Source organism: Coturnix japonica, chromosome W (genome assembly GCF_054131305.1).
Source record: "Coturnix japonica strain WE chromosome W, WE-NBRP24, whole genome shotgun sequence".
Classification (NCBI taxonomy): Eukaryota; Metazoa; Chordata; class Aves; order Galliformes; family Phasianidae; genus Coturnix; species Coturnix japonica.
Genome location: NC_140701.1, coordinates 3,678,818 through 3,748,947, shown reverse-complemented (window position 1 = coordinate 3,748,947; position 70,130 = coordinate 3,678,818). Strand labels below are relative to the sequence as shown.

Below are 70,130 nucleotides of genomic sequence, written 5' to 3'. Positions count from 1 at the left end.
TCTGTTGATGCACGCACAAAAAATGGATCAGAGCACGGGGTCTTATCTGGAGATGGGAAAACAATTGGATAAACAGAAAATTATTATTTGCAAGTTTTGCAGATCTGTAAGTGGCTTTTCAAGAGATTGTACCACTTCTGCACATTGATTGTCTGACAGTTTCCCTATGATTTTACTTAAAAATGAAGAAGCAATGAAAAGCTCTGAACTCTGTGGGTGTGCATGGCTGGCTCTGCCCTTCTCATAGAGGAGAAAATCAACATTTTCACCCCTGGTTCCTACACTTAGATAAAATCCCCTCCACTTACCTGCAATTTTCCTATGTGTGGAAACAGCCTGACCTCAGATGGGGTGAAGCAGCTTCTATTTGTCCTTTCCCATTATTGAGGGAATAATCTGTATTCTTTTATCGTAAGAAGAAAGGAAATTTTGGATGAGGGAAGTACCTACAACATGTAGAGACTCTTAGGAAACAGAAAAATAAAAATAATAAAAAAATAAAAACAGTATCACAAAGAAAATCTTGAAAAGAGCCAAATAATAAGGGAAAATAGCTGACTGCTGCAGGTGCACTTTGAAGACCCACAACAGAGGAAGCTGAGGTCTCTCCTTCTTGTCCCTTCACTGTTTCTCAGTGTGCCTCATTGTGCCCAGGCGATGGCTTTTTTTATTATTTTACTTCTGTTATTACAGCAATTCACCTGCCAAAGAATTTAATTTGCTATGGAACTATATAGAATATCAGAGGAAAGACAGTGACAGTGCATGGACCCCCTTCTCTCTCCTCCTGGTATCTACATGTGCTGGAGAACTTCGCTTTTACCATAATATGCCTTGAAAGTGTTTGCAGCCTCATGATCTTTCTGGCTCTGCACAAACCTGCCTTCTCCAAGAGATTTTACTTTGAGATGTTGATGGCAGCTTGTAGTTTCCCCTTTTGGGAACCCTACTTGTCCTGGGCATCCTGATGTCTGAGTGGAGTCAGTCCTTGCTCTACAGCATCTTTCAACACCAAATATGCTGACCCCACTGCCAAGAGAACATTTCCTTGTAAAAAGCAACACAAAGAATTGAAGTCAGGGGTCATATTTGATATGGTCAATAAATCCATCCCTGGCTGACTTTCTTTATTAAGTTTCAGACATTTTTAATGAAAGAGCTATAATCCCTGTAATAAATTTTCTCTTGGTTTTCTATGTATTCAGATCTTAGTCTATGAAGAAGTAAAAGTGAATACAACTGAATTTACCATTGAATTGTAATATTTATTTCTTCTTCTGGTAGTATGTAGCAAATCATCTGTGCCTTACTGACTTCCCTTACTGACTGTGTTGCTAAATATCCTAATGGAAATCTCTTTTATTTGTATTTCTTTCTCCTTTCCCCTGTTAAGGATTTCATGGCTGCTCTCAGGTCACCGTGGAGCCTTTTGTACTCCAGGCTGAACAGCCCCAGCTCTTTCAGCCTGTCCTCATAGGAGAGGTGTTACAGCCCTTGAATCAGTTCTATGGCATGTATCAGTGACCTGTCCATGCTCCAACAGGTCCATGTCTCTCCTGTACTGAGGACTCTGCATCTGGATGCAGTACTCCAGATGAGGCCTCATCAGCACAGAGTAGAGGGGCAGGATCGCCTCCTTTGCCCTGCTGGCCGTGCTTCTTTTGATGCAGCCCAGGATATGGTTAACTTTCTGTGCTGTGAGAGCACACTGCTGGCTCATGTTCAGCTTCCCACCAACAGGAACCCCAGGTATTTTTCGCCAGGACTTTGCTCAATCCTTTCAGGCATTTCCCTTCCACTGAAAGCTTGATCCAGGATCTTGCCTTGTTCATGTGCACGGTGCTTTCTCACTTCATTGTGTGCACGGTGATTTCCCAAATAAGTCCAGATTTGCAGCATTTCCTTTCCAAAAAGAATTGAAGGTGGGGAATAAAGTGGGGAGGAGAGAGATAGATTCCAGCTGTATCTGCTGATCCATCTTTGCCTCATAGCAGGAAATAATCAAACACCTGTCTTAGTTCCTGGTGCTGTGCAAAGAGGAGCTCCTCATGAAAGATGAATTTCTTCCTCAAGTTCTATTGATCACAGTACCGGTCTGTTTATCAGTGTTCTGTTTTGGACCCCTCACTATAAGAAAGATATTGAGGCCCTAAATCTTGTCCAGTGAAAGGCAACAAAGCAGTGAAGGATCTGGAGCAAAATTAAGCTGGGCAGTTCTTTTTTTTTTTTTTTTGAGAACCAAAGCAATAATATTTTTATTTTATTTCTTTATTTATTGCTTACATCCCACTGAATGCAGCAAGAATATTCAGAAATATAAGTGTGAGGTGCCACTTCTCTCTTGCTGGTGCAAAAGCAGATCAAACCTCTGCACATCAGGAGCAAAAAGAGACAGATTTTGCAGAGCACTCCATAGCTGGGACTGCAGGAGGGCTCAGCCTTCTGTGCATAGCAAAGTTTCTATTGTGTGCCTTGTCTCACTGCAGCTTTAAGGAATTCCCGAGGGGAGCTGCCTTAATAGCAAGTTGTACCACTTTTAAAGCTACATTTGTATCGCTCACACAGCAAGAGCTCTTGTCACATGGAAGCCATCGAATGAAAACACTGATGTGGCAAGAGAATAAGGCGAGATAATGAGAAATTAAGAGCATGAAAAGTAAATGCTCTAGAAAAGCTGACACTTCATAACACTTCAAGTGAACACTTGCCTGAATTTCAAAGTCGACCGATAAAAAATTATTTGCTTTTCTTATGTAACAGAAATAGATAAAGAATTCTGTTTGGATAGGAAAAGATTCCACTAGGCTGCAATTTACGTATGGATGCTCAATATTTAAGGAAATTGATTCTTTTACTTTGTAAAAGTGCTGTGCGTCACAGGGCAACCATGGGTCCTGTGATCCATCCTGCCCAGCCCCACAGCACGGGGCTCAGCTGTGACCCAGGAGCAGCCACCATCCTGTCCATGGCAGGGTGACCCTGCGCATGCCATCGTGCCCTCCACCAGGCCATGGAAACTGCATTTTCTTCTTCCCCCCCCCATCCCCAGAATGATAAAAGACAGACTCCATCAAGTCAATAGAGATGCTCCTGTTTCAAGGTGTGCAGAAATTCCCACCCTGCAGTGGTTTGAACAAGGACTGGTGACACGAAACAAACGGGGCTGCAGAAAGCAGAAAGAAATTGGTCTGTGCTTTATGGGGCACATCCTGGAGCTCCTCTGAGATCCGAGTTCAGCACCAATGGGATCATGCAGAGAAATCCTTAAGTCCGAGTTCAAAAGTCGTTTCTTCAGTGACCAAAGGGAAGTGAGAGCGCATAAGGAGAGAATACAACTCCCAGGGCTCAACGCAGCCATTCCCCTGCAGCATTTGAAGCACGGACTCAGATGTGAATGATCCAAATCCTTTATTACAAGTTCTCACATCCATTATAAACCTTCACAAGTTTTTTTTTTTCTAACATATCCAATCAGAGCCGTGAGTCCCTTCTTCTCCTTCCAGAGGTGTCCTTGGTTCTCAGGCTGTTGATCTGGCTCCACAGCTGCTGCTCTGAACAGCTTTTCTTGTATTCCCACATTCCCCCACGAGCCCAGCGCGGGGCAGGGCAGGATGGAGCAGGGGATGCTCCAAGGGACCACAGGAGAGGTAGAAGAAAGCTCCAGTGTGAGACCAGGGCCTCGTCGGCCCCCTGAGCAGAGAAACATGAGCAGGGCAGCTGGAGAGGCTGCGTCCTCATTGACACTCCTGGGCTGAGCCTTCAGCCTTCTGAAGGGCTCCAGCCATGCACCATCGTTCTCTGTAGGATTGTCCTTCAGGTGTGCAGCCGTGGGGGAGTCGTGCAGGATCAGGGTCCAACCCGTCCACACTCCGCTCCTGGCACAACCATCTCCATCCTCACCCATCTGCAGCCCTTCCCCACCCCACTGCAGAGCAAAGTGGGTACCCAGGGAAGAGCAGAGGGTCAGCAGACGTTGCAGTTGGGATTCAGAGATCTCTGCAGGGAAGCTCAGGGTGAGCCAGGTCAGATGCGCAGCTCCGGCTGCTGCACAAACAAAAGAGAGTGGATTTCAGAGTCTTGCTGCCAAAATGCTCCCCAAGAACAGCAGGGGATGCCCAGCGCCAGGGAAGAGGGGACCCTGCATGGGGATATCCCAGAGAGCGGGCAGGGGACAGACTAAGACAGCAAGGTGAGAGGAAGGCACTGAGGGACCAGAAAGCTGCAAGATCCCCTCTGCCCTCTTCGCCCTCCAGGCTCCTGGCCCCACTCAGTGCAAACCCACCCAGGCCCAGGGATGACAAGTCAACACAGGGCACTCTCACCTCCTGCAGGATCTGGGGAGCACCAAGCCCGAGGCTCACCTGGAGGCAGTGAAGATGTGCTTGGAGTTGGTGCAGATGGCGTTGATGGGGCTGCCCTTTGATCTCCCCAACTGGGCCGAAGTTATCCATGTTCCAGACTTTGGTCACGCCTCCTTGGTACGCACTCAACAACATGGGGCAGCCAGGGATGAAGGCCAGGGTACAGACCCAATCTTTGTGTGCTCTTGGGATTTGCTGTAGGTACATGGCAGAGCAGAGATCACAATCAGCCTCATGCACTCAGCTGCAGGGCTGCAGATCATCCACTGCTGCCCCAGAGTCAATCCAAATCACCAAGCTGGACGCAAGACTTGGGGCCTGAATCCTCTTCTCAGAGAGTAACATAGCAACTGATGCTCCAAGCCTATGTCCCAAGGGGAAGTGGCAGTTCTGGGTGCCCTTCAGTACACACCCATAGGCACACAGAGCCACTTGGCACACACACTGCCAGATCCCCAGGCTGCCTTTCCAGGATAGCAGGACCTAGACCAGGTCCCTCAGCCTTCCTCCTTCCACACTTCCACATACCCTCGATCACAATTCCACATACCCTCTATTACACTTCCACATACCCTCAGTTACACTTTCTTATACCATCAGAACAGTTTGTCCCATTCAAACACCTTTAATACCATATAACGTTCCCTTAGCAATCCGTATTGTTCAGTTATAAACAAAAAGTTACTTTCTCTTTAACCCTTTTTCCTTTGTACATGATTCCACTATTTATACCCTCAATTAATGATTCATACTGCATGTGATGTTATGATGTGGAATATGGACAGCAACAGCACAAAACCATGACACAGTGTTACCGACCCAACAGGCTCCGACCTTAGAGCCGCTCAGGGCTTTGCTAGCAGATCTCAGCAAGGAGGCTCCCACCTCCGTCTTCGGCACTCCATGGGAAGATTGTCGGGGTCACTGAGCTGCAGCAATACAACAGGGCTGGCAAAAATGTTCTTGGTTGGTGTGAGAGAACCTGAGCTGGGGCTCATCCAAGGAGATTCAGCGATCACAGCTTCTAGTCCTGCACTTCACACATAGCTCCAGGCAACAGCAAATTAACTGTCCCTAAACACTGCAAAAAGAGGATGGATCCAATTGGATGGCCCCTGAGATAGACAAAACTCAACACCCAACACAAAACACAGTCCTCTCACCTGCTGGTCAGCAAACAACAGAGCACAACACACACCAGCATCCAGGACTCGTGCAAAAAAAGAAGAAAAAGAAATTGCTAGATGGTGTTTCTCAGAAACACAGAAGCACAAGCCAACTGGAAGATAGCTGCAATTATTCTTGAAAACAATGTCCTTTGTTATCTTGATGTGGCCAGTGTTGAGCGAAGCAAACAAAGTCAACCCGATTTTCTTACATTCAGATTAATCTGCAAGGCACAAAGTAATAAAGGTATGATTTTTATTAATAAACTGAGTGTTAGCAGCTGTCAGAAGAATGAATGTGTCACACACAGAGGTAAACTCCCACAGCAAAACTAGATGTAACATTTCCTATCTGTGTTTCATCCTCACAGGAAAAGCCTTTCTTCGCAAGATCTCCTGGAAGAGAGATGGTAAGAGACATGAAAACTGAAGGATCCGAGCACAGCTCTCCAGTAGCTCCCTCTGTACGTAGATGGTCGCAGAGACAAAAGGTCAAGTCCACTTTTGGAGGGAGCTTGGTGATGTTTACCACTAACGTTACACCACCTTCAGGTAAGTCTGCTCGCTTTCACATCCTTACAAAAGTGCATGAAATGGATCAGCATCCGCTTCTTTGGTTGACTGTTGCTTTTACTCTGAGGTCAAGTGATACAGGCTTTGCTGGTGATCTTCTCTACTCTATTGCTGTGGGTTTTTAAAATTACTATTTTTCCACTTCAAAACATGCAACTTTGGCACTGTTTTCCCATTTCCAACAATGCAGTGAAATCCCGGTCTCATTTGGATGACAATAAGATGAACCACACTGCATTCTGAAGAGTACAAAACATGCTTGCTCTCTCCTTGGTTCTTGTGCACGGGGACACTAACACCAATTCAGTTCAAAGGAGAAATTTCCTCCAGTGACTCTTGTCCCCATGTCTTCCTTCATCTTCCATTATTTTGTTGTTGTGTTGCTGTTATTAGTAGTATTAGAAACAGTATTGTTGTTAATGAAGAGTCTAATGTCATCAAAGAAAGTTTGCAGAATCCTTTCTAATCCGGTTTTGAATTGCAAACTCAAAAGCAAAGATCTTGAATTCTGGATTCCTGGCTCTCCAAGACATAGGCAAAGAAAATGTGTTTCTTTGTCTTTTTCCACATGACACTTATGTCCAGGCACACAGCACTATAAACAAGCAGGAGCTTTGCTGCCCAGCATTCCGGCTTTGCAAAAGCTAGAATAAACCACAACTTTTCTGCTTGCTTGTTTAAGTTCCAAGAACTCATATGAGGAGTTACAATTTAGTCAGTGTAATTATGATCAGTTCTGCATCTGTGTGCATACGTGCTGCTCTCTAGTGGTCATATTCTCCAGATCTTCCTTCCAAAGGCTTTCAATTGTGCTTTTCAATTTAATTAATCGCTAACTACAGACCCAGTTCTAACCAGCTTGGTTCCTGTTCTTTCTTCCAAGATGTCTGTGCTCCAAGGCTCCCGCTGTTGTTCAGGGGGTCTGTCTTGCGTGACAGGAACACATGTCCCAGCAACGTTGCTGTACAGGTGTCCTAGCAACGTTAATGAACAAGAATTATCCCTCAGAAGGCTATGCAGGACCAGCGGAAAAGTGCTGGGAGCCTTCTCCGTGCTGGTGCCGCCTTCTGCCTTTGGTGTCTCAGCTTCTGGATGGTCTCAGATGCCATAGAACAGACTGTCAGATGGGGGTCATCTTCCAAAGGCTGAAGGGCTGCAACAGAAGGAAACAGAGCAGAGATGGGACCCCCAGTCTACAGAGAGCCACCAGCTTCCACTCTGGGCCTTGCCAGCCCCACTCCTTGCTTTTCCTGGCCAGGAGGAGCACGGGAGACTGACGGGTCAGTGGAAGACACTGCTCAGGACTGCCATGAATGCTCCTCTGCCCCTGCAGCATTTCCTTGCAGCAGGGCAAAGCACAGCTGCATGCTGCCCAGCTCTGCCCCCAGCCCCAACACACACAGCACTGCCCTCACTCACCACTGCAGAGTTCATTCAGCATCTCCTCACTCTGCTCCCTGGCGTGCTTCCCAATCAGCCCTAGGGAAAGAGCTCTGTCAGACACCCACTCCCCAACATGCTGCCAGAAGCTCAGACCCCAACCCCGCCAGCCCAGCTGCTTCCCCTTCCATGCTGCAGGCAGGGACGGCACCTGAGGGGGGACCTGAGCAAGGCACCCACTGTGGCTACCGGCATGGGCAGGCTGTACCTGGGGGCTTCAGGGCTGTGCCTTCCTGCCAGGGCAGGGCCCAAAGAGGGACGCAGGGGTTGGGCTCACCAATGAATCTGACAGCCTCGCATCGCAAGGAGGCCTGAGAATCCTCCAGGTATGGCAGGCTCTGCTGCAGGTACCCTTCCACTCCCTTTCTGTCCTGCTGCAGCTGAAGAAGAGAACAAGAGCATGGGGCTTGCAGAGCAGCCACAGCTGCTGCTGCAACCCCTCCTCCAGCATCCCCTTTCCCCCAGCAAAAAGGTGGGGGCTGTGAGATTGTCCTCACCAAACACTTCATGATCCCCACTGTGTTCTTCTGCTGGGTCTGCTGCTTGAGCTCCTTCCACTTCAGGAACTTTGCACAGGACACAAGGGCTTCCCCAGATGCCTGCAGAACAACAGATGCAGGGACATGGCACCACACACACAGACACACATCCCAGTGTCTGAATGCTTGCTGAACTTGCTCTCAATTGCACATCACAGCTGAACTGTCAGCACACCACTGCCTGCACACTGCTCAGCTCTGAAATTCGTACCTGTGCTACGCTCAGGGTCTCGTCACTCATGTGAAAGAGCAGAGGGAGCAGGGCCCTGCGCACGATCTTCTTCATGCTTCCCTTCTGAGACCACAGCACAGCATCCATCACATCCATGAAGAGGCGGATGGAACCTTCTCGCACTTCAGATGATGCCTGAGGGAGAACAGGAGGACCTCAGACCTCAGCAGCACACTCTCACTGCCCATGGTGAGCATGAGTGTAGGCTGAGCCCCAGCACAGGGGCCTGACATCACCAAGAACAACCAAGCTGCACTAGCAGGGACACGGCCAGCAGTGCTACAGAGCCCACAGGACATGTCATTCCTGAGAGCCCAGAGAAGGAAAGAAAGGAGAAGACGCTCCTGTCAAGCACCCACCCGCAGAGCTCAGCCTCCCACAACAGACTTACGTGATTAAAAAGAGGCAGGATCTTCTCAGCCAGCTCCAGAGCAAACGGACTGGCATGCCTCTTCCCCAGATGGTGCATTGCATTCCTGAAGATATTCAGCACCTTCACAGTAATGGCTGTGTTGGCAAACAGCAGGTTCTCCATGACGCCTGGAAGCAGGGCCCGGATTTCAATTGCCTGTACAAAACACACAATTTCCTTTCCATCAGGAGGACAGATGCCAAGGCACAGTGTTGCATATTGCCCCAGCGCCAGGTTGTCAACATGAGGCCTTCGTTTGACAAGGTCCTGCTCACCGTCTCAGGTCTATCAGACAGCAGCACGAGACGTCTGAGCACCAGCCAGAGCACTGGCAGGCTTTCCACATTCAGAAGCTTCTGGAGCAGTGCTGGCTTACACAGCTCCTTCACCAGCTCTTCAGTGGGAGGCATCGCCTGAAACCAACACAGCAGTGAGAGGCAGGCAGAGGCAGCAGGACATCCTGCACCCTGCAGCTCCTGGCTGCTCTGGCAGCTCAAGGCAGGGCACTAGGGAGACACAGCCCAGCCTGAGCTACCAGTGCTCTGTAGGAGAGCACGGTGCATTGTCCAGTAACTCACAGTCAAGCGAAGGAGGCCCAACTCCTCTGTGCTGATGCTCAATATCTCACACAGCTGTTGGTCCTGTAGAACACTGCTGAGCTCATCCCAGATCCGCTTGGATGCTTCCAGCAGGGTCAGCACACTCTTCAGTATGTCCAGGGTAGTGCTATAAACAGAGAGCAATGCTGCGTCAGCAGGGCTGCCTTAGCCACAGCACCATGGCTCAGGCAGGAGCCTGATGGGGGGCTCTGGGCTGCCATGGTTGGTATTGGCTGCTGCAGCCCTGAGCTGCCCACCAGCACTGGAAAGCACAGTGGGATGGAGGGCCTGCTCCTTGGGATGTCCTGCAGCTTTCCTTGGCTCTGGCAGCCAGACCATTTCTGAGCCCTGCTCTTCACATGGAACAAATGTGTGGGGCTGTCTGGGCTGATACCTGTCATTCTGTGGGAGGTCGGTCAACACACTCCTCAGCACATCCCTGGGAAACTGGACGGTCAGCATATCCAGCACTGAGAGCAGGATCTGCTGAACTGATGTGCTCTGGATCTTCAGGTTGGCGTGGATGAATCCCAGAATCTCTGGCACCTGTTGTGAGAACACAGGGAGACTGCTGCTGCCACTGGACTGCAGCCATTTGCCTCCCAGGCTGTGTTATTACTGCCCTTCCCACAGCTCATTGCTGCCTTCAAATGGCTTCAGTTCCCAAGAGCTGTGGCGGGCAGGGTTGCCTCACTCTGCTTACATCCATCAGCCAGGTGCCAGGGTTTCTCCGAAGCACATCCAGCATAGTCTCAGCCCACTTCTTCTCATCAAAACCATAGTCCCCAATGATCTTCTCCAGGGTTACAAGGGCAATGTCTGTCCTCTGAGAAGGGGCAAGGTTTTTTCCAAGGGGCTGCAGTAAGAAGGAAAAAAGGAGGGAAGGCATGTTAAACAGAATGAGAGAATAGCATCTGGAGCAGGATGAGCACAGGCAAAAGGAAGGATAAAGACCCTCCCTTCATGTCAAAAGCATTCTGAGGGTTCACACCTGAGCCGCAGCTTTTCTCACAGGTACACAATTTTCATGTCTCCTTACCTGCTGCCAGAAACTGCTGGTCATGAAGCCACTAAGCTTCCAGATGCGCCCCAAAGCCCTCTCACACACAGCCTGTGTCTTGGAGATGCTGAAAGGCAGCAGCACCTGTGAGGAGAGGAGCTGCTGGTTAGCCTGGGAGCTGCTGATGCCCACTGCAGGTCTGCTGAGCTCCTAGCTGGAATCACAGCATCCATCCAGGCTTCCCCTGAGCTTAAGCCAAGCCCATCATGGGGCTACTGCCGCCAGGGTCCCTTGCTGGCTCCAACTACTGCCAGTGCCGTTTCCATGGAGTGGGATAAACTACTAGAAGGGAGCTGTGGGGGCAGAACTTCACAATAGACAGACCTCCAAGATTCCCTGCAGCCGACTCTTGACACTGGCAATGGGACAGACATCTAGCACAATCTGCAGCATGTCGTCCATAGCTTCCAGGGTCTGTAAAGAGAACAGTGGGTTGTGGAAGTCTTTCAGGGTTCCCTTTCATACCCAGTAGACTGCTGTGAACCCCTCTGGCTGCCAAGGAAGGATACCCACAGATCTGTGCACAGGGGCACCCTGCAAGGCTGCTGCACTCAGAGCAGGCTACAACACAGGGTGTTTGCCAAGCCCAAGGCAAGAGTGAGAGGGGTGAGGGCAAGCAAGGCTGCTACCTTGTCCCACAAACATCTTGATAGATCTCTGGACACAAGTAATGCAAGCGGCAGCCCAGAGGCATGGGGTCAACAGTAGATTGCCCAGTACATACCTGGTTGTAGAGGGAAATGTTCAAGGCCCTGGCTGGAGGAAGATAGAAGACGATGCTGCAGCACACCTTGAAGAGATGGAGTATTTCTTCCTCTGTAACTGCATTAACTGTGCTGCAATTAGAGAGACACTGATGCTAGGAGCGGTGCCTGGGTGCTGAGGCAGGGCTGGAACAGGTCCTCCCCTGGGCAAGGCTCCCTGAGAGGGATGGGGAGCCCTGCCAGGAGGTGCCTCCTCCCCTACGGGGCTGCTCTGGGTCAGAGGACAGTCCTGATGTCACCAGCTTTGGGGCGAGGGCCAAGACTTAGTGGGGAGCTGCATCAGGGCCACCAGGATGGTGCCTGGGGGATGTGCTGGCAAAAGCAGGGGCTGGGCAGGTACCTCAAGGCAGCAATGGTGTTCATGCAGCAGTATCTCAGGCCGGTGCTCAGCTGCTCCATGGGCTCCTCACGCAACAGAACCTGCAAAGCACAATCAGGATGGCACCTGGCAGCTGCCAGCACCCAGCAACAGCAAACCTGCCACCGGCCGCTAGGGCCTGAGTCGCCCCAGTGGCCCTTGACAAACACTGGCACACTGGTGCTGCTGTCCACCTCCACTGCTGAGCTCTCAGCAGCACCTGGAGTCCCATCTGGGGCACTTGGGTGTCTGTGCATCATTTCCCTGCCTCCCTCTCCCCCTGTCCTGTCCTTCTCACAGGGTGCAGCTACCTGGGTGCCATGTCCCCTCACCTCAATCTTCTTGCACTGATTTTTCAGCAAGCAGAAGATATCATGGCTCAGTGTGAGGCTCGTCTGTCCAGCCATGCTGCACAGTATACAAATGGAATTGAGGAACTGCAGCTTCTGCACCAGATCCTGGCAAGCACACAGAGACCGAGGAGTGTGAGTGGGGACAGCCATGGCCAGGGGGACCAGGCGTTGCGGGGTGTGGAGCAGCACAGGACAGCTGCAGGACAGCAGCAGCTCTGCCTGGCCATCAGCCCTCCTGCAGCCTGAAGGCAGAGCCAGAGGGACCGTCTGGAGATGCAGGTATAGCCACGATGGAGATGGCTGCTCTTACCATTTCCATGCTGATGGTGTTGGCTTGGATGAAGTCCACTGCCTCCTGTTCCACATCAGACAGAGGCAGCAATTCAGCATCTGAGCAAGGAGAGAGAGCAGTGCTATAGAGGGGCCAAAGGCAGGCGGGAGCAGAAGGAGCTCTGCCCTCTCCGGCCCTGGGCTCGCTCCCCTGGCACAGTCTGCCCGTGACAAGGGTTCCTGGTGTGGAGCAGGGGGCACTCGCTGCCCCAGCCCTGCCCACCCCGCTTTAGAACCTCACTCACCAGCATGCAGAGGCATCACCTCCGTAACTTGGTAGGGCTCCGCTGGAGATCTTCTGTCCTGGGGAGCCCCACTCTCCTCCCCGGCCATGCACGCGACGCCCATCACAGCAGCTGTGACGTGCTGGAACAGAACGGAAACACATTTCTGTTTTCTGTATTCACACAGCACAGTATGGGTACAATTCGTCAGAACTACCCTCGCATACCCTGCGGCAAAACCATGTGCGGGGACAAAACATGGCACGTACCTGGCAGTGAGATCACCTCAAGCTATCTGCAGCAGTTCCTTGTCGCTTTGCTCAGATGGAATGAGAGCAAAAGCTGCACCGAGGCAGTGGGCGGAGGGTGAGGAGAGGAGAGAGAAAGAGCAGGTCAGTGAGCAGGGCTAAGACATCCATGGAATAACACACACAGCACAACCGTCCCATCCACTTGCTGCAAGACATGCTGAGTCTCAGGCTACGTGATGCCTGTCTGCCCAGCAACTTTACAATGCTTCCACTACTGAGCAAAGACAATGGAAGAAGCACGGGACAGGTGCCAACTTTACCGATACCCCCTTTGGAACGTGTGTACCAGGGGAAAATTACGTCTGATGGTCAAGAGTAAGCAATACGGTGCTGTGAGCTCAAACAGCCAGCAGTTCTCAACACCTCACTGCCCACCCATCCATCCCACGCCAGCTCAACTTACCTACAAGCTGCTGCACACGACGGTGTGAAGAAAAAGGCAATAAAGGCAATAACTAAAGGCACTAACTAAAGGCACTAACTAAAGGTACTAACTAAAGGCACTAACTAACAACACTAACTAACAACACTAACAACACTAACTAACAACACTAACAACACTAACTAACAACACTAACAACACTAACTAACAGCACTAACAGCACTAAAGGCACAAGACCAACAAGACAACCAACCACTCCGACCACTAGCTCACCCACAAAGGAACACAGAACGCACCACTCCTCCCCTCATTCCAGCCGCTTATGACATCACCAACGGCCAACAGCCTGGTCCACCATGACCCCCCACAAGGCGGGGAGCCAAGACCACGTGGTCACATCTGATTCCAACACGGCACCACAACATTCCAGGACTCAGTGTGGGCTTGGAATTCTATCCTGGTGTGGCAGCGCAATGGGAGGTGTTAGGGCACAGCTGAAGAGCTGACAGACAACGGACGTTTCCAAAGGAGGGTGCCAGATTAACTCTCAGCATTCTCTTGCGGGGCTCTTAGGAATGCTTCAAACCCATTTTCACTGCCTAGCTCATTTCTAGAAAGTCCAGTTGAGAAATGCTCACTTTCTCTGGGGAACGCCTCTATGCATCATGAATGAAAAATAAAATAAAATGGGCACGCGACCCTATGAAAATTACCTCTCTGGTCTTGTTGTCAGCCAGACACCTCAGATGAGCATGACGTGTCCCTGCTCCTGAATGAAGATTCACCCAAGTCTGTGTTCCTCTCTGCTCCATCTCTGGCTCTAAAAGAAACACAGACAGAGATGATTACAAGATCCTTTGTGCAGACGAAAGACAAGGGTGCACATGAATTCTGTTTAGCAAGAAATACTACAGTCCCAATGGACTGCTGTGGTAGTATTTGAATCCTCATTTGGGGCTGGAGCTCAACAGGTCACACATCAGAAATAACACAAAGTGCATCTGGAAGACGTGTCTCAAAGCCCAGAAAATCCAACATGGGAGGGGGCTGGACAGTGGACCACAAGTGTCCATTTCCATTGCAGCTCCCTGTAGAGAACAGCACCAATCAGCAGGCGTGAATCAATTCATTCACAAGCTGCCCAATGACTCTGTTCTTTACGTGATAAAGAAACACACAGAGATTCCTGACCAAAAAGTTGGGAGTTAATAACGACCAAAGAGGTTCCTGTTCCTACGCCTCATCCTCTCACCCCAACTCCTGGGTGATGCCCACAGGCTTCAAGTCAGCTCTCAAATCCATTGAACTCCAGTCACAGAACTCCATCAAAAAGGATGTCACACATGTGACACTTACATACATTTTGCATCAGAAACAGTGACGCCAGCAGGAGCAGAGAGGTGACTGTCCCCCTGTACTCAGCACTGGTGAGGCCACAACTCGAATTCTGCGTCCAGTTTGTGGCCCCTCACTGAGAAAAAGACACTGAGGCATTGGAACGTGTTCAAAGAAGGGCAACAAAGCTGGTGAGGGCTCTGGAGCACAATGGGGCCATATGAGGAGAGGCTGCAGGAGATGGGAATGTCCAGCCTGGAGAAGAGGTGGCTCAGGGGAGACCTCATTGCTCTCTATAACTTCCTGAAGGGAGGTTGCAGTGAGCTGGTGCTTGGCCTCTTCTCTCGTGTCATTACTGATAGAACTAGAGGGAATGTTTTCAAGCTGCGGCAGGAGAGGTTCAGGCTGGACATTAGGAAATATTACTTCTCAGAAAGGGTGGCCAGGCACTGGAATGGACTGCCCAGGGAGGTGGTGGAGTCACCCACCCTGGGGGTGTTCAAGGAACGTCTGCAGAAATCCCTGCTGAAATCCTGACCTCTGCCACAGGTGGCTGAGTGACACAAAAGCTGTGTCCTTGGTTCCTGGCCTAACCTTCCCATGCCGTTCATCTTGCTCTGCAGCTCCTGTTCTGAATAATCTTCTTATATTCCCATGTGATGTACCCTGAAATACATCATTTAGTGAGTCTGAACAAAACCTAAGACATTAATTGGAACTGTGAAGAAATGTTTTTTGCACTTTACTTGGAGGATGTTACATGCTATACCTTCTTTTCTCAATTGTAACACATGATTTTTTATAAAAAGAAACATAGCAAGTCAGCTCTTCAGTGTGCATATTGATGAAACTTGGTGAAATACAACTTTAGAAAAAGGTAATTTGAAAATTTAAATATTCTTATCAGAATCTCTGCTATTAGTTACCGTTCCCATGTTCTGATTTGATGATGATTCTCTCAGAGCTGTTTTGTCACTCCCCACCTCAAATGCACTTCAAATGCTTTAGGAGCATCACTGGAATTTTGAATAAACTCGATATATTTTAGGAAAGCTGCTACAGATGCACGACTGCAGTACTTTGGAAAAATATAATCTTGATTGAATGCTGAACAGTGTTATTTAATTATAATCCAGGTAATTAAATTAATTAAACCAAGGGAATCACCTCCCAGTCAATCAGCTCCCAGCACGGAAATCGCTTCCCTGCCAAGCAGATGCAACCAACACAAGCTGCTACATCACTCTAGGGCCCCACTGAGTCTTCCCAAGGGGTCTCCAAAGGCTTCCCTGTTGACTTCTGGGAACCTGGGAACACTCACATGGAAGCCAGTGCCCCCTAATGTGCCCCAGAGGTTTCTCAGGGCCCCGCAATTAGCTCTACAGACATCCAGACATGCCCCAGAGCAAGTATGTGTGCTGTAGGGAGCCCAAGAGACATTCCAGGGCACCCTAGTACTCCTCAGTGCGCTCAAGGGTTCTTCACCGGTCTCTAAATATGCCCTATTGGACTTTGTTTTCTCTTCTGGAGCCTTCCTTACTTCTCAGCTTTGCTTTCTCATGCCATTTATCTCGCTCCACAGCTACTGCTCAGAATATTCTTTCTTGCATTCCCACATTCCAACAGAATCACAGAATTGTAGGGGTTGGAAGGGACCTCTAGAGATCACTGAGTCCAACCCCCCTGCCAAAGCAGGTTCCCTACACCACGTTGCACAGGTAGGTGTCCAGGCGTGTCTTGAATATCTCCAGAGAAGGAGACTCCACCACCTCCCTGGGCAGCCTGTTCCAGTGCTCCGTCACCCTCACCGTAAAGAGGTTCTTGCACACATTCGTGCGGAACTTCCTATGCAGAAGTTTCACCCCATTACCCCTAGTCCTGTCCCCACGCACTACTGAAAAGAGACCAGCCGTGCCACTATGGCCCCCACACCTCAGGTATTTATAAACCTGGATCAAATCCCCTCTCAGCACCGCCAACGACAACCCTCTGCACTCTGCCAGTCAGACAGTTCTTGACCCAATTCACTGTACACTCATCTATTCCATGCTTCCTCAGCTTTGTTATAAGGATGTCATGGGGGACAATATCAAAAGCCTTTCTGAAATCAAGGTAGACTACATCTGCCACTCTCCCCCTATCCACCCAGCCAGTGACATCTTCATAAAAGGCCACCAGGTTGGTCAAGCACGACCTCCCCTTGGTGAACCCATGCTGAGTACTCCTGATAACCTGCTTTACTCCCAGTTCTCTGGAGATGGCATCCAGCACAAGCTGTTCCATCACATTCCCTGGGACAGAGGTGAGGCTGACTGGCCTATAGTTACCTGGGTCCTCCTTCTTGCCATTTTTTAAAGACCGGAGTGACACTGGTCATCCTCCAGTCTTCAGACACCTCCCCAGTTTCCAAGGCCTCTGAATGACTACAGAGAGCGGCTCAGCAATGACCTCCACCAGCTCTCTCAGCACCCGTGGATGCACCCCATCAGGTCCCATGGATTTATGGACCTTAATGTTTCCTAGGCACTCACGGACCACCTCTTCCCTGACTAAAGGGAAATCTCCCATTCCCCAGACTCTCTCATTAACCTCCAGGTTCTGGGATTCCTCAGGGAATGCCTTTTCACTAAAGACAGAAGCAAAGAAAGCATACAGTATTTCCGCCTTCTCAGCATCCTCTGTTACCAGGACCCCTTCCTCTGTTACCGACCCCTCCAACCCCCCCTTGTTTTTTGTTTATTAGCAAACTGCTAACATACTACAAAATACTAGCACTAATTACATAAGTAACATCATCATGCCAGCATCCCGACCACCTGCTTTAGAGATTTATCCTTCATTTTGTGTAACACTTCAAACACTGCAAAGAAACAAAGCAAGTGCAGAAACAGGACGCCACTTCCCTCAGGATTTTACAGTCTCATTCATGTCTCACAGATGGAGGCCCTGACAACAAGAGCTGTGTCTGTCCATAACAAGGACTCACCTCTGCAGGTGCAGGGGCAGCTCTCAGAGAAGCCTTCTTCATTTCTGCTTTCTTCTCTTTTTGTCTTTTGTCTGGGAGCTGGTGTCAATCTGCCTGAGGGAAGGGAGGCCCCTTCAGAGGGATCTAGATAAGCTGGATCAACCTCACTGGGCTGAGGTGAATGGGATGAGGTTCAGTGAGGCCAAATGCCAGGTCCTGCACTTTGGCCACAATAACCCCATGCAGCGCTATAGGCCTGGGGCTGAGTGGCTGCAGGACTGTGCAGAGGAAATGGACCTGGGGCTGTTGGTCGATGCTCAGCTGAACATGAGCCAACAGTGTGCCCAGGTGGCCAAGAAGGCCAACGGCATCCTGGCCTGTATAAGAAATAGTGTGGCCAGCAGGAGCAGAGAGGTAATCATCCCCTTGGACTCAACACTGGAGAGGCTGTGCCTCAAATCTTATGTTCACTTTTGGGCTCCTCGCTACAAGAAAGTCATTGAGGCACTGGAACTTGTATGTGGAAGTCTGTCCCTTGAGCAGCTCCCATTCATCATCAGCTCCCATTCTGAACCCCACTGTGCAAAACTTCTAACTTCTACTGCAGATGGCTGCAGTCACCAAAGCTCAGCCCACTATCCAGGTATCAGCCTTCTCCCTTCTGTTTTCCATCTTAGCCCATAGTTTTGCTCCCAAAAATGGAACTGCACTCCAACAGTCAAAACACAAACTAATACATCACTTTCACTGCTCCTTCCTGCACCCCCAAATTAATGGTTACCTGACATCCCCTACAGCACAGCACCTGCTCACAAGTATCATTCAAACTCTATTCTTTCATACTTCTTGATAGAGGACAGTAAAAACTCCCTTCTGCATGGCACTAAGGACAGTCTGTCCCCATCACATCCCTCTGTGTGCTGAAAGCTGCCATTGGATCTCTTGCAGCCTGCTGGCTGCTGCTCACAAACACAGGGAACTGCACCACACTGATTCTAAAGAGAGAAAGGAAGAAATGCTGGTGGGAATGGGCACCCAAGGATTGCAGAGATGCTCCAGATTGTGCCAGAGATGGAATCTCAGAGTGCTGGGACATGATTGATCACTAAGGAAAACACTTGGAAGCACATTCAATCTGCAGAAGCTGTAATAAAAAAAAAAAACTGGGCACAGTCAGCTTTCCTATGGCTCAGCTGGAGTAGGAGGGTGCTCTCACACATCTGCTCAGGGGCTTCAGCTGAGACACTTGCACAATGCTGGGATCATTCTGATGGAAACTATGTCTTCAGATACCATGGTTAAATCCATCCAAAATGATCAAGCAGAGCTTTAGCTCTTGAGCAGCACTTCTTCCCCACCCTTCACTACTCCAAGCAGCTCCAACAAACTTCTCAGAAGAAATCCAGGCCAGCACAGACCTGGCAGACCAGAACCAAGTGCAGCCTGTGGGACGGCAGTGCCCACTCCTTGCTTCCACCCTGCTCCAGCAGGTTAAGGAGTCTGAGCCTCACTGGCCTTTGACAGCTCAAGACTTTCAGCACCTCATGCCAACATTTCTCACTAAGATACACCTCAGGCATTGAATTCTCTTCTCACTACCTCCTCCCAGTCCTCTCCTAGGAACAGAAACCATTCAGATTCTACAGCAAACTACAGCATCTGCACTGCAAGAGCACACTGAACCACCTGCAACAATGAAACATGGTTTTGGAGAGTGGGTTTGAAAACACACCTTTAGACAGCTGTCTCCCTGTAGCCAAAAGGAAACCAAGCAGCAAAAGAAGAGTCCAGCCTGAAACATGCCCATGCTACTAGCCCAGGTTTTTCACAGTGAATGTAAAATCCATCCTGTTCTTGAGGTAACAAATGACCAGTGGGTCTCCCCTTGCTCCACCCCTTCTCCTTCAAAGCCAGAAAAAGAAAGAAAAAACAAGCAGAAGAAACCCAGACGTACCTTTCCACACACAGAGCAGAAAGTGGAACAGCAGTTGGTCTCCTTCCTGAGACATGGTGGGGAGCATCCCAGAGGAAGCCCAAGTTCTTTGCTTCTCTCCACAGGGACTTCAAGCACTCTTGGCAAGAGCTGCTTAGGTTCTTTCTTCAACTGCTTCCAGCACCAGAATCTCCTTTGGAAAAGGAACACTAAAGAAAGAATCAGCAAATGAGAAAGAATGAGCAATAACCACTTTCCCAGCTTTCTTCTGACATGCAATTAAGACTCACGACTTGGGCAAGGTCTTAAAATCAGCTGGTTACAAGAACTGTCCCAAAATATATCCAGCTTCTGTACAGCTGCCGTTATTTCTGTCAGTGAGTGTAATCACAGAATCATAGAATGGCCCGGGTTGGAAGGGACCTCAAGGATCATGAAGATCAATCGCCTCCCTGTCCCTGCTGGCCATCCCCTCTTCTGATGGAGCCCAGGGGACCATTTGCTCTCTGAGCTGCAAGAGCACGCTGATGGCTCACGTTCTGTTTTTCATCCACCAGGACCCCCAGGTCCTTCTCTGCGGGGCTTCTCTTAAGGACTGCTCCTCCCAGGCTGTACAGATGCCTGGGATTCCTCCAGCCCAAGTGCAAAACCTTGCACTTTGCTGTCTTGAACCTCATTAGATTCACCTAGGCCAACCTCTCGGTTGAGCTCCCTCTGAATGGCATCCCTTCCTTCCACTGCATCAGCCGCACCACTCAGCAAACAGCAGAGGGTGCACTCCATTGCATCATTGGTGTCACTGATAACTATGTTAAAAAGCACTGGTCCCAAGACAGACTCCTGGATGACACCACTTGTTATCAGCCTTCACCTGGACATCGAACCATGAATCACCACCCTCTGTCTGTGGCCTTTCAACCAATCCCTTATCCACCAGGTGGTCCACCTGTCAAATCCACATCCCTCCAGTTTAGAGATAAGGATGTGGTGGAGGGCCATGTCAAAGATCTTGCTCAAGTCCAGGTCAATGACATCAGTTTCCTTCTTTTTGTCCATAAATGCAGTCACTCCATCATAGAAGACCACCTGATTAGTTAGGCATGGCCTTCCCCTGCTAAAGCCACACTGACTGTCTTGGATCACATGCTCATTCCTTATGTGATCAAGCATGTCTTTGAGGTGTATCTGTTCTTCACCATCTTCATCACTGTTCCACATTTGAATCAAATAATCGGTGTTGCTGTCACGAAGAAAACCTCTTTGTCTTCTACTCCTGCTGCACTACTGTGCTTTCACCAGAAGCAAAGGGAGAGGCCACCTCCTAGATCCAAATTTTAAGAAACCAACACCCAATAGGTGTCATCTGAAGTAAAATAGCAGAGAAATTAAGATGACTCTTCTGCATCCAGCTTGGATCACTCCCTCACTCAGGCACACCACCATCAGATCAAGGAGATGCTGCCTTCAGCTTAGAGACTGTATGGGAAATCACAGCTTGAACCTCTGATTAATCAGCTGAGGCAAGTGTTGGGTCAGCTGCGGGAGCACAGGTGAGAGTAATCTAGCTGTGCTCCCAGAAGGGGTGGACCTCAACTCCACTTCCTCTGAGACCACATTTAAGGGCTGACCACCACTGAGGCAGCATCTCTTGGTGATTGCTCCCCAGTTGAGACTGCCTCAGCTTTCTGGTCAAAACATCGACATTGGTGAGTTTTCCTTTGCTAACAACCTTTGACTATTTACCTCCATCTTGGTTAACATCTTTATATTAGCCACCCTTACAGAGACCATAAGGGTTTGGGCTTCCAAACTCTCAGCAAGCATTTGGATCAGACAGCTTCCTGCTGGGGAGCCCCCTGCATCACTTCTGCTTCTTCTGATACCAAACCCGCAGATGCTTCAGAGCTCATTAGCATGGACTTCCTTCCTCCCCTCAGCAGCTGCTCCTGCACTCACCTTCATTCCTACTCAGATACCGGCCGCTTCCAGCACCAGCTGACCTGCAAGACACAGAAAGGAAAGGTGGGAGTCATGCAAACGCACAAGCCCAAGGCTGCATCACCACTACGTATGGCAGCCTCGGGAAGTCAGCTGCAACTATAGCCTTTGTCAGAATGGAAACAGGCACTATCAGTTAAGTGTGACCTCTGAACTCATTGCCACCATCAGAAATAGGCACTGAAATTGCTCACTTCACTGTAGCTGGTTACCTCCTTCTTTTGGAAAATGCGGACATGGAATTGAAGGACACCAGAAAATTGACATCTACTTCATTGTAGGTGGTTAAGCTTGGAAGCAGGACTTGAGCAAGACAAGCTTCTCAGCTCAGAATCACAGAATTATCAAGGTTGGAAAAGACCTAGAAGATCATCTGGTCCAACCATTACCAATACTTCCCGGCTTAATCATATTCCTCAGCACCACATCCAAACGTTTCTTGAACACTGCCATGATCGGTGACTCCACCACCTCCCTGGGCAGTGCATTCCAATGCCTGAATACCCTTTCCGACAAGTAATGTTTCGCAATGTCCAGCCTGAATTTTCCCTGGCGCAGCATAAAACCTTTCCCTCTAGTTCTATCAGTGATTACACAAGAGAAGAGGCCAAACCCCAGCTCACTACAACCTCCCTTCAGGAAGTTATAGAGAGTTATAAGGTCTCTCCTGAGCCTCCTCTTCTCCAAGCTGAACAATCCTAGTTCCCTCAGCTTCTCCTCGTAAGGTTTTGCTCCAGACCCCTCACTACCTTCTTAGCTGAAGACGTTCCAGAAACGTAAGGTTTTCTTGCATGGAGGGGCCCAAAACTGAATAGGTCAGAGCTCCTTCTTTCCATCATTGCTGTCACCTGGAAGGCTGTCCTTGGAACTGCAGTGACTCATGCATCCTAACTGCACTCCATTGATGGAAGCACAACGTGCATCATTGCAAATTGCTGGTGGGTTCCTGTGTTGGCGAGGGATGGATTCACCTGGAAAGAGTAGATACACAGCATTTAGCGTCAAACTTTCACTATCCAAGGAGGCAAAGGCTTGGTGCTGCCTGTCAAGCAGGTTTCAAGCAGCTTGTGAGACTCATTTGGGAAAGACAGGAGTCAACCAACGATGTCAGGCACGGGCTCGAACGCAGGAATACAGAAGGAGGCACAAGCCCACTGAAAGCATGAATTCTACCTGTGTTGCTGACAAGCACTGCTTTGAAAGCTGGATTTGCACCCTTACCTGCCAGGACCACGACTTCTGCTTCGGAAGGCTCCCTGGCACTGCTCTGCAGTTGGCATTTGGCCACAGGGGATGGTTTGCCCAGGCAGAAGCAGGAACGCCAACTGCAAGCTGCTGACTCTGCCCTCTTACTGGGAGAACTCAGTCTGGAGAGAGAAAACAGAGCATGCTGTCAGTCGTGGTGCAGGGTGAGTGATGAGCTGCACCGAGCCCTTGATGACAGTTGCCCATTCCTGGCACTGCCTGCTTTCTGCTGAAACACAGCTTAGAAACGCGCTTTGTTTCAAACAGCAGAGGATGCTTCCATTCCTACAGCTCAGCCCTCAAGTCCTGCTGGCTACATTCCTCTCAACCATGTCAATCAAGATGCAGACCATGTGAGTAAAGTCTCCACAGCAGAACAGGACAGGAGCTGGCAGGCGTAACTGCTTTCTGAGGAATGGTGCAGCCATAAGGGAAGCTCAAAAGCATCTCTGACTCTTACGTTAACACCTCCTCGGCCTCAGCTCACTGCCATCTTTAATTTGTAGTGCCTGCAAGTCTGACCAACAGCTCTGCTTACAGGAGAAGCACAATTGGTTTCAGGCACATGGCCCTGAAATCTGGAAAACCCCAGTGTTTCCAGGTACAGCCAACACAGACCAGGATAGACGTCAGTGTGGCTTTCTGCATCTCGTGACTGCCTGCCCAACCAGGAAGGAAATGCACCCTTGTGTGGCTCCACTGAGCCCGTAGGGCAACTGTGTGTAAGTTGAGTCGTTGGAGATGTAACGGACAAAAAGTAAACCAATAAAAATCACCCAAATAATGATGATGGGGGCTGGAAAGGGAATTCCTCTTTCTTTATCTTTCAGATGGAAAATCAATGATTGCATCCAAGTTCCTTAGTACAGCTGCGGGGCCTTCCTCCGCTTGTATCTTGCTGCTCTGTGTTGCAACAGGAGAGCTGCTCTGACCTCTCCTCTCAGCCTGTGCCTCCTGCACGGTGAGCAGCTTTGTGGATGGAGACACCCACACAGACTTGGGCCCTGCCAGAGAACTGTGCCCTGCAAGGGAAAAACACAGGTGAGACGGAGGAGGAAGCAGCAGCACAGCCATCCCAGTTCTGCATATCTCTCAGAATTGCTCATCCAAGCCACTGGAAGAAGAGGAGCTCAAAATAACCGTGTGCTCAGTGGTATGCTCGTGGCAAAGGACACAGCCACAATTAAGAGCAACTCACTGTATCGAAAAAGGCAAACAAAAAGCGTAGAAAAACTAGGGGGCAGGGATCTCAGAAAGCTTCACAGCCACACTTCAATCAAGCTTCACCTGCTTGCAAAAAATCTTAACAGCAGTGATAGTTTTCTCCATGTAAGGCTTGGACACTCTCATGACCCAGCAACGGGGCACAGTATTCTAACCTAAGCCCAGAAGCCTGCTGTCTCCTCGACAGTAATAGAATTTTCAAAGGTCTTGGAGAAGCCCTGGATTGGATGAAGCTGTCAGATCAACATCAAGCTAATGGAGGAAGGTGCTCACCTACTCCCTCTCCCAAGGCTGGTGTGGATTTGGAGCAGAAGAGGACATCTGCGTGGCTGATGAGGAATTCCACAACAGCTGACTGGGTCTGCAGCTCCATGCAGGCAGCTTCACTGGCGCAGGGAGATTGGCTCTGCTGGGATCTGAAGAAAAGGCAGATCTTACAAGTCATTTCCCCAAGATCATTTCCCCAAGTCTGAATTTCTGTAGCCAAAAACTGTCAAACTGGGCTCCGGAGATTTCCGCAGTGGGCAAACAGTGATGCCACTGACTAAATTATCCTGGATGATCAGGGACACAGCAGTCCCAGCTAAACAAGTGAGTAGAAACTGTCATCTAGAAATTGTTCCCCTGGGGTTGGAGGAGAGCAGAACTAAGCATCGTGTTGAAAAGGAAAAAGAAGTTTACCTTAAGAGGTTTGGAGCCCACACAATTGCTAAGTTCTTCGCGTCCATGTTTATCACCGAGCAGATCCCAGCCAGAGACACCAAGTGTCTCATTAAGTCCCATGGGGACAGTGCACTGGTGGTCAGCACTGAGGCAGACTTGATGACTTCCAAGAGGCATCTGGGGAACACAGAATCACAGAATGACCCGGGTTGGAAGGGACCTCAAGGATCATGAAGCTCCACTCCCCCTGCCTGGTAGGGCCACCTATCTTCCACATTTATTAGACCTGTCTGTCCAGGGCCACATCTAACCTTGCCTTGAATACCTCTACAGATGGGGGATCCACAACGTCCCTGGGCAGCCTGTTCCAGGACCTCAGCACTCTCCTAGTAAAGAACTTCCCCTACCAACCAACGTAAATCTTCCCTCTTTCAACTTAAAACCATTTCCCCTTGTCCTGATATTATCAGCCCTTTCAAAGAGTTAACACCCCTCCTGATTATACACACAGCCCGTGCCATCAAGGCCAAGCTTCTATCTCTTCTTGATTCCTAGTTCCATGGCGTGCACAGCATGCTGTGCTGCATGCACAGCACAGCTGTTCTGCAGAGGAACAGGGGCACCCAGTGACCAACAGCAGCCATTGTCTGCAAATACACAGCAACTTCCCAGGATCTGCAGCAACAATCTCCCCACACACTCCACTTCACACAGACACTATGACCCTGAATAGACTCAAGCAGCAGACTTAAAACAAGTCAGAGTTTTAGATTCCAGGATATTTGAGGGTCTATAATGTGTGAAATTCAGTTACACAACAGTGCCGAGGTGCCTGCGTTTCAAGCAACTTTCAGATCACAACCATGTAAAATAAAAACAAATTCAGTGCAGAAATAGCAAGCCTGTACCTTAATACCCATGAGATTATCCATTTTTTACTGCGTTCTGACTAAGTTCTAAAATTTGCTCATCCCAGTTCACTTCAACAAGTTCCACCAGTTCACGCAACGCAGTTCTGAGATCCTGTGTATGTTAGGCAGATAGAATTGAGCAGTGCAGAAATAATCTCTGACTGCTTTAAGAGCTCCGTTCTGCTTACAAACTCTCAGTCCAAAACTATTCTCAGTTTTAAGGCAATGAACACCTGAAGCAGTTGGATCATCTGCCATTTGCCGCATTATGCTTCTTGGCATCATGATTAGCACAAAGGGTTTTCTGCTGTCCTGCAGAGATGGACAAAGTCCTGCTTACAAATGGACCAAGTTTCAGTGTACAGCAGAGTTTGTACCAGACTCAAAAGCCACGTCATTCAGTTCATGTGCTCAGGTTGTTATGCACTCCCAAAGGAAACAGAACTAACTGTTGGATTCTGAAGGCAATCTGTGGGTTCCTACATTACCTCCTGATTCTGGAAGAGGAAATTCTAATAGCAAATGCAGAACTTTGCTCTTCGTAGACATGAGAAGAGCTGGCATTTAGTAACATTCATTTCAGGGAAATCAAATGATGTGTCTCTATTTTTACTACAGATAGTATAGGGAGCAGCCAGTTGAAGAACCAGATACAAAAAATCCGCCCATTGGCAAGAAAATACTTCTCCTTAAATTCTGTATGCTATCATGGTATAGAATCAGGCTACAGTGCCACATAGGCCAACCAAGCGTAGAACCAAATCCACAAAATACTGGCAGACAAAGCAGCAAAAACAGGGACAATATTCAGCAGACAGGCCTTTCTACCCACAGCTCAGCATGTTCTGCCATCCGAAAAGCAAGGCCTCTTGTCAAGCTCAGCTATTTCCCTTCTCAGTGTATTCTAGCACCACTGATATCCACTGGTATCCTCCTGTAGAGTCCCATCATATTGTCATGATCCAAAGGGAAAACCCACACAGCAGAGCATACAGCACTACACCCATGCTCCAAATATCCGCCTGAAAAACAAAAAGACAAGCTTACAAACCTGAAGCACCTCAAATGGCTTCCTGACAGACTGGATTGTCTGCCCTTGCCAAAGCCCACATATAGCCCATGAAAAGCTGGCTCTTTATCTCAAGAAAAAAAAACCTTATCGTCCCAGAGAAAGCATATAATCCTAATTCAATTGTTCTTCCACTCAGCTTAGAGCACTACTAAAACCAGCATCTTCACCTTAGCTCATCACACTGCTGCAGTTCCTTTTACAAGGATTTCACTGGCAAAAATGAAATCAAAGCCGTCGCAAGGGATTTAGCACAGTTACGTGTTACTGGCTATGAGAGCTGTCAGCACAGTCACCTGTCAGGCTTTGCTGCTGTTCTCTTTATGTAGAGGCACAACAAGGTTCAGACACCTCACAGTGCAATTCTCACTTGGACTGTAAAGAAAAGGCTTGAAAAGCAGTGTGTGGAAAACAAAGAAACAAGAATTAGAACAACAGTGGGGCCATGGCACTTGTAGGAATTGCTCCGCCTTTAACAGCAGAGCGATTCAAGAAGGATGAGGGCATTCCAAACCAGACCAGTTTGGACAGATTAACAACTGCAAGTAGTGGGTTCCAAAATTCCAGACATCTCTCAGTTTTTAGTACACTGTGCATTACAATGGAAACAAGTCTTCACCTACAACTTGGAAGCTAAAGACACGTCTGACAAAACAGACTGCACAAAAATGATGGATAATTAACAGAGCAAATTGCTCTTTCAAAAACTTAGTAATAGAAAGAGATCTCTGAAGCTGCTGTTCTGTAGAGCCCCAAAGCAGTCGCTTGAGGCAGTTCAGGATTAGCCAGAGACAAACCAGCCAGCTGTGTGAACTGAGACCAATTGCACTTTTCTAGTCTGTGGCCACTGACAGCTTCTGAGAGCTACCAAGCAATGCAACCTAGCAGAATTCAGAAGGGAAACCAAGAGAGCCTACCTGAGCTCCACTGCCTTTCAATGCTCTGTGCAGAGGGAAGGGAAAGAGGGGAAAACAAACACCGCTCTACATCCCTCTGAGCCAATAGACGCTTTGCCCTGGATTAGCTCAGGTGCTGCATAAGCTGGGCTTCCACAGCATGTGTTCAGGCGGTAATCAAGGCCTCCCTGGAAGAACACAAAAAAGAGAGAGAAACGTTTGCTTTAACAGAGTTTATGTCTTCTGGTCATAACACTTCAGAAGCCTCAGAGGCTTCTTCTCCTCTGTATATTTTCATTCATCTTAGATTTTGCTTTCATTCAATGTGACCTCACTAAACAAATATTGTCTAAGACCATGAGTATCACATAAATGTGCAGATCTCAAGCTGCTCACTTATCTAGTACCCTTGGCATGATGCTTTCTTTTCCTCAGCTGATCATCTCGATTGTGCCTGTTGATTGTGCAACAACAGCCTGTTGGTCTCGATTACCTGTGAGAGGCTCTAAATTTGGCCAGGAAAAATCATTTGATGATAAATAATTCTCTTGGAATCAGTAAGGCAGTCTTCCCATTCTTTCTTACCAGCACCCATCTTACATGTTAATAAAGGATTCTGGAAATCAGTTTGAAGATCAAGAAACAATTCAGTTCAAGCATATGCAATCACAGGATTTGTACGTCACCTGCAAAAGTCATTTTATTCTATCCACAATCTCATCCTACATACAGATCCTTAGAAGGTTCCTTAGGCACACCAACCCCATGCTCCTATTACAGACCCTTGCATAAGACAGGTGATATACCTACAAGATTATCTACAGCTTAGACTACAAAAACAGGGAGTCTAGCTAGAGAAAATAATCTACCTGTGCTTCTGAGCAATCTGTTAACCACTCTCACACAGTTCAGGCCATTCCAAACAAGATGCAATGACATGTCAGCCACAAAAACAGCTTGATTTTAGGGTGTTTGTTTGGACAAGCCCCTGTTGCATACGGTGGTCAAACATGCATTACTTGGGGGCACATTGTATTTGATTTAACACATCCTCTTACCTGTGGCTTTGCACAGAGTCCAAAGTCTATCAGCTTCAAATTGTCAATCAGCAGATTTTCCCGGTGGATGAGAAAGCAGTCAGGAATGATTTCCACCCAAGTGCCCAAGGAAACATCTTTTCTCTTCTTTTATTTCCTGCTGTAGACAGTGGTTCCCAGTCTACTCAAAGCTCGCTCGCTCTCGCTGTCTCAGAGATCTTCACTGACTGCTGGCAAGTTCCCATCTTCCAATATCCCAGGTGGGAAATACTAGCTTGTATCTGTTGGAAAGGACCTGGGGACTAGGAGGACAAGTGGTGAGAGACCACAGGCTGAATGCAAGCCAGCAGTGTGCTCTGACAGAAAAGAAGTACAACAAGATCATCAGCTGCATTAAAAAGCAGAACAACCAGACCAGGACAAGTCATTCCTGCTTCAACACTCACTGGACCACATCTACAATACTGTATCTGGTTTTTGGCCAGGAAGGATAACAACCTGAAACAAACTCTGAAGCAAGTTCTATGGATGACCTCCAGCCTGTGCAGGGGGCTGAAGCTCCCACTCAGAGAAGAGAAGCTGGGGAGAATGATCTTTGTTCAGAGTGCCTTCCAGTAGCCTTAGATAGAGGGATTTCATAAGATGCCTAGGAAAATGCTCGTGCTGTAATGATTTGCTTTACTCCGAGATACCAGCAGCTTACAAAATGCAAAGCTCTAACCTACTGGTGAGGAAATATTCAAGCCTTCCAGTACCTAACCTGTGCTTCAAGTCTTCAGTGACAGAAAATCCATTGGATGGGGCCAGAGGAATGCATCTCACCCCACACCCTCTGTATAGCCACCATTTGTTTAAAGGATCACTCTTCCTTGAGGCACAAAACTAGAGCAGGTTACACAACAGACTGACACCACAAGGGCTTCTCTCGAGATACAAACTGCAGCAAAGAGCATCACAAAAATGTGAAACCAACACTCAGATCAGATCTGTGTCTCTGCTCTGCTCATTAGGAGCATCATGTTTTACTCCCCTTTCAGAGGAAGATACTTCTTCAAGGATAACAAAATCCAGCTCAGCTACAGAACATAGTACCAAATAGCAATAATTATCTCACATTTCCTGTAGGGAAAGAATCCTAAGCACAAGATAATGAAGGATGTCTGAGCTTCAGCTGGGACTGAATTATTTTCTTCAGTGTCTGATACAATACAACGTTTTCATTCTAGAGAAACAATGGAGATAGCGCAGTGATGCTTACAGCTGCTGCCAGGCAGCGTTGTACAGAGCCACAGTCAATCTCAGCTGAGAGCCCAAGGAAGTGAGAAGAAACAGAACTAGGACAGCTGACTTAAACTGGCCAAAGGATATTCCATACTATATGACATATTGTGGAAGGAGTTTTGAAGGGGGTAGAACTTCATGTAAATCTCTTCCACTACTAGGAGGCTAACTGGACACTGATTGGTAGGTGGTGAGCAATTGCTTTGGCATTCATCATAACTCTGAGGGAAGAAAAGACACATTGCTGACACATTGCAGCCCCATATCCCCCTCTGCCCCCCCACAGCCCCACACCCCCCTGTCCTCCCCGCACTCCCCATCAGCCCATCCCACCTCAGTGCTGCCTCTGTCTCTTCTCTCCTCTCCCCGTCCCAGCGCCGGCCTCCCCCCGCCTCCCATTGGGCAGCGGCAGCTCCGCCGGCTCCGATTGGCTGAGCCGCAGTGCGCGGGAGTGGCCGTTGTGGGGGGGGCAGAGGGGGATGTGGGGCTGCAATGTGTCAGCGTCAGGAGCACAGGTGAAGGCAGCTGAGCTGTGTGAGCAGTTGTGTTTGAGTCTGGCTGCAGCTCTCTTAGACCCCACTGAAGGGCTGAGTGCCACTGGGAAAGGATCTCTGTGTGGAGATTGCTTCTACTAGAGGTAGTTCTATCAGACTGTTCTATAGAGCTGTGCAGGGGCTGTAAAGGGAGCTGAGGGGGACTGTAGGGGGGATATGGGGCTGTGGTGGGCCATAGGAGGACTAGGGGCTCTAGGGGGCTGTGAGGGTGTGTAGGGGTTGTGGGGAGCTATTGGAGGATATGGGCAGGTATGGGGCTTTAAGGGGTGGTGTATGGAGAGATAGAGGGTTGTGGGGGCCTTAGGGTGATATGGGGCTACTGGGGGCTGTCGGGGACTGTGGCGAGGAATATGAAGTTGTAGCAGATTGTGGGGGTGTAGGTGTGGTATATATATGTACATCTATGGGAATATACATATGAAAAAGATAGATCCATGTGTGTTCTGGGCTGCACTGAAAAAGGGGTGGCCAGCAGGAGAGGGAGGTGATTGTCCCCTCCTGCTCAGCTCTTGTGAGGCCCTATTTGCAGCACTGTGTCCAGGCCTGGGAAGGATGTGGAGCTGTTGGGGTGGGTCCAAAGGAGGGCCACTGTGATGATCAGACGGAAATTTGGGTGAAGCTGCCTGATTTTATGAAGCTATTCCTGTTATTTTCTTGGTGCTGTGTTTCCCAAATGAGTGGTTTCTGGCTGTGCTGCAGCACCAGTCTGCATGTGAACATCAACTCTATTCACCATCTGGGAAGATCACGACTTCCCTTCTCCCACCAGCACCACTGAATTACAGTTACTCTAAGGAATCCTTAAAGAAGGGTTTATAGCTGTCATGTTATCTGAAGTGCTTGGGGCATTCTGATGCTATTAAGCTCTATGTATTAACAAGTTCAAAAAGAAAAGGTAGGCATCTGATTGTTGTGCCAGTTTCTAAGTGATTTGGAAAGCTGTACCACCCAACCACTCCTTCTATTTGATGGAGGTGACAAAGCTCAGTTTAATTTCTGACTGCTGTTTAAATTCTGGAGCTCAAGCTGGTTCCTGGAGCAGAAAAAGCTCGGTAGCTGTCCCTCCTAAAAGCAGGCACCTCTGAGCAAAATATGACATCTCAATTTCTGATGGTAAGGTCAGGAGATCTGATTCCAGCATCTAGCTTTTGGCTTCATGCTATGTTAGTGGGACCTTTGGCATCCAGCACTGACTAACAGCAACTGACAGGCTGGTAACAGTGCACATCAAAGCAGTTATGTGTCAGGATGGGTCAGGAAAATTGTATGGCATTGAGATTTCCTGTCTTTGCTCTTTGCAGATCTAACTAGCTGCTGGAAGAATACTGTACGCCATGTTCACACCATTTTCAATGAGCTGGATGAGTCTGTTGTTGGCATTTTAATGCAATTGACCAGGCAGGCAATATGTATGGAGTATTTGGCTCTCTCTACAGTAATGAATATTTCAGTGTCTTCAACGTGTGGCTCATTGCTTCCATTTCAGGCTGCCCAGAGAAGCTGTGGATGCCTGTCCTTGGTGTTGAAGGCGAGGTTGGATGGGTGATGGGCAGCCTGAGCTGGTTAGTGGGCAGCCAGCCCATGGCAGGGTGTTTAGAACTGGATGATCTTGAAGGTTTCTTCCAACCCAAGCCCTCCCGTGATCCTATGATTCTGTGATTTCATTCAGGTTTATTGAGATGAGATGAGTTCTCCTAAATGCGCTGTTCTCCATATGATTATAATTGGAGTCTTAAATTATAATTGGGTGACTTAACGCAGACACCATACCTTCTGATGGCCAAAATGAAATGAAATCAATCCTTTACTGTGTCAGTAGTCTGTAACTAGAGCCCATCAGGTAATTCCCAGCCTCCTGCCTGTATCAGTGGCTGCACACAGTGAAAAAGTCTGATGGGAATTTAACCTCTAAAATGTTCAGAAGCAACCAGAGGGTGAATATATTCACTATGCAAATACCTGCAGGAATAAGCTTGTCATGTATGTCCTCAGGTAGCACAGTAGTTAATGGTGGGACTCAGTAGGTCATGCTGAAAGTTGAGTCTGCTGATCTTGAAGGTCTTTTCCAGCCTACATGACCTTATGCTAATATTTCTGTATTTCTTTCTGTTCAGCTCCCAGAAAACCTCCCACCCAGCCCCCAACTGACCCCGTGGTGAAAAATAAAACAGAAACCTCAGTGACGCTGGCATGGTCCCCTCCGAAGATGCAACCCCCATTCCAATCGATGGCTACATTGTGGAACGCAAGAAACTAACTGGCTTCACCTGGGTGAGGTGCCACGAGTCTCATGTCCCCGTCCCAGAGTTCATGGTGAGCAATCTGTCTGAAGAGGCTGATGATCAGTTCCGAGTGTCTGCAGTCAATGCGCATGGACAGAGCCCGTCTCTGGAATTCCCAGGGAGCGTGCACCTTGGTAAGCACAAAAACCCCAATGGAAATGGGTCAGTGTGTGCTGAGCAGCTGTGTTGGTTCCCTAAAGTTGTTTTCTTTGACTTGAAGGATAGTAGTGCATTAACACACCAAAGGCTTTCCCTTATTCCTAGTTCTCCTATCTCCTATCAACCTCCAGCTACCACTAAAGTGATACAAGTTATGTTTCTGTGACAGAGACATGAATATTATTATCTTTTGATATCTCACATGTGCAAGAGGCAGAACTTTCTGTAACAGATTTGAAGCATAGAAGTGCTTCTTCCAGCACTCATGCAAAGGGTGAAGTAGAAATGTACCTATGATTTAATCTTCCATCTCTAAATGAGATCCCAGACTTGCATCTAAAGAGCATTAAGACATCCATGTTGTTCTTCCTCAGAACCAGTCCTGGCTGTGAAATCCCCACTAACAACTGGTGAAGCTGTACCTGGAAGGAATGCCATGTTTACTATTGACCTTACAACAACGTGTTGCGGCACTTGGTACATCAATGGTAAAGTCTTACAGGAAAGCGAGATCTGCATCATCAAGAGAACCCAAACTACTCACAGCCTAATGATAAAGAACGTCACCAAGAACGATGATGGAGCAGAAGTGAAATTTGTTGCCAAAAATGTTGATGTCAGCACCAAGATGAAAGTGAGAGGTATTTGCTTTGATCCTTCTCCTTTCCTCTTCCAGTCAAGGCATAGTTGCTGTGATCTGATGATTAGAACTGGGGCTGCAGGCATTCACTGCCTGTACCAAATACCTGAAATTGCATCCCATGGACTGATGTGAGTCCTGGTAATGACCTAAACATGATAGCACAGAGTGTAGGGTAAGCCAATCTACCCAGCTGCTTGGTATCTGAACCAGATTGCTTCATGCCAGCTGATGAATGTCTGCAGTTCACAGCTATTGGCCAGTGCATTCAGTCACCAGGTTTACCACTGCATCACCATAGAGCAGTACTTTCAGCTCCAGGTTCAGACAGCCTTTCTGATTGCACTGGAATAGTTTAGAAGTAGGGGAGCAATCATTCCAATAATATCAATCCGCGTTGCATGACCAAATATAACAAATAAACATTCGTGATGGGAGGAGCTGTTTGTCACTGGGTGGAAACCTCTGCAGAAGCATGTTTAGAGCATTCTTAATCAGTAGAAGGAGATGTTTGGTTGATTTTTACTTAGTAAATCTGGCAAGAAGACCAAATGAAATATATTGAATTGCTCAGCACTGACATGTAGAAGAGACCTGTGATGAGTCACAGGGATGTTTACTTAGCTGTCTTTCCATGGTGGGCTTTTTCTTACACAGATGTAGGGAGAAACTGAACTTTCCCACGCAGGTCTCTGTTTTGCTGCAAGGTTTAGGTCTGATCTCTGAGATCCACACGCTGGGCCTTGATTGCAATAAATGAGAGCCCTTTGTTTGCTCCAGTGGAAGACTTTCCATTTCTGCAGTACCCTCTGCAGAAGACACAAATGCAAATGCACCTTCTTCCCAGCAACAATTGCCTTGTTCTTTTTTACACTGAGTATGCATGAGGCTCTTCATCATATTCTTCTGGCTTGTCACCCTTGTTGATCCATGGAGAAACAACAAAGCCCTAGAGTAGTGTATGCACTTTGGCATTGGAGAGCTTACTTAATTGCTTCTTCTCAATGAACAAACTCCAGAGAGGCATGGAGAATCCTCCAAACAGAATTGAATAACGGGACTAAACTTATGGAGAGCAGAACTTCCTGCCAAGGCTTGTCAGCTAGTCTTAATTTTGCTTTTCTTCTCCCTCTTTGTCACGTTAGCATAATATTTCATACTGGCAGTTCTGCCCACAGAATTAACTGGCACAGGCTACCCAGGGAGGTGGTGGGATCCCTGGAGGTGTTCAGGAACTGTGGAGATGTGGCCCTGATGGATGTTATCAGGGGGCATGGTGGGGTGGGTTGGGGTTGGAATCAAAGGAGGACCCCCATGTATTTCAGCAGGAAGCACTACTGGTAATAAGACTTTTGGAGCAAATCCTGGTAGGGCCACGCTCAGCTGGTCCAGTCCGGAGGCTGTTCCTCCTTCCTGCTATATCTGCAGTGAAAACCAGCAGCTGCTTTAGTGTGTCTGGGCTCACATCCAGCAGTGGTGAGGTGACTACAATTATTCCACTGTGTGTTAATAGAGGCCAGTTTCATCATCTAACTTTTGCGCTCCAATTAACTTCCATAAAGGAATTCTGTTTTTCTTTTCAGTCCTAAGTGTTGTCTCCATCTTTTAGGCTCGATTTGTTTTCCAGGGGGTTACAATGCAGTAATAGAACACCCTGCATTTATTTCCTTCTAGTTTGCTTGTTCCAATTCTTTCCTCAGTTTTCCGAGTTTAGACATTTTCTTTAAGCCCTGGGCTTCTTCCTTTGGCTCTGTCCCCTGTACAGTGTATGTCTTTCAACTTGTGGAGATAAGGTAATCTGGTACGTGGTTTATAAAAGCTGCCAATTTGCCAGCTTCTGAATTAGAATCTAGCAATTAGAACTAGGATTAAACGTGTATGTTTGGCCTTATGATAAATGAATGCCTCATGGTCAGCAATGTCCCTGCAGTTCTTTACCATCGTACATATTTTGTGTGCCCATATTTTGTTTCAGCACTGGCAAACTTCATAAACAAAGAGACAACTGGAGTCACGACTTGAGCCCTGACATCTGGGCTTCATTCTTCTAGTTCATGAATTGCCTCAGCACTTACATCATCTTTAAACCTATGACTGAAACGGTCCTAAGTTCTTAGCATGGGAATCCAGTCTCCTCTTTTGACAAATTAAACTCCACATTTGGAGAGTTGAGTGTCTCCTGCTGTACCCGAAGGACGTTGTGATCTCTGAGGTGTCTCCCTGAGGTGCTGTAAGCACAGCCATTAGCTCATAGTGCAAGTAAAGCACTGTCAGGTCAAGCCTGGAGGAGTAATGCTTGTAACTGACATGTTCCTGTTCAGGGTGGAGCTGGAAGATAAAATAACACAAGAAATTGTCATTGAAAGTCAATATCTGTGAAATTCAACTGGCTGCATTCACAGAACCTGGCGTTAAGATCTGGTTTCTGGTTTCTATCTTGAACCTCTTTTCCATAACCCAGTCCTCATTTATGAACTGAAGCTCTACTGAAAGCCTTTTGCTGTGTATGCTCATGCTGCAGTGCAGCGCTTGTGACCTTTAACAGCACATTCACATTCCTCTGATCACAGGCTCCTTAAGGTTGATTAAGACCCTCTAGTCCGACTGCTCACCCATCACCACCATGATGCTCACCATCAGCAGGCTAAAAACTCAGCAGAGATGATAGATCAAGCACAACACTGGATTTGGGATGGCTAGAGATTCCTAAGATATTGAAGGGTTGCTTGCAGGTGGTGTTGGCTCAGGTATTCACCCTGCATCCCACCTCCCGTTCTGTTTGGTTGAGAATCATGCATTCTGCAATTTCACTTTGTAATTCAAAGCCCCTTTCTTTATCTGTTGAAAAACTGATCTAAAACAAGCCAAGAAGACTCCGTTGGAACTGGTGGATGCAGAACAAAGGCATCCCCAAAGGACAAGTTGCACTGTTTGATGAACATTATTGGATGAGAGTTAAGCTAAGATTTAAAAAGTTCTGGGGCTGTCTCTGAGCATCAAATACAGAGGAAGCCTGCATGATTCCCTGAGAATGGATACCTCCTACTTTGGTGTAGGGTGAAGGGAACACTAGCAGTAACTCCTATCACAAAATGTCACGTGGCTCAGACAAAAATGCCATCAAGAAGGGGCTTAATTAGGAGCAACAAATGGTCACAAGATGGTCTTAGGGCAGGGAAGTAATCTATCTATGTGATACTGATTGATGCTATTAGTTCTTAACAGCTTGACTCTAGAGGGGCTGTTCTTCTTTGGTCACCTAGTTTTAAAAGAATAGATGGCTCCTGTCTATTACAATTTTTAATGCATTATTTGTTCACTGATGCCATAAATGTGCCTGGCATAGCAATTGGCCTTGGTATATCCAGTGACTGAAAGCAACAGTTGTTGCTGTAAAAATGCAATACTAAGCTTGGTCTGCCTGTAGCTGACAGCCATCAGCTTGCTCCTCAGGCAGGTTCTGTCTGGATGGAATGAAGGGCATGAAATACTGATGTGCTCATCAAACGCTGCTTGTTAGCTTAGAGACAAGGTGTTGAATAGGTTTGTTCATGCATTGAAAACACGTTACTTAGCTGCCTTCATTTTAGCTTCAGAAGAACGTGTGCAGAATACAGAATTGATTAAAAGAAATAAGAACTGTCTGCATAGAACTTACTCTTTCCTTACACAGGAGAATCAAGCACACGTTTGTATGTGAGTATCTCCAGAGGTGAAACTCGATCACCCAAATGTAATGAGCAGAGACATTACAATCAGTTCTAACTGTATCTTCATGCTGTGCTGAATAAGCCTGAGTCAGGATGTAAACCACTTTCTCTTTTTTTCTTCAGATGAAGCCATTAATGTTGTCAACAAGCCCAAAATGACTCCAGAAATATCAGTCAGTCCTTCTGAAGACCTGAAGACCTGGAGCTGGTGTGTGAGGTGTCAGCTGCAAGCGGAGCTGTCGTATGGAAGAAAGATGAAACAGAGGTGAAGCAGGACCAGAAGACAACCATCATCTCCCAGGGGACGCACCGCAACCTCATGGTCAAAAATGTGACCCTGAAAGACCAAGGGAGCTACAGCTGTGAAACAGAAGATGACAAAGCAACATTCCAAGTGAAAGTCAGAGGTGAGAAAATGCTTGGAATCCCAGAGATAAAGGAACGCTTCATTTGGTGTGTCTTGCATTTGGAGGATCAACTGACAGCCTCTCTGGTGCAAAACATTTTGGCTCTAGGACTTTCTCTGTCATCTAGTCTCATAGCAACACTTTTCTACATGTGCTTTTCCATCCAGGAATGAATTACTGCAACAAACCATAGGCAAGGAGGGTAACTTGTGCAGCTCTTCTAGTCAGCTGGTGTCTGCAGGGTTACAGTGCAAGAACACACCAGGCATGCAAGGAGTGAGAAAAGGGGAGGTGTTTGAAGAGATCTGGTTACAAAATTTGAGTGACACAATTAGCTGGAAAATGCCAATAATCAGACTCATAAATGGCCTGGGTTGCAAAGGCCCACAGTGCTCATCCAGTTCCAACCCCCTTCTTTCTATGTGCAGGGTTGCCAAGCAGCAGCCCAGGCTGCCCAGAACCACATCCAGCCTGGCCTTGAATGCCTGCAGGGATGGAGCATCCACAGTCTCCTTGGGCAACCTGTTCTAGAGGGCCGTTCCCTTCTGATTTACTGGAAATGTAGAGAGACATCAGAAGAAAAAAAGATAAGATAGGAGGTTCAGCAGTGCATGCAGGTGTTCTAAATCTCATGTCCAAATCTGCTATCAGACTGCAAAATGTTTAGTTTGTGATATGATGTGATATGATATGATATGATATGATGTGATATGATATGATATGACATGAAATGATATGTCTATCATTTCCCAAGGCAAAATAGAGGGGAAAGTATTTTCCTGTCTTAGTGAGGCATCACGATGCTCCCTGTGAAGTGCAAGTATAATGAAAACGGGCAACTGGAGTAAGCTCTGCAGCAGACTACAGCAAAACTGTGTGACTCTTGTGATGTCCCTGCAGAGAAAGAAGACGTGTTTACAGAGAAGGACAAGATACAAAAGGAGATGAAGGCTGCACCAACAGAAAATGCCACGCTGAGCTGCGAGGTGGCCCAGGAGAAGATGGAGGTGAAGTGGTACAAGGAGGGGAAACTGATCACCTGGAGCAAGAAGTTCAGGGTGGAGTCAGAGGGCAAACAGCGTCGGCTGGTGGTGAGCCAGGTGGAGAAGAAAGATGCAGGGGAGTACAGCTGCGAGGCTGCTGGCCAGAAACTCTCCTTCAAGATTCATGTCACAGGTGAGACAGGTGTTGTCTGAAATACAGCAGAGAACAGTAAAGTAAAATCTAGTTTCTATTATACAGTGATCCAGTTGCAGTAGTCTGTGCTGAGGTTTTTTCCCTAGACTTGATTGCCTGGGTTGGAGAAAGTATCTGGTTTTAGTATGGCACAAAGACCTGTTTCAGTCTGTCTGTAGAATAATAATTACTGATATATGTACAATGGAAGCAATATTCAAGATATTATTCAAATCTCTCCTGTGCCTGAGATCCCAAACTGTAATTCTTGTTCACCGAAACATTTGACTAAGATAAGTATGTGCAGTGAGGCTGGAGTGCATGTTGTACGTGCAGGCTTTCATGGTAGGAGAAGCAGGAACTTCTCCTAGTAGTACACTGCCTTTTTCCTATGCCTTTATGTTGGAGGCTGCATCTGGATAGGTGAGTCTGCTCCTCACAGTAAGAGACCTGGTAGAGCTGACTATTCCCAGAGCTCAAAGTAAAATAGATATCTGCAAATCACACACAAAGAACAAAGGACTGCATTGGTGAGCATATTTCCTTTGTGTCTTTGACAGTCACAGTTGTGGCAATGGTAGATGCCATGAGGAGTCTGTTCAGGAAGCCAGGAGTACTGTTCTGGGTCATGAAAAGGCAGCCAGTGATTTGACTATCACACGTTTATGTGTTTTGATGTTTCACAGTGGGTCTGAAGTAAAAGGAACTCAGGTTTTGGTTGCCTGCAGGACAGATGTTCTTTTGGGTTCAATATGTTTGCATAGTGACTTGCATCCATGGGACTAGTGTTCAAGGACCCTCTTGGTTCCTTCAGTTCCTAGGTTCTTTCTTGCCTAGATTTGACACTTAGTTTTAACAGAAGAGCTGATATTCTCTAGTGAAGGCTATTAGTTTGGGCACAAGTGGTAACCTAAACCTGTTCCAACCTGTACATACAAACCTGCAAGATGGTCTCATTTCAGTCCCTCAGTCAATACTTTTTCTTTTCTTCCCTCAGAGCCAAAACCTGTGTTTATAAACCAGGAGAAGGTGCAGAAAGAGCTGAGTGCTGCCCTGGCAGCAAGTGCCTCCCTCAGCTGTGAAGTAGCACAGGATCCAATCTAAGTAAAATGATCCAAGGATGGAAGACTGCTTGCCTCCTCCAGAAAGTTCAGAATGGAATCTGTGGGCAAAACACGGCGTCTGGTTGTGGAGCAGCTGGAGAAGAAAGATGCTGGAGAATACATCTGCGAGGCTGCTGGCCAGAAGATGACCTTCAAGTTGGAAACAACTGGTGAGCATTTGCTTTGGGAACACTAAGCAGCTTTGGTGGGATGTGGATGTGGGGGAATGGCTGGTTTCATTGACATGAGAGAACAGGCAGTGATGCTGTGAAACCAGATGGATGATGCTCAGCCTGGCCATGTGCCTCAGAGCTCTTTGCTCAAGGAAGCCAAGTGTAGTTGTGGGTTTGCTCTCAAGAGCACAGTTTGGTAGGGATGAGTTGGCGGTTGGACTAGATGACCTTAGTGGTCTTTTCCAGCCTTAGTGACTCTGTGGTTCTCTGCTTCAGGAAAGACCTGCTCTCTGACTTACACACGTGTCCAAGTCAAGGATGCCGCAGAAATAAAATCTGTAGCAGAAAAGGCAGAATCTCGTGCCCATCTTACAGTGAAAGGTAATTATGCTTCTGATGACGATTTTGCTTAAATTATGTTATAAACCAGCTAACAACCTTTGCTTTAATGTCAAGGAAGTTAAACACCACCATGACCTTTCACAGAAATAAAAGCTCCAACCTACCTGCCTTTCTGCCCACAAAATATCCAGTTTGTCTTTTGGGATTTACTTTGCTAAGTAAAACAGGCGATTTTCTTAGGAAGTTGATTTTCTACCTTTAGACTTCAGATTTGTGTTTGAACGTTGAGGGATAAAAACATAGCTTGAATTTTTCTTCATCTTCTCTGTATGTTTGAAATGAGCACAGGTTGTGGTTTTTTTTTAATATATACAATGTTAGGGTATATATATGATGTTAAGTGTGGTAAAGAAAAGGGAGACATTTGAGTTAGCACAGTACTCAAGAGTTCAGTCCCCAGCTTTGCCACTGTTACAATTATAAGGGCAAGAACATCCTGGAAAATGAATTTCTCCTAAGTAGAGTCATTACATTTGAGCTACAGAGACCTTTACTAGGAGAAAACTTGTTGTTCAGAGCTACGTTGCTGTATTTAACCAAAGTAATTATCAATGTCTGTGTTTCACTGATCCTCTATTCCATTTCGTAATGCGAGGAGTTTGATATCGAGATGGGAAGGTCATGATTTGATTTGGATGTTGGACTGGGAATCAGAAGATCTGGGCTCTCTTCAGGTTGTCAGTCTTATTGTCTGACTTCTTAACAACTTTCCTTTCTTTCTACTACTTTTTTAATGATGTTTTAAGGCATTTTGAGCTGATAGGTGTAGTGTTCATGTGCAGTAATGCTGACATGAGTAAGTAGGGTGATAATGTATGGGTTTTTTATATTCCTTCTAAATCTCTGCTTTCTCTTGTTCCATCCTTCTTAAAGAGCAATCCATTAATCTAGTAAAGGAGCTGTGTGATGAGGATGTGACTGAGCCTGAAGAAGCCAAATTTGAATGCGAGATATCCATTCCTTCTATGAAACCTCCCAAGTGGTATCTGCGTGAAGAAATCTTACAGGCTGGCAGAAACTTGATTATGCAGCAAGAAGGCACCATCCACCGGCTGACCATACCGAAAACCACCACTGATATGACAGGCACCATTCAGTTCTCAATTGGCAAATCCAAATCCACAGCCAATCTGCTCATCAGAGGTAACGTATCCTGGCTTGATTTACATCATGAAGATGAAGAATTAATTACCGTACAGTCTTCCTTCACTGGAGTCTTTGAAATATTGTGTGTTTTCTGGAGGGTCTGCTCCATTTCCTTTTATAAGTCGTTGGACACTAAATAAGACAGCTGCATCTCAGTAAAAGATCTGTTTGAATAGTTGTGATGTGCTTACTATTCAGATCTACAGAGCTGAGGTTTTGTCCTTGGCTATACCAAAGAAGTCAAATCAGGTGGAATTAATTGTATTTCTGAAGTAGACAAGTTTAAGTTTGGTAGCACCTAAATTTGATGCAGTTTGTCATTGATTTCATCTGAAGGAAACTTCCAGGCTTCTTATCTGCTGTTGTCCCCAGCGTAAGAGTCTCCATTCACATCCTAAAGTACTTGTTATATTTTCAACTCACTCTTATTTGAAAAAAAGCCTCAACTGGGAGCAATTTAATAAGCACAGAACAAGAGCTGGACCTTGCATTTAGTAGATAATATACAGTATTACTTTATAGAAATGTAGTCAATGGCATTCCCTATAGGCAATCGTTTGTTTTATCTTTAGAGTGGTTCAAAGAACAATTGTGAACATGGAATTAATTGGAATGGAATACACGCAAGAGACTTTCCTCTTCTTCCAATTGTCCTCATCCTTTCTTCTCTTCCACCCCTGTTTTGCAGATTACCATTTACAAATCACCAGGAAGTTGGAGGACAAGACAGCTTTGGAATGTCATTCTGTCATCCTGTCCTGTGAGTTCAGGCCTTCTCCAAAGGTTGTGAAATGGTTCAAGGGCCACCCACCCATCGAGCCCTCTGAGAAGTACAAGATCAAGAGGGATAAGCATTCAGCAGAGCTCAAGATTCTGAAGCTGAAGCCCGATGATGCTGGTGTGTACAAGTGCAAGGCAGAAATTGCAGAGACTTAGGCCACGCTGACAGCTGAAGGTATGAGCATGGAGGGTGGCCTCTTCCATGTCCTATTTCACCTCAGATTTCTCTTCTTAAGGTTCTTATTTTTGTAACAGTTCACCTTGTTTCCCCACAGCTCGCAATGTAGAAGTGACGAAGCACCTGCATGATGTTGAAACTGAAGAAGAGAGCTCTGCTGTCTTCTCCTGCGAGCTGTCCCATGATGACGAGGACGTGGAATGGTTCCTGAATGGCAACCTCCTTTACACCAACAATTACAATGACATCAAGAACGTTGGCAGTTGCTGCACACTGACAATGAGTCAGGTTAAGCCTGAAGATGCTGGCACAGTGACAGTGAAGTCAGACAAGGTGTCAGAAAGCGCGCGCCTGAAGGTGATAGGTGGGTCTGGTCACAACCCTCCTGGATGTAAGAGATGCTAAGGAGCTCCAGTTCATTCTATTGTGAAGCAATCCTGCTTCTAAAGCTCACCTCTCTGGGGTGAAAAGTTATCAGGGGCTTTCTTCCAGTGGAAGGTTCCATTGCAGCAGATATCAACGAAGGAGGATGGTTTTGGTGTCCTGCCAAAGCATTCCATTGCTTTTTATCATCATTTTACTTAACACAAGAAGAGTTACAGGAGCAATTTTTTTACTGCTTCAGTGCCATGCAGTGTCAATGCTGTTGTCTCCAAGGATTTATGACTGCAGGGAGAGATCAGCTTATCCTCTTAATCCTGTGGCCTGCTGTATGAGCTCTGCTCCATGTGAGGGCAATGCCAGCTCTCCAGCTTTAGAAGAGCTGCATCCCAATAACTTCATATGATATCAGTCCCACCCAGAGCAATGCAGGCTGTCCCTCCTGTTCCCTGTATTCTCCTACTGATTAGTTCAGAATTCCTTAAAGCGCATTCAGTCAACACACATGAAACCGCTTTAGGTTCTATATTGGTGTTGTCAGTACTGGTAAAGATTTATTGATCTCTCCTTAAAAAGCTGAAAGCAACTGGAAATGTCTCAACTTCTGTATCACGTTGTTCTGTTTTGCCTGTTTAATTGCAGAGAAGCCTGCTGTCTTCATGAAGTCCTTGGATGATGTTTTTGGTGAGGAGCGGGGTGTGATTAAATTGGAATGTGAAGACTCTAAAGAGAAGGTCAAACCAGTGAGGAAAAAGGACGGTGATGTGCTCACTTCTGGCAACAAGTATGAGCTGGTACAGTCTGGGAAGACCCTATGTCTCCTTCTCCATGACCTCGAGAAGCCAGATGCAGGTTTCTATACCTGTGATATTGGCACTGATGTTGCCAAGTCAAATGTCGGCGTTCAGGGTAAGTACTGTGGAAAGTGAAGGAGTGCTAAAAGCACATTCAGTGTGGTCACTATGTCTTACACCTATTCCCCCACGAGCCTTAATAGTTTCTACAATAGAAGTGTATTTCTGCAATTTAGCGCAGTGATGTCTGGAAAATTCCCATTGCTTTTGAAGTAAATGTATCTCCTTTTGCCATGAAAATCACAAAAAACGTCAAGAATGTCCTGGAAATGTTTCCTTTCTAAACATCCCTAAAATGGAGAAATGGTTTGAACACCAGTAGGGGTAGGATGGTAACAAATTAGCTAATAGAAACATTTAATGTCTTGTCGTAGGCAAAACCCTTTTTCTCACGCAGCATCCTAGAGTTGTCCTCTCTGTTAGGTTTTTCCCTCTGTAGCTCATTGAATCTTCATTGTGCTCCATGGACTGAGCTGCTCTCCTTGTAGTTCTTCCAGAGCAAAGCCAAGAGATTCACGTCTCTTTTTTTTTATAGCTTTCTGGTAATTCTGAGAAGAGAATGTCTTAGAGAATACATCAGTGAGGAACGCAGCCATGATCTGCAAATCCTGAGTTCAAACACCAGTACTGCTACTCACATTGGTCACGAATGCCTTTTCTCCATCTAAACCTCATACTAACCTATCTCTTATCTTCCAGAGCTGAATATTGGCATTAGCAAACGGCTGAAAAACACTGAAATCCAGGAGGTAGAAGATTGCACTTTTGAATGCATTCTATCCCATGAAAGCATTGACGAGTTCAAGTGGACACTGAATGGAAGCAGAGTGGAAAGTGGTGGGCGATTTAAAGCTTCTAACGTGGGTTGGTAAGAGACTCTCCTTATCAAAAGTGTGACTCCTACTGACTCTGGGGAAGTCGTTTTTATTGCCCGTGGTCTAACCTCCAAAGCCTCTCTGTCTGTGAAAGGTAATGAGATGGGAGAGATTCTGGGGTCTGATTCCTTCAACTGTCTTCTGATAAGATTGTCATGAGAGCTAACTCATAATATGGTTAAAGTGAATAGCAACCTTCTACTTGAACCTTGAAGCACTGAGAATTTCTCTTAAAAATAAGTAAAAGGAGGAACCATTTGACACAAATGTGAGAACTACCCAAAGCACTGGGGTAGTGTTGGAAATGGGCATCTCACTACAGCTTGTTCCATTAACAGTAAATCAGGAATGATCTGTTGAGGGAACTGTGGGAGCAAATATCCTCTAAGTATAAGCTGAAGGGATGGCCTTCACATCATCTAGCTGTACAACAAATTCCTATTTAGAACATGTGCATCTGAGAGCATCATCTGAGGCTCCCAGTGTGATCAGTGGAGAGAAGGAAGAGGCAGTTTTCAGACATGGTTCATCATCCTCAATGGGGTAGATTTAAGAGAGAATTAATGGTGCCTGGAATTCTATTGTCTGTACTTTACAGATTACTGCTGGCTGTAGGATGGCGTCTGTTGCAAGTGCCTCTCTAACTTATCTCCAGCATGTAGATGCGTGTATTTTGAGAGAGGCATCCTACCCTAAGTGTATGTTACTCAAAAAGCAATGTTTTCTTTCAGAAAAACCTACTGAAGTAACAAAACAGCTGGAGGATAAGACAGCAGCAGCAGGGCAGGACATCAGCCTGAGCCGTGAGCTGTCGAAACCAGATGTGAACATCAGGTGGTACAAGGATGGCAAAGCAATCAGAAAAAGCCAGAAGTACAACTTGCAGCAGGAGGGAACTGGGGCCATTCTGATCATCCATGACTCTACCGCCAAGGACAGCGGGGAGTACACCTGTGAGACAGAGGACTCTGAAACAAAAGCCAGGGTCACTGTGCAAGGTGAGTTGAAAAGCACACTGGGGATGGCATGTAGAGAAGTCGAGGTAAATATCTGCAGCCTGTGGGTGATGTTTTTCTCTTCTGTTTCCTTGAGCGGGATCAATTCTTAGTTTTCAGAAAATATGGTGGATTAAAATATTTTAGTTAAAATAATCTCTAAACTGAATGATAAATGGCATGAGAAAGCAAAGCTGAGAACTAAGCTCCAGAAGAGAAAACAAAGTCAAGTATGGCATATTTAGAGACAGGTGAAGAACCCTTGAGCGCACTGAGGAGTACTAGCATACTCTGGAATGTCTCTTGGGCTCCCTACAGCACACATACTTGCTCTGGGGCATGTCTGGATGTCTGTAGAGCTAATTGCAGGGCCCTGAGAAACCTCTGGGGCACATTAGGGGGCACTGGTTTCCATGTGAGTGTTTCCAGGTTCCCAGAAGTCAACAAGGAAGCCTTTGGAGACCCCTTGGGAAGACTCAGTGGGGCCCTAGAGTGATGTAGCAGCTTGTGTTGGTTGCATCTGCTTGGCAGGGAAGCGAGTTCCCTGGTGGGAGCTGACTGACTGGGAGGTGATTCCCTTGGTTTAATTAATTTAATTACCTGGATTATAATTAAATAACACTGTTCAGCGTTCAATCAAGATTATATTTTTCCAAAGTACTGCAGTCGTGCATCTGTAGCAGCTTTCCTAAAATATATCGAGTTTATTCAAAATTCCAGTGATGCTCCTAAAGCACTTGAAGTGCATTTGAGGTGGCGAGTGACAAAACAGCTCTGAGAGAATCATCATCAAATCAGAACATTGGAACGGTAACTAATAGCAGAGATTCTGATAAGAATATTTAAATTTTCAAATTACCTTTTTCTAAAGTTGTATTTCACCAAGTTTCATCAATATGCACACTGAAGAGCTGACTTGCTATGTTTCTTTTTATAAAAAATCATGTGTTACAATTGAGAAAAGAAGGTATAGCATGTAACATCCTCCAAGTAAAGTGCAAAAAACATTTCTTCACAGTTCCAATTAATGTCTTAGGTTTTGTTCAGACTCACTAAATGATGTATTTCAGGGTACATCACATGGGAATATAAGAAGACTATTCAGAACAGGAGCTGCAGAGCAAGATGAACAGCATGTGAAGGTAAGGCCGGGAACCAAGGACACAGCTTTTGTGTCACTCAGCCACCTGTGGCAGAGGTCAGGATTTCAGCAGGGATTTCTGCAGACGTTCCTTGAACACCCCCAGGGTGGGTGACTCCACCACCTCCCTGGGCAGTCCATTCCAGTGCCTGGCCACCCTTTCTGAGAAGTAATATTTCCTAATGTCCAGCCTGAACCTCTCCTGCCGCAGCTTGAAAACATTCCCTCTAGTTCTATCAGTAATGACACGAGAGAAGAGGCCGACCCCCAGCTCACTGCAACCTCCCTTCAGGAAGTTATAGAGAGCAATGAGGTTTCCCCTGAGCCACCTCTTCTCCAGGCTGGACATTCCCATCTCCTGCAGCCTCTCCTCATATGGCCCCATTGTGCTCCAGACCCCTCACCAGCTTTGTTGCCCTTCTTTGAACACGTTCCAATGCCTCAGTGTCTTTTTCTCAGTGAGGGGCCACAAACTGGACGCAGAATTCGAGTTGTGGCCTCACCAGTGCTGAGTACAGGGGGACAGTCACCTCTCTGCTCCTGCTGGCGTCACTGTTTCTGATGCAAAATGTATGTAAGTGTCACATGTGTGACATCCTTTTTGATGGAGTTCTGTGACTGGAGTTCAATGGATTTGAGAGCTGACTTGAAGCCTGTGGGCATCACCCAGGAGTTGGGGTGAGAGGATGAGGCGTAGGAACAGGAACCTCTTTGGTCGTTATTAACTCCCAACTTTTTGGTCAGGAATCTCTGTGTATTTCTTTATCATGTAAAGAACAGAGTCATTGTGCAGCTTGTGAATGAACTGATTCACGCCTGCTGATTGGTGCTGTTCTCTACAGGGAGCTGCAATGGAAATGGACACTTGTGGTCCACTGTCCAGCCCCCTCCCGTGTTGGATTTTCTGGGCTTTGAGACACGTCTTCCAGATGCACTTTGTGTTATTTCTGATGTGTTGACCTGTTGAGCTCCAGCCCCAAAGGAGGATTCAAGTACTACCATTGGGAATGTAGTATTTCTTGCTAAACAGAATTCGTGTGCACCCTTGTCTTTCGTCTGCACAAAGGATCTTGTAATCATCTCTGTCTGTGTTTCTTTTAGACCCAGAGATGGAGCAGAGAGGAACACAGACTTGGGTGAATCTTCATTCAGGAGCAGGGACACGTCATGCTCATCTGAGGTGTCTGGCTGACAGCAAGAGCAGAGAGGTAAGTTTCATAGGGTCGCGTGCCCATTTTATTTTATTTTTCATTCATGATGCATAGAGGCGTTCCCCAGACAAAGTGAGCATTTCTCAACTGGACTTTCTAGAAATGAGCTAGGCAGTGAAAATGGGTTTGAAGCATTCCTAAGAGCCCCGCAAGAGAATGCTGAGAGTTAATCTGGCACCCTCCTTTGGAAACGTCCGTTGTCTGTCAGCTCTTCAGCTGTGCCCTAACACCTCCCATTGCGCTGCCACACCAGGATAGAATTCCAAGCCCACACTGAGTCCTGGAATGTTGTGGTGCCGTGTTGGAATCAGATGTGACCACGTGGTCTTGGCTCCCCGCCTTGTGGGGGGTCATGGTGGACCAGGCTGTTGGCCGTTGGTGATGTCATAAGCGGCTGGAATGAGGGGAGGAGCGGTGCGTTCTGTGTTCCTTTGTGGGTGAGCTAGTGGTCGGAGTGGTTGGTTGTCTTGTTGTTCTTGTGCCTTTTGTGCCGTTAGTTAGTTAGTTTTGTTAGTTAGTTAGTTTTGTTAGTTAGTTAGTGTTGTTAGTTAGCGTTGTTAGTTAGTTACTGTTGTTAGTTAGTTACTGTTGTTAGTTAGTGCCTTTAGTTAGTTAGTTCCGTTAGTTAGTTAGTGCCTTTAGTTAGTTAGTGCCGTTAGTTAGTTAGTGCCTTTAGTTAGTGGCTTTAGTTAGTATCTTTAGTGCTTTTTCTTCTCACCGTCGTGTGCAGCAGCTTGTAGGTAAGCTGAGCTGACGTGGGATGGATGGGTGGGCAGTGAGGTGTTGAGAACTGCTGGCTGTTTGAGCTCACAGCACCGTATTGCTTACTCTTGACCATCAGACGTAATTTTCCCCGGTACACACGTTCCAAAGGGGGTATCAGTAAAGTTGGCACCTGTCCCGTGCTTCTTCCATTGTCTTTGCTCAGTAGTGGAAGCATTGTAAAGTTGCTGGGCGGACAGGCATCACGTAGCCTGAGACTCAGCATGTCTTGCAGCAAGTGGGTGGGACTGTTGTGCTGTGTGTGTTATTCTATGACTGTCTTAGCCCTGCTCACTGACCTGCTCTTTCTCTCTCCTCTCCTCACCCTCCGCCCACTGCCTCGGTGCAGCTTTTGCTCTCATTTCATCCGAGCAAAGCGACAAGGAACTGCTGCAGATAGCTTGAGGTGATCTCACTGCCAGGTACGTGCCATGTTTTGTCCCCCCGCATGGTTTTGCCGCAGGGTATGCGCGGGTAGCTCTGAAGAAGTCTGTCCATACTGTGCTGTGTGAATAGAGAAAACAGAAGTGTGTTTCTGCTCTGTTCCAGCTGTTCACACTTGCTGTGATGGGTGCTGCGTGCAGTGGGATCAGCCGTGAGCCTGAGTTGGCGGCGACGGAGGTACAGTATGAAGCTCTGGCCGGTCTTTTTTCCCTGTGTTGAGCCATTAGAAGGAGCTGCAGGTGTACTCTCCTGCAGGAAAGAATGGGCCAAAAAGGGCCTGGCCACTTGTCTGTGCCAGTGCCATTGCTGATTAGTCTGGGTAGAGAGAGATGCATCTTTGCATGGCCTGGCAATGCACGCCAGAAAGGGAAATAACTGTGATGAGACGTGCAGCTCCTTCTGAAGTGCTCCTGATAAGGACGGAGCGCATTTGCTGCAGCTTTCTCTGCAGATGTGCTCCTCACCTTGAAATCCTCCTGGTTTGTCCTCATCTCCTTACCACGGCCTGTGCTCTGTTTTGCAGGCTGATAACATGCGGGAGCCGCAGCTGGTGCGTGCTATGTCATCTTTAAACGTACCAGCGATTGCGGCAGCCCATGTTATTAGGAGCCACGTCGCCCAGGGGCCGGATGAGCTCTCTCTGGAGGTAAGCAGTTCCAGGCGTTCCTTGTTGTTGTGCACAGAATTAGTATAGAGTGTGAACGCCTCGGGAATACTCTCATATTTTGTGTCGTAGAAGAAGGCTTTTGTTTTAGCTGTGCTGAAGCTGGGATTGATGTTTCAATCTTTTGCAGGTTGGAGACATCGTGTGCATTGTTGATATGCCACCAAAGGAGATGAGCCCCTTTTGGAGAGGCAAGCGTGGCTTTGAGGTAGGCACACATTTTTGACTAGAGAGCACAGCTTCAGTAGAGTCGGGAATCTCCGGTTGGAGCTGCTCTGCCTGCACAGGATGGCTTCTGGATGCAAACAGTTGCCCTGTGTCGGTGTCAGAGGACCTTCCCTTTGGCTCTGGGCTTGGGCTAATGCCCACCTGTCTTTTTGTTCTTATTACAGGTTGGTTTTTTCCCTGGTGAGTGCGTGGAACTCATCAGGGGAAAACTGCCCGAGTCCATCCTACATTCGTTGCCAAAGCCAGGTGCGTATTTTACATTTGACAATGCGGGTTAGTAAAATGGGGTCTGAACGTGGCTTTCAGGGGGTTCATTAATGCCCGAGTTGAGCAAGCTTAGAAAGAGAACTGCATTAAGCTCCTTGGGCACCTCCAGGGATGGGGAAAATCCGTTCTTGCGTGTCTTTGTTGGGAACATGCTTTCTGTTGTTACGTGTTCTGTTGAATGTGTTGCACTCGGCCTCGTCCAACCGAGCCAGGGCTGAAATGAACTTGTTTTTTTGTTTTGTTGCGCAGAGCCAAAGAAACGGGGCAAGTTCATCTCCTGCCTTCGTTCCCTGTTGAAGGCCTGCCCCAGGAGAGCGAAGCAGCCTGAGCCTCCAACATTCTCGGGATCCATGTCCCTGCTTGACATCGTTGAGAGGTATTTAGCCAACAGGACTTGAGGGCTGAGCTGTAGGAATGGAAGCATCCTCTGCTGTTTGAAACAGAGCGCTTTTCTAAGCTGTGTTTCAGCAGAAACCAGGCATTGCCCGGAACAGGCAACTATTGGAAAGGGTTCGATGCAGCTCTTCCCTCACCCTGCACCACGACTGACAGCATGCTCTGTTTTCTCTGCAGAATGAGTTCTCCCAGTAAGAGGGCAGAGTCAGCAGCTTGCAGTTGGCGTTCCTGCTTCTGCCTGGGCAAACCATCCCCTGTGGCCAAACGCCAACTGCAGAGCAGTGCCAGGGAGCCCTCTGAAGCTGAAGTCTTGGTCCTGGCAGGTAAGCATGCAAATCCAGCTTTCAAATCACTGCTTGTCAGCAACACAGGTAGAATTCATGCTTTCAGTGGGCTTGTACATCCTTCTGGCATTCAAGCCTGTGCCTGACATCTTCAGTTGACCCCTGTCTTTCCCAAATGAGTCTCTTGTCAACACAAGAGCTGGACCTGCACGAGGATCACTTTCAAGACAGTGACACTGTTGCTAGAAGCCTATTTGCTTCTGCCCACCATCACTGCATAGCCAAATGTCAAGAACCTGTTTCATGATTCATCTTGTGAAACTTTGACACTAACTGCTGTGCGTCTACTCCTTCCTAGGTGACCCGAGCCCTTGTATATCTCCAAGACGCCAGGCATGTTACGATGCAGCATCCTGTGATTCCATCAATGAAGAACTGTTACTAAGCACAGGATGCTGCAGTTCAGATGAAAGCCTTCCGTATAACATCAGTTATAAAGAGAAGAATGCCATCATCGTTGAAGCTCTCGTTCATCCCATACCTGTTGAAGCTGCTGACCTGAGCCTGCCAGACTCCTCAGGCACCAGCCTGAACCGAGTGCCTTTCGAGGACAGCCCAGCCCAAGCACAGCACGAGTGCCCCGACAGCAGCACAACCATGCAGGCTCAGGTCAGCATTACAGAGGAGAAGCCAAACATCTTGGAGGGGGAGGTAGAATCAGGCCAAGAGTCCCAGGCTCCGGGCAACAGCACGACTTCTGAGACACTCTCGTCAGACAACAGAGAATGAGTCCCATCTTTCCTCCAGACCTCACACCCCCTCCTTTTTCCTATTGAATAAAGGCACGCTCGTGCTCAATCAACGCCTTGACTGAATTCTGAGTTTTCATTCGCAGAGATTGGGATGAGTACAAGAAACAGCAAGACAGCTCAGCTTGCAACGCTCTGGCTGTGGGGTGCGTGCAGGGACACTGTAACCATACAGGGAAAGGCTTCCACTGCTTCCTCAAGCTGTAGTCCAGCCCTGCTACTGCTCTGTGGCACAAAGCCCTGAGGGATGTTCCATATTGTTAACCTAAGTGAAGCCAGCTTCATGCACTGTGTTTTGTTGTTGCTGGGTGAGAGGGGGATGCACGTTGGTGAGAAGATGAGCATTGCTGGATCTGCCACGAGTGTCCCTTCTGCCTCTAAGAATATGTCCTAAGTAGGATGTGAACACTGCTGGCACTTCCTCATTGCACGTGCTTGGAGGATCTTCAGTTCTTGCACATTTCAGGATGTCTGTCAGTGACTACGAGGAAATTCTCAAGTACTAGGAATTCCATGAAACAGTTGGAACGGGTAAGTGTCATCTTTGTACAGAAACAGCACGCCTAACAGTCTGTCTCACCACTCTAGAATTAATCTGAGAATAGATTAACAGCTCTTGTCAGTTCTCTAAGTCAGGTTTCATTTGTATAAATTTGAAATTCGTTTTTTAAACCAGTTGGAAATTGTAATGTTATATTAGAGAAGAATTCACACTCAACTTTAAGCATCTGTGTTTTGATTTGTAGGTGGTTTTGCCAAGGTAAAACTCGGGCGGCATCTTCTGTCTGGTGAAAAAGTTGCACTAAAAATCATGGAGAAAGTTACTGTAGGGGTAAGCCAAAAGGCATTTAAATATGATAATATCTTCTGTTGGAGTTGTGGAGTTCTCAAGAACACGGGGGCAGGTGGGATGGTACATACGAATGCAGCCTACTGGTCCCATTGCCTTTTGAAAGATGCTGTAGAGCTGGAAAAAGTTTAACAGAGCACCACAAATCTTGTTGCTGGTTGTTCAGAGGGCAGAATTCTCTGGTTTTAAAATGGAGGAAGTTATTACATCATTACATTACATTACATTATTGTTACATTATTACAGCAACTTTACCAAAATGCCAATGAAAATGCTGAATGTTTTACTTTTCATTTTTCACAGCTCTGTTTCAGAATTTCTATGGGAGTGATGTCAGTCATTGCTGAGTTGATGTTGAATTGTGTACTGTCCCATATGTGCTTGTTCTGTTCCACAGCAGTCAGATGTGGTACCTGGTATGTCACAGTAGTTAGCGATTTCATCACTTGCTTTTATGGTCTCTTAAGGATGACTTGCCTCATGCTAAAACAGAAATTGATGCCATGAAGAACTGAAGTCATCAACATGTTTGCCCATTGGATCACGTAAGAGAGACATCAAAGAAATATTTATAGTCATAGAGGTAAGAAATAGTTTCTGCTTTCTGTGCTGTCTTTCTTACTTATCTTTCTCTGATACTCTCTAAATGCATTTTCAGATAACCTTATCTTACAGGGAAGCTGTTTGATTGCATTGTTTCTAAGGACCGCCTTTTGGAAGAGGAAGCTCCAGTCTTTTTTTGACAGACTGTTTCAGCAATTGCTTCTGTTCACAGTCAGGGTTATGCCCAGAGACCTCAAACCAGTGAGCCTGAACTGCAGTCAGTCTTCCATAAATAATAATGAATGTGTTTTTATTTTTCTGTTGGCAGAGAGAGTTACAGTACTCCACTGCATTCCAGTGGATTGCAGGAGAGAACTGAAGGGGGGAGAAGTAACACAAAGTAGAACTCATGGGTTGAGATAGAATTATGTACTGAGATAGAGAAAAGGATAATAGTTATGATGAATGCAAAAGCAATTGCTCACCACCTACCAATCAGTGTCCAGTTAGCCTCCTAGTAGTGGAAGAGATTTACATGAAGTTATACCCCCTTCAAAACTCCTTCCACAATATGTCATATAGTATGGAATATCCTTTGGCCAGTTTAAGTCAGCTGTCCTAGTTCTGTTCCTTCTCACTTCCTTGGGCTCTCAGCTGAGATTGACTGTGGCTCTGTACAACGCTGCCTGGCAGCAACTGTAAGCATCACTGCGCTATCTCCATTGTTTCTCTAGAATGAAAACGTAGTATTATATCAGACACTGAAGAAGATAATTCAGTCCCAGCTGAAACTCAGACAATAACTTGTGCTTAGGATTCTTTCCCTACAGGAAATGTTAGATATTTATTCCTATGTGGTACTGTGTTCTGTAGCTGAGCTGGATTTTGTTATCCTTGAAGAAGTATCTTCCTCTGAAAGGGGAGTAAAACATGATGCTCCTAATGAGCGGAGCAGAGACACAGATCTGATCTGAGTGTTGGTTTCACATTTTTGTGATGCTCTTTGCTGCAGTTTGTATCTCGAGAGAAGCCCTTGTGGTGTCAGTCTGTTGTGTAACCTGCTCTAGTTTTGTGCCTCAAGGAAGAGTGATCCTTTAAACAAATGGTGGCTGTACAGAGGGTATGGGGTGAGATGCATTCCTCTGGCCCCATCCAATGGATTTTCTGTCACAAAGATCATTCTCCCCAGCTTCTCTTCTCTGAGTGGGAGCTTCAGCCCCCTGCACAGGCTGGAGGTCATCCATAGAACTTGCTTCAGAGTTTGTTTCAGGTTGTTATCCTTCCTGGCCAAAAACCAGATACAGTATTGTAGATGTGGTGCAATGAGTGTTGAAGCAGGAATGACTTGTCCTGGTCTGGTTGTGCTGCTTTTTAATGCAGCTGATGATCTTGTTGTACTTCTTTTCTGTCAGAGCACACTGCTGGCTTGCATTCAGCCTGTGGTCTCTCACCACTTGTCCTCCTAGTCCCCAGGTCCTTTCCAACAGATACAAGCTAGTATTTCCCACCTGGGATATTGGAAGATGGGAACTTGCCAGCAGTCAGTGAAGATCTCTGAGACAGCGAGAGCGAGCGAGCTTTGAGTAGACTGGGAACCACTGTCCACAGCAGGAAATAAGAGAAGAGAAAAGATGTTTCCTTGGGCATTTGGGTGGAAATCATTCCTGACTGCTTTCTCATCCACCGGGAAAATCTGCTGATTGACAATTTGAAGCTGATAGACTTTGGACTCTGTGCAAAGCCAAAGGTAAGAGTATCTGTTAAATCAAATACAATGTGCCCCCAAGTAATGCATGTTTGACCACCGTATGCAACAGGGGCTTGTCCAAACAAACTCCTTAAAATCAAGCTGTTTCTGTGGCTGACATGTCATTGCATCTTGTTTGGATTGGCCTGAACTGTATGAGAGTGGTTAACAGATTGCTCAGAAGCACAGGTAGATAATTTTCTCTAGCTAGACTCCCTGTTTTCATAGTCTAAGCTGTAGATAATCTTGTAGGTATATCACCTGTCTTATGCAAGGGTCTGTAATAGGAGCATGGGGTTGGTGTGCCTAAGGAACCCTCTAAGGAACTGCATGTAGGATGAGATTGTGGATAGAATAAAATGACTTTTGCAGGTGACGTACAAATCCTGTGATTGCATATGCTTGAACTGAATTGTTTCTTGATCTTCAAACTGATTTCCAGAATCCTTTATTAACATGTAAGATGGGTGCTGGTAAGAAAGAATGGGAAGACTGCCTTACTGATTCCAAGAGAATTACTTGTCCTCAAATGATTTTTCCTGGCCAAAGTTAGAGCCTCTCACAGGTAATCGAGACCAACAGGCTGTTGTTGCACAATCAACAGGCACAATCTAGATGATCAGCTGAGGAAAAGAAAGCATCATGCCAAGGGTACTAGATAAGTGAGCAGCTTGAGATCTGCACATTTATGTGATACTCATGGTCTTAGACAATATTTGTTTAGTGAGGTCACATTGAATGAAAACAAAATCTAAGATTAATGAAAATATACAAAGGAGAAGAAGCCTCTGAGGCTTCTGAAGTGTTATGACCAGAAGACATAAACTCTGTTTTTGAAAGAGCAATTTGCTCTGTTAATTATCCTTCATTTTTGTGCAGTCTGTTTTGTCAGACTTGTCTTTAGCTTCCAAGTTGTATGTAAGACTTGTTTGCACTGTAATGCACAATGTATGAAAAATTGAGAGATGAAAATGTGAAGAGTTTTTCTATCTTTGATTTCATGTCTGGAATTTTGGAACCCACTACTTGCAGTTGTTAATCTGTCCAAACTGGTCTGGTTTGCAATGCCCTCATACTTCTTGAAAAGCTCTGCTGTTAAAGGCAGAACAATTCCTACAAGTGCCATGGCCCCACTGTTGTTCTAATTCTTGTTTCTTTGTTTTCCACACGCTGCTTTTCAAGCCTCCTTTTTCTTTACAGTCCAAGTGAGAATTGCACTGTGAGGTGTCTGAACCTTGTTGTGCCTCTACATAAAGAGAACAGCAGCAAAGCCTGACAGGTGACTGTGCTGACAGCTCTCGTAGCCAGTAACACGTAACTGTGCTAAATCCCTTGTGATGGCTTTGATTTAATTTTTGCCAGTGAAATCCTTGTAAAAGGAACTGCAGCAGTGTGATGAGCTAAGGTGAAGATGCTGGTTTTAGTAGTGCTCTAAGCTGAGTGGAAGGGCAATTGAATGAGGGTTATATGCTTTCTGTGGACAATAAGGTTGTGGTGCTGTTGGGGTGGGTCCAGAGGAGGGGCCACTGTGATGATCAGAGGGTTGGAGCAGCTTTCCTATGAGGAAAGGCTGGATTGTGGCTCTGGGCAGCCTGGTCTGGTGGTTGGCGACCCTGCACATAGCAGGGGGTTGGAACTGGATGATCTTTGAGATCCTTTTCAACCCAGGCCATTCTATGGCTGTACAGTTCCATACTGGAACAAATATAAAATGCTAACTATGTAAAACATGGAGTCAAACCTGTGTGATTTGTCCACACCAGGAGGTGATTAGAAAACAATTTTTTAAGCTACAAAGCTGCTTGCATGAAAGGAAAAGAAAATAAAACTACAAGAAAAAGGGAAAACCTTTCTTCCTGAAAATAGGAAGAATAATGGACCTGACATGAAATTTGGGTGAAGCTGCCTGATTTTATGAAGCTATTCCCATTATTTTCTTGGTGCTGTGTTTCCCAAATGAGTGGTTTCTGGCTGTGCTGCAGCACCAGTCTGCATGTGAACATCAGCTCTATTCACCATCTGGGAAGATTAGGACTTCCCTTCTCCCACCAGCACCACTGAATTACAGTTACTCAGTGGTTAAACAAAGGAATCCTTAAAGAAGGGTTTACAGCTGTCGTGTTATCTGAAGTGCTTGGGGCATTCTGATGCTATTAAGCTCTATGTATTAACAAGTTCAAAAAGAAAAGGTAGGCATCTGATTGTTGTGACAGTTTCTAAGTGATTTGGAAAGCTGTACCACCCAACCACTCCTTCTGTTTGATGGAGGTGACAAAGCTCAGTTTAATTTCTGACTGCTGTTTAAATCCTGAAGCTGGAGCTGGTTCCTGGAGCAGAAAAAGCTCGGAAGCTGTCCCTCCTACAAGCAGGCACCTCTGAGCAAAATATGACATCTCGATTTCTGATGGTAAGGTCAGGAGATCTGATTCCAGCGTCTAGCTTTCAGCTTCATGCTATGTTAGTGGGACCTTTGGAATCTAGCACTGACCAACAGCAACTGACAGGCTGGTAACAGTGCACCCCAAAACAGTTATGTGTCTATTTATGTTATGAGGGAAAATTGCATTGCATTGAGATTTCCTATTTTTACACTTTGCAGATCTAACTCGCTGCTGGAAGAATCCTGTGCGCCATGTTCACACCATTTTCCATGAGCTGGATGAGTCTGTTGTTGGCATTTTAATACCATTGACCAGGCAGGCAATATGTATGGAGTATTTGGCTCTCTCTACAGTCATGAATGTTTGAGTATCTTCAACATGTGGCTCATTGCTTCCATTTCAGGCTGCCCAGAGAAGCTGTGGATGCCTGTCCTTGGTGTTGAAGGCGAGGTTGGATGGGTGATGGGCAGCCTGAGCTGGTTAGTGGGCAGCCAGCCCATGGCAGGGTGTTTAGAACTGGATGATCTTGAAGGTTTCTTCCAACCCAAGCCCTCCCGTGATCCTATGATTCTGTGATTTCATTCAGGTTTATTAAGATGAGATGAGTTCTCCTAAATGCGCTGTTCTCCATATGATTATAATTGGAGTCTAGATGGATGACTTAAACCAGACTCCAAACTTTTTGATGGCCAAAATGAAATGAAATCAATCCTTTACTGTGTCAGTAGTCTGTAACTAGAGCCCATCAGGTAATTCCCAGCCTCCTGCCTGTATCAGTGGCTGCACACAGTGAAAAAGTCTGATGGGATTTTAACCTCTAAAATGTTCCAAAGCAACCAGAGGGTGAATATATTCACTATGCAAATACCTGCAGGAATAAGCTTGTCATGTATGTCCTCAGGTAGCACAGTAGTTAATGGTGGGACTCAGTAGGTCATGCTGAAAGTTGAGTCTGCTGATCTTGAAGGTCTTTTCCAGCCTACGTGACCTTATGCTAATATTTCTGTATTTCTTTCTGTTCAGCTCCCAGAAAACCTCCCACCCAGCCCCCAGCTGACCCCGTGGTGAAAAATAAAACAGAAACCTCAGTGACGCTGGCATGGTCCCCTCCGAAGATGCACCGCCCCATTCCAATCGATGGCTACATTGTGGAAGGCAATAAACTAAGTGGCTTCACGTGGGTGAGGTGCCACGAGTCTCATGTGCCCGTCCCAGAGTTCACGGTGAGCAATCTGTCTGAAGAGGCTGATGATCAGTTCCGAGTGTCTGCAGTCAATGCGCATGGACAGAGCCCGTCTCTGGAATTCCCAGGGAGCGTGCACCTTGGTAAGCACAAAAACCCCAATGGAAATGGGTCAGTGTGAGCTGAGCAACTGTGTTGGTTCCCTAAAGATGTTTCATTTGACTTTAAGGATAGTAGTGCACTAACACACCAAAGGCTTTCCTTTATTACTAGTTCTCCTGTCAACCTCCAGCTACCACTAAAGTGATACAAGTTCTGTTTCTGTGAGAGAGACATGAATATCCTTATCTTTTGATATCTCACATGTGCAAGAGGCAGAACTTTCTGTAACAGATCTTAAGCATAGAAGTGCTTCTTCCAGCACTCATGCAAAGGGAGAAGTAGAAATGTACCTATGATTTAATCTTCCATCTCTAAATGAGATACCAGACTTGCATCTAAAGAGCATTAAGACATCCATGTTGTTCTTCCTCAGAACCGGTCCTGGCTGTGAAATCCCCCCTAACAGCTGGTGAAGCTGTACCTGGAGGGGATGCCATGTTTACTACTGATCTTACAACAATGTGTTGCAGCACTTGGTACCTCAGTGGTAAAGTCTTACAGGAAAGCGAGAGCTGCATCATCAAGAGAACCCAAACTACTCACAGCCTAATCATAAAGAACATCACCAAGAATGATGGTGGAGCAGAAGTGAAATTTGTTGCCGAAAATGTTGATGTCAGCAGCAAGATGAGAGTGAGAGGTATTTGCTTTGAACCTTCTCCTTTCCTCTTACAGTCAAGGCATAGTTGCTGTGATCTGATGATTAGAACTGGGGCTGCAGGCATTCACTGCCTGTACCAAATACCTGAAATTGCATCCCATGGACTGATGTGAGTCCTGGTAATGACCTAAACATGATAGCACTGAGTGTAGGGTAAGCCAGTCTACCCAGCTGCTTGGTATCTGAACCAGATTGCTTCATGCCAGCTGATGAATGTCTGCAGTTCACAGCTCTTGGCCAGTGCATTCAGTCACCAGGTTTACCACTGCATGACCATAGAGCAGTACTTTCAGCTCCAGGTTCAGATAGCCTTTCTGATTGCACTGGAATAATTTAGAAGTAGGGGAGCAATCATTCCAATAATATCTCTATCAATCAGCTTTGCATGACAAAATAGAACAAATAAACATTCATGATGGGAGGACCTGTTTGTCATTGGGTGGAAACCTCTGCAGAAGCATGTTTAGAGCATTCTTAATCAGTAGAAGGAGATGTTTGGTTGATTTTTACTTAGTAAATCGGGCAAGAAGACCAAATGAAATATCTTGAATTGCTCAGCAGTGACACAATGATGAGTGCAGGAACAGAAGATGATACTTTTTCAGAGAACTTGCGGCAAACATTGACCACGTTAGCCTGATATCATTTGAAATAACGAGGCCTTTGCTCCTGACAGGTGCTGCAGTGAGATTTACCAATAAGAGCAAAGATGTAGAAAAGATCTGCGCTCGGCTGCGTGAGGAAGCCAAACTGCAGGCTGAGCTTTCAGACACAGGCGCTACTGTGGAGTGGATGAAGGATGGGAAGGAGCTCAAGGCCAGTGAAAAATATGAACTGCACATTGTGGGGAAGAAACACACCCTGAAAATTCACAACGTCTCAATGGATGATGCTGTAAGTTGTCAGTGCATCTGTGAGGGGGATAAAATGCATGAGTTTGCATGATGAGGCTCTTCATCATCTTCTGCTGGCTTGTCACCCTTGTTGATCCATGGAGAAACAAGAAAGGCCTAGAGTAGTGTATGCACTTTGGCATTGGAGAGCTTACTTAATTGCTTCTTCTCAAAGAACAAACTCCAGAGAGTCATGGAGACATCTCCAAACAGAATTGAATAATGGGACTAAATTGATGGAGAGCAGAACTTCCTGCCACGGCTTGTCAGCTAGTCTTAATTTTGCTTTTCTTCTCTCTGTCATGTTAGCATAATATTTCATACTGGCAGGTCTGCCCAAAGAATTAAATGAATTAGCTGATGGACGTTTCCATGTGCTTTGCACTGTAATGTGACTATCAAATGAGTAATCAATGCTGTTATTTTAAAATCTGTGTTGGCAAGCTGTAAGACAAACAGCTGCTGTTGGTAGCTTGGTTACTGCAGAATCAGCTTTTCTGTATCTCATAGATAGGGAAGAGACCCTTAAGGGTCAGCTAGTTGGACTCCCTTGCAATGAACAGGGGCACCGCAGCTCCATCAGGTGCTCTGAGCCCTGTCCATCCTGACTTTGAACATCCTCAGGCTCACAAATCTTATACCTATGCCACACACTTGCAGTATTTCACCATTCAGCATCACCACTTGTATCTTCTCTTGCTGTAAATCAGAGCGAGCTGGTAAATCATCTGCTGTGCGGGTCAGCTGTGTCTCTCCCATGGGCATCACGTGGCTGCTGGGAGGCTCTGAAGAGCTGCAGCCAGAGGTGTGTCACCCGCTGGGCCTCGTGCCCAAAGGAGCCCACAGGAAAGTGTTGTTGCAGTTTGTCATGCACTGCACTGCCATGAGACTTGACGTGCCAGACATCCTCTGACACGTGAGCTCCTGCATCCAGGCAGGACATCTGAGACGTCTCCTTCAGCCTGACGTGGCTGCAGTTTCACACTGGTTTTACTAAGGAAGGAGAAGGCACGTGGATGAAACTCTTTTCCTGCTCTTCCTGGCATTAGCTCATAGTACAAGTAAAGCACTGTCAGGTCAAGCCTGGAGGAGTAATGCTTGTCACTGACCTGTTCCTGTTCAGGGTGGAGCTGGAGGGTAAAATAACACAAGAAATTGTCATTGAAATTCAATATCTGTGAAATTCAGCTGGCTGCATTCACAGAACCTGGCGTTAAGATCTGTTTTCTGGTTTATTTCTTGAGCCTATTTTCCATAACCCAGTCCTCATTTATGAACCGAAGCTCTACTGAAAACCTTTCGCTGTGTATGCTCATGCTGCAGTGCAGCTCTTGTGACCTTTAACAGCACATTCAAGTTCCTCTGATCACAGGATCCTTAAGGTTGATTAAGACCCTCTAGTCCGACTGCTCACCCATCTCCACCAAGATGCTCACCATCAGCTAGCTAAAAACTCAGCAGAGATGATAGATCAAGCCCAACACTGGATTTGGGATGGCTAGAGATTCCTAAGATATTGAAGGATTGCTTGCAGGTGGTGTTGGCTCAGGTATTCACCCTGCATCCCACCTCCCGTTCTGTTTGGTTGAGAATCATGCATTCTGCAATTTCACTTTGTAATTCAAAGCCCCTTTCTTTATCTGTTGAAAAACTGATCTAAAACAAGCCCAGAAGACTCCGTTGGAACTGGTTGATGCAGAACAAAGGCATCCCCAAAGGACAAGTTGCACTGTTTGATGAACATTATTGGATGAGAGTTAAGCTAAGATTTAAAAAGTTCTGGGGCTGTCTCTGAGCATCAAATCCAGAGGAAGCCTGCATGATTCCCTGAGAATGGATACCTCCTACTTTGGTGTAGGGTGAAGGGAACACTAGCAGTAACTCCTATCACAAAATGTCACATGGCTCAGACAAAAAAGCCATCAAGAGGGCTTAATTAGGAGCAACAAATGGTCACAAGATGGTCTTAGGGCAGGGAAGTAATCTATCTACGTGACATTGATTGATGCTATTAGTTCTAAACAGCTTGACTCTAGAGGGACTGTTCTTCTTTGGTCACCTAGTTTTACAAGAATAGATGACTCCTGTCTATTACAATTTTTAACTCATTATTTGTTCACTGATGCCATAAATGTGCCTGGCATAGCAATTGGCCTTGGTATATTCAGTGACTGAAAGCAACAGTTGTTGCTCTAAGAAATGCAATGCTAAGCTAGGTCTGCCTGTAGCTGACAGCCATCAGCTTGCTCCTCAGGCAGGTTCTGTCTGGATGGAATGAAGGGCATGAAATACTGATGTGCTCTTCAAACGCTGCTTGTTAGCTTAGAGACAAAGTGTTGAATAGGTTTGTTCATGCATTGAAAACACGTTACTTAGCTGCCTTCATTTTAGCTTCAGAAGAACGTGTGCAGAATACAGAATTGATTAAAAGAAATAAGAACTGTCTGCATAGAACTTACTCTTTCCTTACACAGGAGAATCAAGCACACGTTTGTATGTGAGTACCTCCAGAGGTGAAACTCAATCACCCAAATGTAATGAGCAGAGACATTACAATCAGTTCTAACTGTATCTTCATGCTGTGCTGAATAAGCCTGAGTCAGGATGTAAACCACTTTCTCTTTTTTTCTTCAGATGAAGCCATTAATGTTGTCAGCAAGCCCAAAACCACTTCAGAAATATCAGTCAGTCCTTCTGAAGACCTGGAGCTGGTGTGTGAGGTGTCAGCTGCAAGCGGAGCTGTCGTATGGAAGAAAGATGAAACAGAGGTGAAGCAGGACCAGAGGACAACCATCATCTCCCAGGGGACGCACCGCAAGCTCATGGTCAAAAATGTGACCCTGAAAGACCAAGGGAGCTACAGCTGTGAAACAAAAGATGACAAAGCAACATTCCAAGTGAAAGTCAGAGGTGAGAAAATGCTTGGAATCCCAGAGATAAAGGAACGCTTCATTTGGTGTGTCTTGCATTTGGAGGATCAACTGACAGCCTCTCTGGTGCAAAACATTTTGGCTATAGGACTTTCTTGGTCATCTAGTATCATAGCAACACTTTTCTACATGTGATTTACATCCAGGAATGAATTACTGCAACAAAGGGGAGTACAGCTGTGAGGCTGCTGGCTAGAAACTCACCTTCAAGATTCATGTAACTGGTAGGAAACACGTTTTGGTTGATATTCTTTGATTATTCCCTAGTCTGGCTGTGGAAATGTCTGTGTGAGCGTGTCCTCTTTATTCTGCCATGAAACTGTTTTGAGAAGGATGAAAAGAAATGCTTACAAACGTGCAGCTAAAATGATTATTTGTTTTTAACAATATTTCATCCAGCTCTTCCCCTACAATTACTTTTATCATCAGCTGTCCATGGATGTCCAACTGTGATTTGTACAATGTGCAACACTGCTCTACCAGTTGATATTTCAACAGTACTATTTACACAGACGTCCTTTTCTGCTCCAAATCCACACCAGCCATGGGAGAGGGAGTAGGTGAGCATCTTCCTCCATTAGCTTGATCTAAATCTGACAGCTTCATCCAATCCAGGGCTTCTCCAAGACCTTTGAAAATTCTGTTACTGTTGAGGAGACAGCAGGCTTCTGGGCTTAGGTTAGAATATGGTGCCCTGTTGATGGGTCCTGAGAGTGTCCAAGCCTTACATGGAGAAAACCATCACTGCTCTTAAGATGTTTTGCAAGCAGGTGAAACTTGATTGAAGTGTGGCAGTGATGCTTTCTGAGATCTCTGGCCCCTAGTTTTTCTAGGCTTTTTGTTTGCCTCTTAAGATACAGTGAGCTGCTCTTAATTGTGGCTGTGTCCTTTGCCACGAGCATACCTCTGAGCACACAGTTATTTTGAGCTCCTCTTCTTCCAGTGGCTCGGATGAGCAATTCTGAGAGATATGCAGAATGGGGATGGCTGTGCTGCTGCTTCCTTTTCTGTCTTAGCTGTGGTTTTCCCTTGCAGGGCACAGTTCTCTGCCTGGGCCCAAGTCTGTGTGGGTCTCTCCATCCACAAAGCTGCTCACCGTGCAGGCGGCACAGGCTGAGAGGAGAGGCCAGAGCAGCTCTCCTGTTGCAACACGGAGCAGCAAGATACAAGTGGAGGAAGGGCCTGCAGCTGTACTGAGGAACTTCAACGCAATCATTGATTTTCCATCTGAAAGATAAAGAAAGAGGAATTCCCTTTCCAGCCCCTACCATCATTGTTCGGATGATTTTTATTGGTTTATTTTTTGTCCATTATATCTTTGAGGATTCAACTAACACACAGTTGCCCTATGGCCTCAGTGGAGCCACACAAGGTGCCTTTCCTTCCTGGTTGGGCAGGCAGTCACAAGATGCAGAAAGCCATGCTGGCGTCTATCCTGTTCTGTGCTGGCTGTACATGGAAATCTTGGGGTTTTCCAGATTTCAGGGCCATGTGCCTGAAACCAATTGTGCTTCTCCTGTAAGCAGAGCTGTTGGTCAGACTTGCTGGCACTAGAAATTAAAGGTGGCAGTGAGCTGAGGCCGAGGAGGTGTTAATGTAAGAGTCAGAGATGCTTTTGAACTTCCCTTATAACTGTACGGTTCCTCAGAAAGCAGTTACGCCTGCCAGCTCCTTTCCTGTCCGGCTGTGGAGCCTTTGCTCACATGCTCTGAATCTTGCTTGAAATCATTGAGAGGAATGTAGCCAGCAGGACTTGAGGGCTGAGCTGTAGGAATGGAAGCATCCTCTGCTGTTTGAAACAGAGGGTGTTTCTAGGCTGTGTTTCAGCAGAAAGCAGGCAGTGGCGGGAACAGGCAACTATTGGCAAGGGCTCGGTGCAGCTCTTCCCTCATCCTGCACCACGACTGACAGCATGCTCTGTTTTCTCTCCAGACTGAGTTCTCCCAGTAAGAGGGCAGAGTCAGCAGCTGGCAGTTGGCGTTCCTGCTTCTGCCTGGGCAAACCATCCCCTGTGGCCAAACACCAACTGCAGAGCAGTGCCAGGGAGCCCTCTGAAGCAGAAGTCGTGGTCCTGGCAGGTAAGGGTGCAAATCCAGCTTTCAAAACACTGCTTGTCAGCAACACAGGTAGAATTCATGCTTTCAGTGGGCTTGTACCTCCTTCTGGCATTCAAGCCCGTGCCTGACATCTTTGGTTGACTCCTGTCTTTCCCAGATGAGTCTCACAAGCTGCTTGAAACCTGCTTGACAGGCAGCACCAAGCCTTTGCCTCCTTGGACAGTGAAAGTTTGACGCTAAATGCTGTGTATCTACTCTTTCCAGGTGAATCGATCCCTTGCCAATACAGGAACCCACCAGCAAGTTGCAATGATGCACGTTGTGCTTCCATCAATGGAGTGCAGTTAGGATGCATGAGTCACTGCAGTTCCAAGGACAGCCTTCCACGTGACAGCAATGATGGAGAGAAGGATGTTTGACCTATTCAGTTTTGGGCCCCTCCCTGCAAGAAAACCTTGCGGTTCTGGAACGTCTTCAGCTACGAAGGTAGTGAGGGGTCTGGAGCACAAACCTTACGAGGAGCTGCTGAGGGAACTAGGATTGTTCAGCTTGGAAAAGAGCAGGCTCAGGGGAGACCTTATAACTCTCTATAACGTCCTGAAGGGAGGTTGTAGTGAGCTGGGGTTTGGCCTCTTCTCTCGTGTGATCAGTTATAGATCTAGAGGGAATGGTTTTAAGCTGTGCCAGGAAAGATTCAGGCTGGACATTAGGAAATATTACTTCCCCTAAAGGGTATTCAGGCATTGGATAGCACTGCCCAGGGAGGTGGTGGAGTCACCGACCATGGGAGTGCTCAAGAAACGTTTGGATGTTGTGTTGAGAGGTATGATTTATCCGGGAAGTATTGGTAATGGTTGGACCAGATGATTTTGTAGGTCTTCTCCAACCTTGATAATTCTGTGATTCTGAGCTGAGAAACTTTTCTTGCTCAAGTCCAGCTTCCAAGCTTAACCACCTACAATGAAGTTGATGTCGTTTTTCTGGTAGCCCTCAAGACAGTGTCCGCATTTACCCAAAATCAGGAGGTAACCAGCTGCAGTGAAGTGAGCGATTTCAGTGCCTATTTCTGATGGTGGCAATGAGTTCAGAGGTCACACTTAATTGACGGTGCCTGTTTCCATTCTGACAAAGGATGTAGTTGCAGCTGACTTCCCGAGGCTGCCATACGTAGTGGTGACGCAGCCTTGGGCTTCTGCGTTTGCATGACTCCCACCTTTCCTTTCTGTGTCTTGCAGGTCAGCTGGTGCTGGAAGCGGCCGGTATCTGAGTAGGAATGAAGGTGAGTGCAGGAGCAGCTGCTGAGGGGAGGAAGGAAGTCCATGCTAATGAGCTCTGAAGCATCTGCAGGTCCAGTACGAAAGGAGGCAGCAGTGATGCAGGGGGCTCCCCAGCAGGAAGCTGTCTGATCCAAATGCTTGCTGAGAGTTTGGAAGCCCAAGCCCTTATGGTCTCTGTAAGGGTGGCTAGTAAAAAGATGTTAACCAAGATGGTGGTAAATAGTCAAAGATTATTAGCAAAGGAAAACTCACCAATGTTGGTGCCTTGACCAGAAAGCTGAGGCAGTCTCAACTGGGGAGCAGTCTCCAAGAGATTCTGCCTTAGTGGTGGTCAGCCTTTAAATGAGGTGAGGTCTCAGAAGAGGTGCAGTCGAGGTCCACCCCTTCTGGGAGCACAGCTAGATTACTCTCACCTGTGCTCCCGCAGCTGGCCCAACACTTGCCTCAGCTGATTAATCAGAGGTTCAAGCTGTGATTTCCCATACAGTCTCTAAGCTGAAGGCAGCATCTCCTTGATCTGATGGTGGTGTGCCTGAGTGAGGGAGTGATCCAAGCTGGATGCAAAAGAGTCATCTTAATTTCTCTCCTATTTTACTTCAGATGACACCTATTGGGTGTTGGTTTCTTAAAATTTGGATCTAGGAGGTGGCCTCTCCCTTTGCTTCTGGTGAAAGCACAGATGTGCAGCAGGAGTAGAAGACAAAGAGGTTTTCTTGGTGACAGCAACACCAATTATTTGATTCAAATGTAGAACTGTGATGAAGATGGTGAAGAACAGATCCGCCTCAAAGACATGCTTGATCACATAAGGAATGAGCATGTGATCCAAGATAGTCAGCGTGGCTTTAGCAGGGGAAGGCCATGCCTAACCAATCTGGTGGTCTTCTATGATGGAGTGACGGCATTTGTGGACAAAAGGAAGGAAACTGATGTCATTGACCTGGACTTGAGCAAGATCTTTTACATGGCCCTCCACCACATCCTTATCTCTAAACTGGAGGGATGTGGATTTGACAGGTGGACCACCTGGTGGATAAGGGATTGGTTGAAAGGCCACAGACAGAGGGTGGTGATTCATGGTTCGATATCCAGGTGAAGGCTGATAACAAGTGGTGTCATCCAGGAGTCTGTCTTGGGACCAGTGCTTTTTAACATAGTTATCAGTGACACCAATGATGCAATGGAGTGCACCCTCTGCTGTTTGCTGAGTGGTGCGGCTGATGCAGTGGAAGGAAGGGATGCCATTCAGAGGGAGCTCAACCGAGAGGTTGGCCTAGGTGAATCTAATGAGGTTCAAGACAGCAAAGTGCAAGGTTTTGCACTTGGGCTGGAGGAATCCCAGGCATCTGTACAGCCTGGGAGGAGCAGTCCTTAAGAGAAGCCCCGCAGAGAAGGACCTGGGGGTCCTGGTGGATGAAAAACAGAACGTGAGCCATCAGCGTGCTCTTGCAGCTCAGAGAGCAAATGGTCCCCTGGGCTCCATCAGAAGAGGGGATGGCCAGCAGGGACAGGGAGGTGATTGATCTTCATGATCCTTGAGGTCCCTTCCAGCCCGGGCCATTCTATGATTCTGTGATTACACTCGCTGTCAGAAATAACGGCAGCTGTACAGAAGCTTGTTTTTTCTTTCTTTTTCTGGCTTTGAAGGAGAAGGGGTGGAGCAAGGGGAGACCCACTGGTCATTTGTCACCTCATGAACAGGATGGATTCTGCATTGACTGTGAAAAACCTGGGCTAGTAGCATGGGCATGTTTCAGGCTGGACTCTTCTTTTGCTGCTTGGTTTCCTTTTGGCTACAGGGAGACAGCTGTCTAAAGGTGTGTTTTCAAACCCACTCTCCAAAACCGTGTTTCATTGTTGCAGGTGGTTCAGTGAGCTCTTGCAGTGCAGATGCTGTAGTTTGCTGTAGAATCTGAATGGTTTCTGTTCCTAGGGGAGGACTGGGAGGAGGTAGTGAGAAGAGAATTCAATGCCTAAGGGGAGGGGAGATCGGGGATTGGTGGGAGAGGGAGCCAATAGGAGGGAGAGAGAAGTTGGGCGCAGGGTGATGGTAACACCCCTTTGTGATGTCATAATGCCCCTTTGTGACGTCATAATGCTTCTTTGTGATGTCATAATGCCCTTTGTGATGTCATAATGCTCCTTTCTGACATCACGATGCCCCTTTCTGACGTCACGATGCCCCTTTGTGATGTCATAATGCCTCTTTGTGACGTCATAACAATCCTTTGTGACGTCATGATGCCCCTTTGTGATGTCATAATGCCCTTTGTGACGTCATAATGCTTATTTGTGATGTCATAATGCCCCTTTTTGACATTATAGTGCCCCTTTGTGACATCATAATGCTTATTTGTGATGTCATAATGCCCATTTCTGACATCATATAACCCATTTGTGATGTCATACTGCCCCATATGAAGTCCAGGCAGAGTCAAAACTTATGGACCTGCACGAGGATCACTTTCAAGACAGTGGCTCTGTTGCTTCAAGCTTATTTGCTTCGTCCTGCCGCCACTCTATTACTAAGTATCAACAACCTCTTGCATGATTCAACTTGCAAACGTTTGACACAAACCCTTGTGTTTCTGTGCCTTCCTAGATAATTCGAGCCCTTTTCAACCCCAAAGATCCAAACCAAGTAGTGATGTGCAGTGTGTTTCCATCAATGGAGAGTTCTTATTAAGCCCAAATCGCTGCAATTCGGATGACAGCCTTCCACATGGTAACAGTGATGGACACAAGGGGCTCATCCACGTTCATGCTCTCATATCTCCTGGCTCTGCTGAAGCTCCTGACCTGAGCCTGCCAGACACAGCAGTCACCTGCCTGGATTGTGACCCAGCGCCTTTGCAGTGCTGCCCATCCCAAGCACAGCCCGAGTGCCCCAACAGCAGCACCACCATGCAGGAGCAGGTCAGCATCAGTGAGGTGAAGCTGAGCATCTTAGATGGGGACTTAGAGTCAGGCTGCCAGTCCCAGGCACCAGGCAGCAGCACCAGCTCTGAGCCACTCTCATCTTGACAAGAGGAGTCCCATCTTCACCCTTGACCTCTCAAGCCCTCCTGTCTTTTATTGAATAAAGTCACTCTCATGCTCAATCATCGCCTTGGCTGCATTCCGAGTCTTCATTCACAGGGATTGGGATGAATGCAACAAACAGCAAGGCAGCTCAGCTTGCAATGCTATGGCTGTGGGGTTCGTGCAGGCAGAGCTCTGGGTTCCCATTTTGCATGGCTTTGGGATGTCAGCAGCAAGATCTCTACCATTTTGTATGGGAGCTAATAATCTCTAGCATCCAGGTTGCTGCTCATGATAATCCCAGTCTTCCTGGCTGTCGCTTTGTGATACCTTTTAAAGCCTTTTGATACTCTTTGATGCCTTGGCTGCTCCCTAACACCTCTGTCCTCCTGCCATGTTGACTCACGTCTCCCACTTTTAAGCTGGCTTTGCAGATCATCTCCAGCCCTGTCATCATCACGCTGCAGCAGGAGGTGCTCACCTGGCCCAGTGTCTGGCAGTACAGCTTGTTCTGCAGATGAGCAGCTGCCTCCTCATCTCTTCAGCTACAGTAGTTTTTCTCAGGGCAGTTAGATGCAGTCATGCTCCTCTGGATTTGCTGTGTTAAATCCATGCTGCATGGCAGCAGTCAGTGCAATACAAAGGTGTTCTGTGTGCCACAGCATTTCTCCAGGGGCTGCCAAAGGTAGAAGCACAACACAGCACCATCCTTCTGACAGTAATGTCTGTGAGTGTTAGACATG

General features: G+C 46.8%; 3 protein-coding genes and 1 long non-coding RNA gene across 6 annotated transcripts; 2 read left to right on the top strand and 2 right to left on the bottom strand.

The window, feature by feature from the left end:
* Positions 1-5,769: 5,769 nt before the first annotated feature.
* Positions 5,770-12,551, bottom strand: LOC146754269 (uncharacterized). Its single transcript, XM_085527676.1, has 17 exons — positions 12,433-12,551; positions 12,168-12,247; positions 11,837-11,962; positions 11,487-11,566; positions 11,107-11,218; positions 10,707-10,796; positions 10,362-10,466; positions 10,026-10,178; positions 9,717-9,868; positions 9,302-9,449; positions 8,999-9,136; positions 8,703-8,879; positions 8,291-8,446; positions 8,038-8,139; positions 7,818-7,920; positions 7,520-7,579; positions 5,770-7,253 (listed from the first exon to the last, which is right to left on the bottom strand). The coding sequence occupies exons 1-17, from the start codon at positions 12,533-12,535 to the stop codon at positions 7,105-7,107; spliced, it is 2,034 nt and encodes a 677-aa protein (XP_085383802.1). The 5' UTR covers positions 12,536-12,551; the 3' UTR covers positions 5,770-7,104.
* A 10,629-nt stretch (positions 12,552-23,180) lies between these two features.
* LOC146754268 (rho GTPase-activating protein 32-like) lies at positions 23,181-27,487 on the bottom strand. Its single transcript, XM_085527596.1, has 4 exons — positions 27,365-27,487; positions 24,486-24,644; positions 24,078-24,220; positions 23,181-23,602 (listed from the first exon to the last, which is right to left on the bottom strand). Exons 2-4 carry the CDS (start codon positions 24,575-24,577, stop codon positions 23,400-23,402), a joined length of 438 nt encoding a protein of 145 aa, XP_085383722.1. The 5' UTR covers positions 24,578-24,644; positions 27,365-27,487; the 3' UTR covers positions 23,181-23,399.
* A 14,523-nt stretch (positions 27,488-42,010) lies between these two features.
* On the top strand, positions 42,011-43,665 carry LOC146754267 (immunoglobulin superfamily member 22-like). Its single transcript, XM_085527502.1, has 4 exons — positions 42,011-42,036; positions 42,449-42,735; positions 43,395-43,616; positions 43,661-43,665. Exons 1-4 carry the CDS (start codon positions 42,011-42,013, stop codon positions 43,663-43,665), a joined length of 540 nt encoding a protein of 179 aa, XP_085383628.1.
* Positions 43,666-59,904: 16,239 nt separating this feature from the next.
* Positions 59,905-63,538, top strand: LOC146754266 (uncharacterized). Of its 3 annotated transcripts, XR_014938978.1 has the most exons (4): positions 59,905-60,103; positions 62,737-63,012; positions 63,179-63,256; positions 63,462-63,538. It is a non-coding gene; the product is annotated as an uncharacterized LOC146754266 (long non-coding RNA). The 3 variants fall into 3 exon arrangements; XR_014938975.1 differs by having other exon boundaries at positions 62,737-63,256; XR_014938976.1 differs by having other exon boundaries at positions 62,737-63,256; positions 63,432-63,536.
* The last annotated feature ends 6,592 nt before the right edge of the window (positions 63,539-70,130 follow it).

Excerpts from the sequence above, each read along its gene's own strand:
- LOC146754269 (XM_085527676.1), bottom strand. The coding sequence starts at position 12,535 with ATGGGCGTCGCGTGCATGGCCGGGGAGGAGAGTGGGGCTCCCCAGGAC. Across the intron at positions 10,467-10,706 it reads GGCTGCAGGGAATCTTGGAG|GTGCTGCTGCCTTTCAGCAT; the intron begins GTCTGTCTATTG and ends CTCTCCTCACAG. Across the intron at positions 10,179-10,361 it reads CCAGCAGTTTCTGGCAGCAG|CCCCTTGGAAAAAACCTTGC; the intron begins GTAAGGAGACAT and ends TTCTTACTGCAG.
- LOC146754268 (XM_085527596.1), bottom strand. The coding sequence starts at position 24,577 with ATGAGACACTTGGTGTCTCTGGCTGGGATCTGCTCGGTGATAAACATG. Across the intron at positions 24,221-24,485 it reads TGGGCTCCAAACCTCTTAAG|ATCCCAGCAGAGCCAATCTC; the intron begins GTAAACTTCTTT and ends CCTTTTCTTCAG. Across the intron at positions 23,603-24,077 it reads AGCCTTGGGAGAGGGAGTAG|GGCACAGTTCTCTGGCAGGG; the intron begins GTGAGCACCTTC and ends TTTCCCTTGCAG.
- LOC146754267 (XM_085527502.1), top strand. The coding sequence starts at position 42,011 with ATGGAATTAATTGGAATGGAATACAC. Across the intron at positions 42,037-42,448 it reads TTAATTGGAATGGAATACAC|TTCACCTTGTTTCCCCACAG; the intron begins GCAAGAGACTTT and ends TTTTTGTAACAG. Across the intron at positions 42,736-43,394 it reads CGCGCGCCTGAAGGTGATAG|AGAAGCCTGCTGTCTTCATG; the intron begins GTGGGTCTGGTC and ends GTTTAATTGCAG.